We start from the raw sequence: 72,089 nt of genomic DNA, 5'->3' as shown, positions 1-72,089 counted from the left end.
TATTTGTTCTGTCCAAGAGTTTTTTAGTATTAGTATTTTACTTTGAATCCTAAAGCTTTTGAACCAAAGAGGCTGATAGGACTACTGGGAAAGCACCTATGCAAATGAAATCAAGTATGGGATGGCTATACCTTGGCAAGGCAATGTCTATTTGAATTTAAATGCCTTAAAAGAAAACAAAAGTGGAACTTGAGTTTCCTAATGAATTGAGTCAATTTGGTGGGATGATATTGCGGCCTGTGGCTCCAAGTGCAGACTAAGTCCAAGATCATTAACAATTCTAAGGAACAAGATAGGAGGTTCAAATAAAGGTTCTTATGGCCAGAGGGCCTAGACAAGGTCACTTCTCCCTGATCATAACAGTTGTTTGTTTATACCCAGTTCTATAACAAATCTGAATCCTTGGGAATTATAGGAAGATATTCATGTAATATGCAGATGCCTAAATTCTACCCTGTACTGAACTGTGAAGTGTGGTATTGGAGGAATCATGTTTGGCTAAATAGCCTGCCAGGTTCCTTATGTTTCAATTTGGTTTGTTATCTGTCCAAAATGTGGAGTGCCTCTGACTATGTCAATCTGGCCCCTTGAAGGGATCAGTGGGGTTGGCCTTAGCACTTCACACATCCTGCTTATAACTCAGGGAAGGCAGAATGTGTCATAACATTAGCACTACGTTAGTAGCAGAAGACATTACCCAGGAGTTGAGATAGTATGCCCACTTTCATTTGCTCTCAGTATGGAACTAAGAAAAATAAGAGCAAAGTTCTTAAAATATAAAGATTACTCACACTTCTCCATTTTGCATATATTAAAGAACAGAAGGGAGGATGATAAGTTCCTTTCAAAAGCAAGGATTGGTAGATGTGGCAATGGAGCTGGGAGGTGTTCCATTCTAGTTTTTAAGATGGTCTCATAAATTAAAAGTTGTTCTCAATCTGGCCTTGCAGAGTAACCTTGAATTTAGGTCATCCTGATATCACTTTCTATGAGCTAGGATTTTAAGTGGTACCATAAAGATCAGTGATAACAGAACTACTCACTAAGCCCTGGGCTTCCTAAATGCTAGGCAATCACTTTGTTAACTGAGGTATGTCTGCATCTATTGGACTAAAGCTCTCATCCTCTATATTTTTTTCTTCAGATGACATTCTATTGTATAACTCACGAAAGCCTGTAACCAATCCTGCTCTGGTATATTTGTTGCAGAGGGGAAAGCACCACTATCAACTTCATGTCTTTTTCCAGTGTAAGATCACTGTAGGGAGACCCTCCCTCAAGTAACTGAGAAGTCTCGGACCCCAGACACAAAAGAGACCGATCTTGAATGTAATATGCAAAAGGTGAGGTTTATTATGGAGATCTCCGAATCAAGACATGTCTCATGCAGGAAACAGAGGTATTGACCCCTAGTGGCTGGGAGAGGGGCTTTTTAAAGGGAGAGGCTGTGAGCCCCAGGGGATGAAGGGATGTCAAAGGGGAATGCCAAAGATACCACAAGTTACAGGATTGTCCGATAGTTTTATGGCTCCAGGAGATAAGAGGATGCCAAAAGCTTTTATGATCCCCTGGTTCCTGGAACATAGCTACTAAACCAGGAGAAGGGTCACGTCCTCAGGTCCTCATTATTCTGAGAGCAAATCTTATCTCTTGTCTTGTCAGAGTAAATGTTTGCCAGAGTTGATGAAGCATCTATATCTGAAACACATCTGGTTAGGCAGTTCCCTGGAATGCTCTCTGCAAGGCACAATGGGTGCTTGAACAAACATCACAGGGGCAGAACAGCTACCAGTGGTGATAAGTGAAGTGTCAGTGTATCAGTATCAGTTCTTCTGCAATTTTAACCATCTGTCTTCCTGAGTCAGATCTTGTTGCTGTGTTTTGAGCTAATTTAAAATTCTAAATCTCACCATCGGTGGCTATATTTTTTTGTTTCCTCTGAGAAAAGTTCATCACAGTGCAGCCACTACCCTGATGGATGTTCTCCATATGCTAAGGAATGTTGAGGCAACTTTTAAAGGAAAGTACATGGCTTCTTTGACTATATCTGCTATACCATATTCCACATTGTAACTGGCCTTTATTCTTTTCCTGCATGTGCTTTTCAGCACATGTATGTATGTATGCAGGTAATTTTCCCCCTCCACATTCATCAGGGTATTGTTTTACAGGAGTTTTACACGTTCATTTTGATTAAGCAGGGTATTTTGAAGAAGGAATGAGGCATACCTTGGCAGTGTTTGGAGAGAAAAGACTTAGTTTATCATGTTGGAAAAATTATGGTATTTATCAAGACTAGAACTGTAACCAGCTTTGGAAGGGAGATGGGTTCAACAGCTATGATTCAGGAGAGTCTCCTGGAAATGGCAATTCATCTTCTCGTCAATACTAAGAGACAATTAACAGGAAAGCAAAGGCTGTTCACCATGATATCTTTGGTCTTTTCTTTGGATATTTTGTTTTAATTTGGAGAGGCTTATGCACCCTCTATTATATAACTAGTGTTGAGGAAATACCAACTCCTCATACGGCATTCCATCTGTTCCTATAGACATTTTTCTTAGAGTAAATTTTCTACTGTGGAAAGAGAATGGGGAACATAGAGAGGCAGAAGGAACCTGGACTTCTGTCTCAAAAAAGAAAAAAATGGTCCTGGGAAAAAAGTGCACTGAGTCCTAGGAAGAGGGGATTTATCTTCCTAAAATTGAGTTCACCACATTGTCATCTTGAAGGCACACTGGAATCCCTTAGTCATTTATAATGCTCTCCAGTTAGGTCTGTTCCCTAAAATTATTCTCAATGTCTGACTCTTTAGTAATATTTATGCAGCATCTAGAATTCCTGGTAAGAAAACTAGAAAAATGAAATCACAGGTTTTTGGTGTCTCAAGGCCAATGACATAAGGCTCCTAATATGTTAATTGGCAAGAGGAACACTCAAGGTTTACTGAGTGAGATCATGCAGCTCAAGAAACCTCCTTCTAAGCAACAAGCCTCTGCTGATCATGGGTCAGGGTATCACGTCTCATAATCACCATAATAATCCAGATCCAAATTATGGCATCTATTTGGGCTAGAGTAATTGAGGACAGAGCCTGAGAACATTTGAATCCTCACGTCTGTTTTTGTGAAGTTCTATTCTCCTGGGGCCAGGTCCTAACACTGGTAAAATATTATCAGTGAGAAGCAGAAACCAGAGTCAAAGCCAAACATGTGAGTGATGCATGCAGAGCTTCTAGCATGAGAACAATGAAGTTGCAGAGAACCTCATAGAGCTCAAGAACAAGACTGACTTCTACCAGTCTTTACCTGTCAGAGAGCCCATCAGTTGGGGAATGGCCATTATTGCCTTTCATTGTTTCTAGACTGGGCACAATGAAGCTCTGTGTCTATACCTTCTCTCTGGTAGCCATCAGCTTGCCTTGAGTCTCTTAGATGCAGTTTTGTTGAGTGTTAAAGAGATTGTGCCCACTCCCAGCATTGTTCTGACAATCTCAGGGTTGAAAAGTGATTCACACTGTGAGAGGCATATCAGGATGTTGATTGTTAGGGAACTGATAGTTAGCTTGTCCTTTCTTTAGGTATCCTGTCCTACCTTGAGTTTATTTACCCTATAATTTTTGATGTTTCCCAAATATCTTGGACAGTCAAGGGAAGGTTGAGATTTGTCTTTCCCTAATTTCTTTCTCAGCTTGTTTCTCTTTTGTGTAGCAGACGGATACTGTTTTATGTGAGTTAATTTTATACCCTGCCACTTTGCTGAAAGTGTTTATCAGGTTTAGTAGTTCTCTGATGCAACTTTTGGGATCACTTAATAATACTATCATATCATCTGCAAATAGTGATATTTTGACTTCGTCTTTTCCAATCTGTATCCCCTCGATCTCCTTTTGCTGTCTGATTGCTCTGGCTAGAACTTCAAGAACTATATTGAATAAGTAGGGAGAGAGTGGGGAGCCTTGCCTAGTCCCTGATTTTAGTGGGATTGTTTCAGGTTTCTCACCATTTAGTTTAATGTTAGCTACTGGTTTGTTGTATATGACTTTTACTAGGTTTAGGTATGGGCCTTGAATTCCTATTCTTTCCAGGACTTTTATCATGAAGGGGTGTTGAATTTTGTCAAATGCTTTCTCAGCATCTAATGAAATGATCATGTGGTTTTGTTCGTTCAGTTTTTTTAAATAATGGATCACATTGATGGTTTTCCATATATTGAACCATCCCTGCATGCCTGGGATGAAGCCTACTTGATCATGGTGGATGATTGTTTTGATGTGCTCTTGGATTCGGTGTGCCAGAATTTTATTGAGTATTTTTGCGTCGATATTCATAAGGGAAATTGGTCTGAAGTTCTCTTTCTTTGTTGGGTCTTTGTGTGGTTTAGTTTTAAGAGTAATTGTGGTTTCATAGAAGAAATTTGATAGTGCTCCATCTGTTTCAATTTTGTGGAATAGTTTGGATAGTATTGGTTTGAGGTCTTCTATGGAGGTCTGATGGAATTCTACACTAAACTCATCTGGACCTGGGCTCTTTTTGGTTGGGAGAACATTAATAACTGCTTATATTTCGTTAGGAGTTATGGGGTTGTTTAAATGGTTTATCTCTTCCTGATTTAGCTTCAGTACCTGGTATAAGTCTAGGAAATTGTCCATTTCCTGCAGATTTTCAAGTTTTGTTGAATATAGGTTTTTATAGTAGGATCTGATGATTTCTTACTTTTCCTCTGATTCTGTAGTTATGCCTCCCATTTCATTTCTGATTTTGTTAATTTGTACATACTCTCTGTGTCCTCTTGTTAGTCTGGCTAAGGGTTTATCTATCTTGTTGATTTTCTCAAAGAACCAACCTTTGGTTCTGTTGATTCTTTCTATGGTCCATTTTGTTACTACTTGGTTGATTTCAGCTCTGAGTTTGATTATTTCCTGCCTTCTACTCCTTTAGGGTGTATTTGTTTCTTTTTGTTCTACAGCTTTTAGGTATGCTGTCAAGCTGCTGACATATGCTCTCTCCTGTTTTTTTCTGCAGGCACTCAGAGCTATGAGTTTTCCTCTTAGCACAGCTTTCATTGTGTCCCATAAGTTTGGGTATGTTGTACCTTCATTTTCATTAAATTCTAAGAAGTCTTTAATTTCTTTCTTTATTTCTTCCTTGACTAGGTTATCATTGAGTAAACCATTGTTCAACTTCTATGTATATGTGGCATTCTTCCCTTATTGTTATTGAAGATCAGCTTAGCCTTTGGTGGTTTGATGGACACATGGGATTATTTCTATCTTTCTGTATCTGTTGAGGCCTGTTTTATGTCAAATTATATCATCAATGTTGGAGAAAGTACCATGAGGTGGTGAGAAAAATGCATATCCTTTTGATTTAGGATAGAATGTTCTATAAATATCTGTTAAGTCCATTTGGTTCATGACTTCTCTTATTCTGTCTATATCTCTGTTTAATTTCTGTTTCCATGAGCTGTCCATTGATGAGAGTGGGGTGTTGGGATCTTCTACTATTATTGTGTGTGCTGCAATGTGTGTTTTGAGCTTTAGTAAGGTTTCTTTTATGTATGTAGGTGCCCTTGTATTTGGAGCATAGATATTTAGGATTGAGAATTCATCTTGGTGGATTTTTCCTTTGATGAATATGAAGTGTCCTTCCTTATCTTTTTTGATGACTTTTAGTTGAAAATTGATTCTATTCGATATTAGAATGGCTACTCTACCTTGCTTCTTCTGACCATTTGCTTGGAAACTTGTTTTCCAGCCTTTCACTCTGAGGTATTGTCTGTGTTTGTCTCTGAGGTGTGTTTCTTGTAGGCAGCAGAATGCAGGGTCTTCATTGAATATCCAGTTTGTAAATCTATGTCTTTTTATTTGGGAGTTGAGAGATATTAAGGAATACTGATTATTGATTCCTATTATATTCATATTTGGTTGTGAGGTTATGTTTGTGTGCTGTTCTTCTCTTTGTTTTGTTGCCAAGATGATTAGTTTCTTGATTTTTCTAGGGTATAGCTTGCCTCCTTATGTTGGCCTTTACCATTTATTATCCTTTGTAGCGCAGGATTTGTAGAAAGATATTGTGTAAATTTAGCTTTGTCATCGAATATCTTGGTTTCTCCATCTATTTTAATTGAGAGTTTTGCAGGGTACAGTATCCTTGGCTGGCATTTGTGTTCTTTTAGGGTCTGTATAACATCTGTCCAGGGTGGTCTGGCTTTCATAGTCTCTGGTGAGAAGTCTGGTATGATTCTGATAGGTCTGCCTTTATATATTACTTGACCTTTTTCCCTTACTGCTTTTAATATTCTTTCTTTATTTTGTGCATTTGGTGTTTTGACTATTATGTGACAGGAGGAATTTCTTTTCTGGTCCAATCTATTTGGAGTTCTGTAGGCTTCTTGTATGTTTATGGGCATCTCTTTCTTTAGGTTAGGGAAGTTTTCTTCTATGATTTTGTTGAAGATATTTACTGGATTTTTTGAGCTGGGAGTCCTCACTCTCTTCTATACCTATTATCCTTAGGTGTGATCTTCTCATTGAGTCCTGGATTTCCTGTATGTTTTGGACCAGTAGCTTTTTCCGTTTTACATTATCTTTGACAGTTGTGTCGATGATTTCTATGGAATCTTCTGTTCCTGTGATTCTCTTTTCTATCTCTTGTATTCTCTTGGTGATGCTTGTATCTACAGCTCCTTGTCTCTTCCTTTGGTTTTCTATATCCAGGGTTGTTTCTCTCTGTTCTTTCTTCATTGCTTCTATTTCCATTTTTAATTCTTTCAACTGTGTGATTGTGTTTTCCTGGAATTCTTTCAGGAATTTTTTGTGATTCCTCTCTGTAGGCTTCTACTTGCTTATTTATGTTTTCCTGCATTTCTTTAAGGGAGTTCTTTATGTCTTTCTTGAAGTCCTCCAGCATCATGATCAAATATGATTTGTAATCTAGATCTTACTTTTCTGGTGTTTTGGGATATTCAGTGTTTGCTTTGTTGGGAGAATTGTGCTTCAATGATGCCATGTATTCTTGGTTTCTGTTGCTTCGGTTCCTGTGCTTTCCTCTTGCCGTCAGATTTTCTCTGGTGTTACTTTGTTCTGCTGTTTCTGACAGTGGCTAGATTGTCCTATAGGCCTGTGTGTCAGGAGTGCTGAAGACCTGTTTTCCTGTTTTCTTTCAGCCAGTTATGGGAACAGAGTGTTATGCTTTCGGGTGTGTAGTCTTTCATGTCTACTGGTCTTCAGTTGTTACTGTGGGCCTGTGTCCTGAGTCGACCAGGCAGGTCTCTTGGAGCAGAAAAGTTGGTCTTACCTGTGGTCCTGAGGCTCAAGTTGCTCATGGGGGACTGCTTTTGAGCTCTCTGTGAGGGCGGCAACCAGGAGGGCCTGAGCCGCCTTTTCTGGGAGCCCCAGTGCATCGGGGTCCCAGATGGCATTAGGTGTTTTCCTCTGGAGTCAGAAATGTGGGCAGAGTGTAGTCTCTACTGGCTTCTCAGGCGTGACTCCCACTCTGAAGGTTTAGCTCTCCCTCCCACGGGATTTGGGTACTGAGAACTGTTGATCCAGTCCCTTCAGGTCTGGGCGGTGTCTGGAGTGCAGGGGACCTGCACTACCAGTTCCTCTATACTTCGGTTTCCAGAAGCCGTATACAGTTTCCTCTTGGGCCAGAGATATGGGCAGGGGTGGGCAGTATTGGTGGTCTCTGCGACTCTGCAGTCTCAGGAGTGCCCACCTGTCTGGGTGATGAGCTCTCTCTCCCAAGGGTTTTGGGCGCAGTGAGCTGCGGGCTGGGATCAGTGAAGTTGGGACTTCGGCTAAAAACTGCCTTATTGTCTCTTTTATCCCCAGAATACAGCCCCAATACTTTAGATTTATCTTCTCCTGACTTTGGGAATGGGCTAAGTAGTATTCTGGAATCATTTACTTTTAGGTTATATGATAAGCAAGGAAGGCAATTTTTCCCCATTGGTTACAATTCTTGTGCCTCATTATTGGAAAGCACAGCACAAAGCCCCCTCCTTCAGGAAGCTCCGTATTCCTTTCTCAGGCATCACTCAGCATTCCCCAGAACCACTTCTTTCTTGTGGTGTGACAATGAGACTGAATGCAAGCTTCTTTCAGCATCACTCCCATCTCTCTACACTCCAAATTCTTTCTTCTAAGTAGACTCAACAGGTTTTCAAACATGTGTATGTAAAACTCAGATAGGCACTGTTATAAACACCTAAGAGTTACAGTTGTAGGTATAACACTGTGATATCCTATTGGATGCCAATGTCTCTCCAGGATATAATAGAATGTTCACAGATGATACATTTGATGTCATGTGGAATGGCCTCTGACTCTCTTTTATTGTTATTACTGTATTAATCAAAATAGGAGGTGTCCTTTCCAAGAAACTCTCCAGGGACATAGCCATTGAGAACCTAGTCAGGAGTGGAAACTCTTAGCTCTTACAACATAGGCAACGGAGTCTTTAGTTTCCAAAGTCTGCCCAGAAATATCTCATCCCTTCTCAAAAGGCTTCTATTCATTAACACAATCAATTACCTATTTCAGAGAATCCACACCAGGATGAATGATGAAGAGGAAAGATGATCTGCTTCATAACGTACTGGTACCTGAAAATACATCCATTAACAGCATGCAGGGATCTTTGCAATGTGGGATGTGGGTTAGTGGATACAGTCATAGAAGCCACATATTTAGCCTGTGAAAGTTATCCCAATATGCCTAAGAATATAGATAATATAGCCACAATGGTGCTGTCAACAATGTGATGAACTGTTTTCCAAAAACTGATGTGGAGGCACCAAAAGATAAATCCCTCACTCTGCTCTAAATCATATTTATCAAAGCATGATTGATATAGGCCTCTGTGAATTACACAATGAGATTCAGTCTGAAGAAAGAAAATACCATATTGTGGCAGAGAAAAGTATAGGACAATAAAGATGACATAGGTCAGTTGACAGAGTGAGTTCATAGCAGGTAGGAATCCCAGAGCTCAGACTGCATTGGCCACTATTTCTCCTAGAACTTGAGACGTTGAAGCTGGATATGTGCCTTTAAAGAGGTAGTCAATATGAAGAGTGAATAGCCTTAGTAATTTGAAAAAAATGGCATGGAGGTATAACATCTCAATATAAAATATATGAAAAGCAAAAATCCAAACAGAAAATATTTTTATGCAACATGTTCACACTGCAGAATCATCAGCACTGACCTGAAGCCTATGCCTGGTCTTGGACATTAATTAATAGCAAGATAGTCACCTCAATTCTCTCAAGGAGAATTGTTAGAGACTGAAAGAAATACACACCCAGAAGCAGGCTGGCTGCCTCACTGACTATATAAAATTAGGGCCTATTTACACTAAAGAAACAGGTTATGAGCATGAAAACCCATCCAAAGAATTCTGTGATTTCTCAGGCTTGGCCTACACAAGTAGCTATTAATGCAGTAGCTCCTTTTGCAGAGGCTCACTCCTTGGGCTCTGTTCAATTCCTGATCAGGCTACAATTTCTCAGAGCTGGGAGAGGAAAACTGTTAAGAAATAGGCTTGGTGGGCCCCTCGCATGCCAGCTGTTAGGTGGCTATCTCCCACTATTTCAACTATACTGGTATGTCAACATTGACCATTTAAATAAAATCAATTGTCATGGAGATGAACATAGGAATTTACTGTGCTCTCAAAGCTCATCAGAATTTGATTTAGGTTCTTTATGTTCTCCATTGTACTAGGAAGACTGGGATATTCTCCTAAAATTTCTGGGCATTATTTTGTAAAAGTAATCTACCATAGTCAACAGCATATGAGCAACATACTACATATTCATGATGAGATACTGATGGACCACATAATTTTTATAGATAGACATAATATAGCCTTGCATTCTTTGAACCTAGACAAGGTCATGATGCTAGGTCAGTCACTATGCTTAAGAGGTTCCTTGCACCCAAACAACTTGTATGATAGAGTTTCTCTTGCTGAAGAATCATTTCTACAGTAGTTTTCCTGAGAATAATTTCCTGTACAGGTGCTGGCCCAATGAGAATCCTGAAGTTCCTTAGGACTAGACCTGGGAAACTACATCTTGGCACTCTATGAGAGTCTTTTATAGAACATTCCAGTAAAGGTTATAATTGTACTTAAATCAGAGGCATCTACTTGGCATCCTCCTGAACCTCCATAGCTTATTCTATCTAGGAAACACTTTTCCCTGAAATAAGCAAACACAGCAGAGAACACTGTTTTTTGTTTGTTTGGTTGGTTGGTTGGTTTTTTTTAGTATTTATTTATTTATGTATTTATTTATTCTCATCTTTATTAAATTTGGTATTTCTTATTTACATTTCAAATGTTATTCCCTTTCCTGGTTTCCAGGCCAACATCCCCCTAACTTCTACTCCTCCCCTTCTACATGAGTGCTCCCCTCCCTATCCTCCCCCAATTACCACCCTCTCCAGAACAATCCCACTTACTGGGGGTTCAGCCTTTGCAGGACCAAGTGCTTTCCCTTCCACTGGTGCCCCTACTAGGCTATTCATTGCTACCTATGAATTTGGAGCCCAGGGTCAGCCCATGTATAATCTCTGGGTAGTGGCTTAGTCCCTGGAAGCTCTGGTTGCTTGGCATTGTTGTTCATGAACACTGTTAAAAGTATAGAATCTTATTTTCATAGGCAATGTTCCTAAATAAAAATATAATTTCAGGCTGGCATGGTATTGTACACTTTGATATCCCAGCACTTGTGAGGCAGTAGCTGGCAGTTCTCTGTGAGTTCAATGACATCTTCTTTAGAACATCGTATGCATGTTCTCATCGTATGCACAATGTCTCAAACAGAGTATCAAACATATGGTTTCCTGAACAGAAGTTCTCCTTAATTAGATCAAAACAATACTTTGACAAGTTATTTTCCTGGCAGGGGCTCTTAGCCTTGCTTTTGAGCAAGATCCTCTAATAGACATAGATCCCAGGTCTAGGTGACCCAAGTAGTTCTGTCCATTTTTCCCAGCTGGATCCAAATGTGATGCTGTACCTTTACTAATAATCCCTTTTCCTGGACAACCAGTTACTTCAACTTCATCTTCACCACATACTGAAGTATTTGCTCCAATCTCCTGAGTTCCTACTCATCAAAGATGGTATATATAATGCAGGGTTCTGCACAGGAATGAATAGGCTTTTATACCAGCGAAGCACAGAGGGTTCTAAAGTTTTGCTGGTCAGACAACCCACAAGTTTTCCAGCAAGCTTCTTGAGAAATTTAAATTCATTTTAAGTTGGAGAATAAAAAGAAGATGGACTGATCACCCTGATTTCTTCACAAAAAGAGTATGCCTAAAATCCATTGAAACATTAAAATTTACTCCATACCTTGAGATGCCAAAATCTGTGGAACTAAGCTTTCCCATCACTCAATAGAGGCTTTATTTCTAGGTTTCTATCATTCTGTGGATCAAACTGTAAATAAAAGCCTCAAGTTGCTCAAATGGAGCAGATATATTTGCATTAGAGCATCAGGAAGAAAGGTATGGAAATGCCTAGTAGTTCATACACAAATGAAGTAAGGACATGGAACTGGGTCTGCCACAGTCTACATCTCATGTTACTAATAGATAGTTGACAAGCATTAATCAAATCCTCCACACTCCAAGAATGGGAAAGGCTTGTAGAGTTTAGAGCTGCTGCCCATCTGAGGAGCAGTGCCTAGAGAAGCCAGGCGCATTGGCATGACTATTAAATCTTCTGTCAGGGGCACAAAGCACTTTTATTGAGCTTCAGAAAAAACAACAGCCAATGTAAGGAATGCTACACTGAAGAGTTTTACAAAAAGAAATATCAAGAGGTCCCTGTGTTGGTGTCAGTGTATGTACACTATGGAGATACATTGCTCCTGATTTATGACTAGCACAGAGCATCAAGCATACACTTAACATTAGAGTACTGTCTATGTTTTGAAGAAAACCAAGTCACAGAAGTGTGACCATTCTTAATTGTTCATAATCTTATGAAATAGAAAGAAACCCCATGAGCTGAACAGGGCAATGAGAGTGGAAGCAAATCCCTGGTCAGTACTTAGTAGCAGTATGGTCATGAAGGAGGGAAAACCTTGCTCTCAATAGTGACCCATTTCTAGACCACCTCTTGCCTGCCTCTTCATGAAAAGAGGCCTTGCCTCACTTTGTAGACTGTAGCATGAAATATATGAAGCTCTCAATGTTTTCATAAAGTTGTTATACACTACAGCCTCTCTGAGAGCATTCACATTGCCTTCTTTCAGGGGGTAAATGAAGCAGCTAACAATTTTGTTGTTACCAGAAAGGGGTCATGAGACACTACAAAAAGGAAGTCTGCAGTATTCCTCAGCAAATGTTTTCACCATGGTCTTCTGGGTCATTTTTACTAAATTTATGGTAAGTTCATGAATACACACACACACACACACACACACACACACACACACACACACACACACACACACATGAAGAATAGGGAACATTTATGGGAAATTTGTTCTTTTTAACATGTGTGTCCGAAAGAAGTAACTCAGGTTTCTAGAATTGTTCACAAGTATTATTACGAGCCGAAACATCCTGTTATCTAATCCATCAACCAGGGAATTTCATAAATTCTTTATCTGTATTTATGACCTTTCAAAAATATCTATATCTACATTTATGCTCTCTCTCTCATATATATATGAGAGAGAGAGAGAGAGAGAGAGAGAGAGATTCTAGATATACATGTATAGAAAATAGAAATAGACTATATGTATAGATAGATATGTATGGTATGTATGTGTTTTACAGATTCTTTGCATCCAAGAATGAAGATTGGTCTTAATAAAAATACACATGCTTAAATGGAATCCAAGGAGGGAGTGCTATGGAGGCTGGAGATCAGAGTGATATAAATATCTTTAGACACTTCTTTTGTTGTAGTCTACAACTCAGATGTAGTTGACTTCAATTTTCTTTTCTGAAAGCTACTAGGGCTCAGATTGTTTCTAGGGCATTGTGCGTACTAGAAAAACACTCAACCACTGAGTTGTATTTCATGCCATAACCACATTCATCTTCTATAATAATTACAAGGCAGGATATATGAAGACACTTAGCTGTTGATTTGGCCATCCCAAAACTGGTCCGTGAGAATGCCTGATAGAATATTTTCCAGACTGGGATTGTTTTGCTGTCTGATAGAGAATAGAAATGCAACAGACCATACTGTTCACTAAGAACAGTTTATTATGGGAAATACTGATATAAAACTATTGTCTACAAGATGTGCTAGTGGAGGGAGCTATGTTAATCTATCCATTCGTTATTATTTCCAAAGCAACTATTTGGAGGACCCAGCAAGTGAGTAAGACAGAGCCAGGATAAGGCTATTATAGGTACTAAGATGGACAGCAAAACTCACTCAGTATAGGAGGTACTTATGCATTAGGGTCACTTCATAAAGACTAGGTGACCCATGTCAGAAAGTAACCAAAGATTCTACCATATTTTTCTAGATGCTGAAATTTTAAAAGTCCTGGTTTGTCAGCATAAAGGCCATCTTCAACTGTCCCTCATATGTTCCAAACTTGTACAGGTGTGTAGTTCTCCACAATTATTTTGCTTTTGTTTTTCTCCTTACACTGGGGTTACTCTGGACATTCATTTCAAGACACATGTCATTATTCTGGATACTATGTACTAGGAAATTATGGTGATGATAAAATTTCTTATCCTAACAGATGGGCACCAAAGGGTATGTGGTTATTTGGAAGATGCCTTGCTTGCATGAGCTCACTCAGTAGGACTTGTGGTAGAGTCTATTCTGTTATGTTCTCAAGGTCCTATGCTACAGGTTCTGACCCAACCAAAACTTGATTTCATTTATCCAGTTTTCACAACAGTCATTCTAGAATCACAGGTAACTATTACTGCAGCACTAGATATTGCACATTTTCTGGGGATGAGACTCAAGAACAACGTTAAATACTACCAAGTAATTGCAAAGTGCCTCCAAGGTGACCACACAGGCCAGGAGTAATCTTGTTTAAACTGGGGCTCTGATATGTAGGCACTGGAAGTACCTTGAAATTATAAAACAGAAAAAAAATGTTAAGAGAAAATGCAGACTCCTGGCTTTCAGATTCTGGTAGGATACACAGATATGCAAATATGTATGCAAAAACCAAAGGGAGAGAATGTGACAATAAGAGAGAGAAAGGATGGGCACACATAGAGACAATGAGATCTTAATGGGATTCAGGACAAATGCATGGAGAAATATTGTCACAGAATATAAAGAACAAGGTATAAGAAGAAAAGTAAAGACCAAAGCCTTTCAATCTAGCACTGATTTTTAAAAAAATGTGGGTTTCAGGACCCTCAAGCTTATACTAGGTGCATTTAGAACTCACTTATGTGCCTTGCCAGAGCATTAAAAAGCCTCACCACAAACTCATAGCAGCTAGAAAATTCACAAAGTCACAGTTGTCAAGCCCTTTATAAATGCACATTGAGAACTCATTCTCTACTGCCTAACCCCTAAATTCAGTCACTCAGAACACAAGGTCAGGTTTCATTTGAATGAAGTAGAAGAGTCTTTTTCCCATCCTACTCCTACCAAAGTTTCTGGTTTTGCATCTCCTCAGAATATCATTTGTGGACATGATGTTCTTAGGAACATGCTGGAGGTACAGACTACTCTGACCAAATACCTTAAAATTACAAGATGAGGAGGACATTGCAGTCACAAGACTGACACAATAGGATTGAAACAATGAGTAACTATAGTCCAAGGCATCCTGTTTACCTGCCTGTTTCTTGGTGAGGACAGTAGAGGGTGGGATTTGTGGCTTTCTGCCAGCCTTTTAAAGTCAAAGAACACAAGTGAAGTTGCATAGTGAGATGGAATAGAGAATGAGCAGACCATGCTGAGGCCCAAACAGAAATAGAGCTTGCCTGGAAATCAGTGACATGCCAAACATTCGGCACCTTTTCTGTGGATCTCAGCTCTCCTATCATTTAATAAAATTTTAGATATCTAAGCAACAAGGCATTTCAGAATTTCCTCTGCTTCCTCCAATGTCTATGATGAACATAGACATAATTCCTCTAGGCTTATTAACAGTGGTATAGGGTACAACTGGGCTTCACGGAATGTTTTGAATTAGGACCTTTTAATAGTTGTGTCAATGTTGTTTATGGTATCTTCTATGCCTGAGATTCTTTCTTCTATCTCTTTTATTCTGTTGGTGATTCCTTCATCTGTAACTCCTGCTCTCTTTCCACCTCCATACTTGTCTTGCTTTGTCTTTTCTTTAATGCTTCCAATTTTGTTTTTAGATCCTGGTTGTTCAATTCCTTAACCAGTTCTATTGTGTTTTTCTATATTTCTTTAAGAGATTTATGTGTTTACTTTTGAGGGATTCTCCTTGTTTACCTGTGTTCTCCAGTGTTTCTTAAAGAGAGTTATTTCTGTCCTTTTTAAAGTCATGTATCATCTTCATGAGATGGAGTTTTATATCTGAGTCTTGTTTTTCAGGTGTGTTTGGGCATGCTGTTGTAGAAGAACTGGGTTTTAAAGTTGCCAAGTAGTGTTTGTTTTTGATGCTTCTAATTTGTGCTTGCTTCTAGCCATCTAGTTATCTCTAGTGCTAACTGGTCTTGCTGACTCAGAGCAACAATACCAGCTCAATGGACCACCTGGAGCTCCTAGGGACTAAACTACCAACTTTCAGAATATTGGAGCCTGTATCTCAAGGTGATGCAAGTGCTGATGTTGGGGGCTCTCACTTTAAATGGCACTGCACTTGATCTATGATGTCATGTCGGTAGCATATTGGCATTATTTCAGCAGATTATAAAGCTGCCCTAATGTTTGAACTCATCCCCAGAATTAGGTATACTGTCCATTGATGCAGTAATTGTTACTCAACATCTACCATCTCTGTTGTAAAAACAGGAGAAATTAAATCACAGAATTCTAGTAGGGAATGTCTTAAATTATAGGTTCCTGAAAACATGTTGCCCTCCCAAGTGCCAAAAGAGGAATTCAGCTCTTCTGTTATAGATGATTGTTAGACACTTTATAGGTCCTCTGAAAGCAAAACAAATGCTCCTTTTTATTTTCTTTCTTTTTATAGGATATTTTATATATTTACATTTCAAATGGCATCCCCTTTCCCAGTTACCCCTCTCCCCTTACCCCTCTCGCTGCTTCTATAAGGGTACTCCTCCCACCTAATGAAAGACCCCCAGAGTGGGGAGACCCTCACTCAAGTCTCGGGATGACGCGACCCCCCCCCCAAGAACTCACTTGAGACCGTCCTTGCTGTAATAACACAAGGTTTATTGATAGGAACCAGTGCACTGGGGTCGAGATTGGTATCCCACACAGAGGTAGAGGAGTTCGTTGACAAGTAGCTGGGAAAAGAGGTATTTAAAGGAAGAAACCACAACCCAAGGGGGTAGGGATGGCATCACTGGAAAATGTCGAGAATACCAGTGAAAAAAATCACAAGAAGTTTCCTGTTTCTCAAGATTGTTCTTTAAGATTTAATCTAACTTTATGGTCAGCTAGTTTCTGGGAGAGTTGCCATATCGGCTGGTGTAATCATCAGTTCTATGGTCAGTCAAGTTCTTGGAACAGAGTCACTGAAATGGCTAACCTATATTTTTTGCTGTGCTCTATTTGCTAGGGAGTCTGGATTTTTCCTGGTCCTTCACTATCCACTCCCACTTCACCACCCTGGCATTCTCCTACACTGGGGAAAAGAAGCTTAACAGGACCAAGGACTTCTCTTCCTATTGGTGGCAGACAAAGCCATCCTCTGCTAAATATGTGGCTGGAGGCATGGGTCCTTCTATTTGGTGGTTTAGTCCCTGGGAGCTTTGGGGTGGGGGAAGTCAGGTTAATAGATATTGTTGTTCTTCCTATGGGGTTACAAACCACTTCAGCTTCTTCAGTCCTTCCTCTAACTCCTCCATTGGGGTTGCCAAGTCCAATGGTTAGCTGCAACCATCCTCATATGTATCCGTAAGGCTCTGGCAAAGCCTCACAAGAGACATAAATATCAGGCTCCTGTCAGAAAGCACTTCTTGGCATCAGCAATAGTGAGTGGGTTTGGTGGCTGCATATGGGATGTATCACCAAGTGGGGCAGTCTCTGTATGGGACTTTCCTTCAGTCTCGGTTATGATTTTTGTCCCTATATTTCCTATGTTCTCCTGTATTTCTTTAACAGAGTTATTTATGTGCATTTTAAAGCTCTTAACCTAAGAGCCATTAATCCAGATTCTGCACTTGGCTTTTGTCTTCCAGCACACGTGCTGTGTTAGTTGGACTGGATCATCCCCAATGAAATGGAGAAATCTCTACAGATGTGAAGGTACAGGTACGTGAGGTAAAAATGCTTATTGTCTTAGAATGCCTGGAATTTATGCAGGACTCTAGTGTCCCCACTGATCTCTGTGGGTTCAGAATCACGACACAGCATCACTTATTTTCAGTTCAATGTTGGAGGAGATTGCTCATCCCTGGTTTAGGATAACAATTTATATTAAGCACATCTATAAAGTATATAAACGATATTATTCTCTTTGGGTTGGAGTAGGATATTGAATCCTTCCTGGAAACAAGAAATGTATCTAAAGAATGGTGGGAGGACACTCCAGAGTTGCCACAGTGTATGGAACCACAACCCAGTCCACAGATTTATTGATGAGAGTGTATCTATTCAAGCCTGGGAAATTGGAGAGACAGTTAAAATTGCCCTTTTTTATTTTTTTTTATTAACTTGAGTATTTCTTATATACATTTCGAGTGTTATTCCCTTTCCCGGTATCCGGGCAAACATCCCCCTCCCCCCTCCCCTTCCTTATGGGTGTTCCCCTCCCAACCCTCCCCCCATTGCCGCCCTCCCCCCAACAGTCTAGTTCACTGGGGGTTCAGTCTTAGCAGGAGCCATGGCTTCCCCTTCCACTGGTGCTCATACTAGGATATTCATTGCTACCTATGAGGTCAGAGTCCAGGGTCAGTCCATGTATAGTCTTTAGGAAGTGGCTTAGTCCCTGGAAGCTCTGGTTGCTTGGCATTGTTGTACATATGGGGTCTCGAGCCCCTTCAAGCTCTTCCAGTTCTTTCTCTGATTCCTTCAACGGGGGTCCTATTCTCAGTTCAGTGGTTTGCTGCTGGCATTCGCCTCTGTATTTGCTGTATTCTCGCTGTGTCTCTCAGGAGCGATCTACATCCGGCTCCTGTCTGTCTGCACTTCTTTGCTTCATCCATCTTCTCTAACTGGGTGGCTGTATATGTATGGGCCACATGTGGGGCAGGCTCTGAATGGGTGTTCCTTCAGTCTCTGTTTTAATCTTTGCCTCTCTATTCCCTGCCAAGTGTATTCTTGTTCCCCTTTTAAAGAAGGAGTGAAGCATTCACACTTTGATCATCCGTCTTGAGTTTCATTTGTTCTAGGCATCTAGGGTAATTCAAGCATTTGGGCTAATAGCCACTTATCAATGAGTGCATACCATGTATGTCTTTCTGTGGTTGGGTTACCTCACTCAGGATGATATTTTCCAGTTCCAACCATTTGCCTACGAATTTCATAAAGTAATAGCTGAGTAATATTCCATTGTGTAGATGTACCACATTTTCTGTATCCATTCCTCTGTTGAAGGGCATCTGGGTTCTTTCCAGCTTCTGGCTATTATAAATAAGGCTGTGATGAACATAGTTCAGCACATGTCTTATTTATATGTTGGGGCATCTTTTGGGTATATGCCCAAGAGAGGTATAGCTGGATCCTCAGGCAGTTCAATGTCCAATTTTCTGAGGAACCTCCAGACTGATTTCCAGAATGGTTGTACCAGTCTGCAATCCCACCAACAATGGAGGAGTGTTCCTCTTTCTCCACATCCTTGCCAGCATCTGCTGTCACCTGAGTTTTTGATCTTAGCCATTGTCACTGGCGTAAGGTGAAATCTCAGGGTTGTTTTGATTTGCATTTCCCTTATGACTAAAGATGTTGAACATTTCTTTAGGTGTTTCTCAGCCATTCGGCATTCCTCAACTGTGAATTCTTTGTTTAGCTCTGAACCCCATTTTTTAATAGGGTTATTTGTCTCCCTGCGGTCTAATTTCTTGAATTCTTTGTATATTTTGGATATAAGGCCTCTATCTGTTGTAGGATTGGTAAAGATCTTTTCCCAATCTGTTGGTTGCCGTTTTTTCCTAACCACAGTGTCCTTTGCCTTACAGAAGCTTTGCAGTTTTATGAGATCCCATTTGTCGATTCATGATCTTAGAGCATAAGCCATTGGTGTTTTGTTCAGGAAAATTTTTCCAGTGCCCATGTGTTCCAGATGCTTCCCTAGTTTTTCTTCTATTAGTTTGAGTTTGTCTGGTTTGATGTGGAGGTCCTCGATCCACTTGGACTTAAGCTTTGTACAGGGTGATAAGCATGGGTCAATCTGCATTCTTCTACATGTTGACCTCCAGTTGAACCAGCACCATTTGCTGAAAATGCTATATTTTTTCCATTTGATGGTTTTGGCTCCTTTGTCAAAAATCAAGTGACCATAGGTGTGTGGGTTCATATCTGGGTCTTCAATTCTATTCCATTGGTCTATCTGTCTGTCTCTGTACCAATACCATGCAGTTTTTATCACTATTGCTCTGTAATACTGCTTGAGTTCAGGGATAGTGATTCCCCCTGAAGTCCTTTTATTGTTGAGGATAGCTTTAGCTATCCTGGGTTTTTTGTTATTCCAGATGAATTTGCAAATTGTTCTGTCTAACTCTTTGAAGAATTGGATTGGTATTTTGATGGGGATTGCATTGAATCTGTAGATCGCTTTTGGTAAAATGGCCATTTTTACTATATTAATCCTGCCAATCCATGAGCATGGGAGATCTTTCCATCTTCTGAGGTCTTCTTCAATTTCTTTCCTCAGTGTCTTGAAGTTCTTATTGTACAGATCTTTTACTTGCTTGGTTAAAGTCACACCGAGGTACTTTATATTATTTGGGTCTATAATGAAGGGTGTCGTTTCCCTAATTTCTTTCTCGGCTTGTTTCTCTTTTGTATAGAGGAAGGCAACTGATTTATTTGAGTTAATTTTATACCCAGCCACTTTGCTGAAGTTATTTATCAGTTTTAGTATTTCTCTGGTGGAACTTTTGGGATCACTTAAATATACTATAATATCATCTGCAAGTAGTGATATTTTGACTTCTTCTTTCCCGATCTGTATCCCCTTGACCTCCTTTTGTTGTCTGATTGCTCTGGCTAGAACTTCAAGAACTATATTGAATAAGTAGGGAGAGAGTGGGCAGCCTTGTCTAGTCCCTGATTTTAGTGGGATTGCTTCAAGTTTCTCTCCATTTAGTTTAATGTTAGCAACTGGTTTGCTGTATATGGCTTTTACTATGTTTAGGTATGGGCCTTGAATTCCTATTCTTTCCAGGACTTTTATAATGAAGGGGTGTTGAATTTTGTCAAATGCTTTCTCAGCATCTAATGAAATGATCATGTGGTTTTGTTCTTTCAGTTAGTTTATATAATGGATCACGTTGATGGTTTTCCGTATATTAAACCATCCCTGCATGCCTGGGATGAAGCCTACTTGATCATGGTGGATGATTGTTTTGATGTGTTCTTGGATTCGCTTTGCCAGAATTTTATTGAGTATATTTGCGTCGATATTCATAAGGGAAATTGGTCTGAAGTTCTCTTTCTTTGTTGGGTCTTTGTGTGGTTTAGGTATAAGAGTAATTGTGGCTTCATAGAAGGAATTCGGTAGTGATCCATCTGTTTCAATTTTGTGGAATAGTTTGGATAATATTGGTATGAGGTCTTCCATGAAGAGTTGATAGAATTCTGCACTAAACTCGTCTGGACCTGGGCTCTTTTTGGTTGGGAGACCTTTAATGACTGCTTCTATTTCCTTAGGAATTATGGGGTTGTTTAACTGGTTTATCTGTTCCTGATTTAACTTCGGTACCTGGTATCTGTCTAGGAAATTGTCCATTTCCTGTAGATTTTCAAGTTTTGTTGAATATAGGCTTTTATAGTAAGATCTGATGATTTTTTGAATTTCCTCTGAATCTGTAGTTGTGTCTCCCTTTTCATTTCTGATTTTGTTAATTTGGACACACTCTCTGTGTCCTCTCGTTAGTCTGGCTAAGGGTTTATCTATCTTGTTGATTTTCTCCAAGAACCAACTTTTGGTTCTGTTGATTCTTTCTATGGTCCTTTTTGTTTCTACTTGGTTAATTTCAGCTCTGAGTTTGATTATTTCCTGCCTTCTACTCCTCCTGGGTGTGTTTGCTTCATTTTGTTCTAGAGCTTTTAGGTGTGCTATCAAGCTGCTGACATATGCTCTTTCCTGTTTCTTTCTGCAGGCACTCAGCGCTATGAGTTTTCCTCTTAGCACAGCTTTCATTGTGTCCCATAAGTTTGGGTGTGTTGTACCTTCATTTTCATTAACTTCTAAAAAGTTTTTAATTTCTTTCTTTATTTCTTCCTTGACCAGGTTATCATTGAGTAGAGCATTGTTCAATTTCCACGTGTATGTGGGCATTCTTCTCTTATTGTTATTGAAGACCAGTTTTAGGCCGTTGTGGTCTGATAGCATGCATGGGATTATTTCTATCTTTCTGTACCTGTTGAGGCCCGATTTTTGACCAATTATATGGTCAATTTTGGAGAAAGTACCATGAGGAGCTGAGAAGAAGGTATATCCTTTTCTTTAGGATAGAATGTTCTATAAATATCCGTTAAGTCCATTTGGCTCATGACTTCTCTTAGTCTGTCTACGTCTCTGTTTAATTTCTGTTTCCATGATCTGTCCATTGATGAGAGTGGGGTGTTGGAATATCCTACTATTATTGTGTGAGGTGCAATGTGTGTTTTGAGCTTTAGTAAGGTTTCTTTTACATATGTAGGTGCCCTTGTATTTGGGGCATAGATATTTAGGATTGAGAGTTCATCTTGGTGGATTTTTCCTTTGATGAATATGAAGTGTCCTTCCTTATCTTTTTTGATGACTTTTAGTTGAAAATTGATTTTATTTGATATTAGACTGGCTACTCCAGCTTGCTTCTTCCGACCATTTGCTTGGAAAGTTGTTTTCCAGCCTTTCACTCTGAGGTAGAGTCTGTCTTTGTCTCTGAGGTGTGTTTCCTGTAGGCAGCAGAATTCAGGGTCCTCGTTGCGTATCCAGTTTGTTAATCTATGTCTTTTTATTGGGGAGTTGAGGCCATTGATGTTGAGAGATATTAAGGAATAGTGATTATTGCTTACTTCTATATTCATATTTGGATGTGAGGTTATGTTTGTGTGCTTTTCTTCTCTTTTTTTTGTTGCCAAGACGCTTAGTTTCTTGCTTCTTCTAGGGTATAGCTTGCCTCATTATGTTGGGCTTTACCATTTATTATCCTTTGCAGTGCTGGATTTGTAGAAAGATATTGTGTAAATTTGGTTTTGTCATGGAATATCTTGGTTTCTCCATATATGTTAATTGAGAGTTTTGCAGGATACAGTAACCGGGGCTGGCATTTGTGTTCGCTTAGGGTCTGTATGACATCAGTCCAGGATCTTCTGGGCTTCATATTTTCTGGTGAAAAAATCTAGTGTGATTCTGATAGGTCTGCCTTTATATGTTACTTGACCTTTTTCCCTTACTGCTTTTAATATTCTTTCTTTATTTTGTGCATTTGGTGTTTTGACTATTATGTGACGGGAGGTGTTTCTTTTCTGGTCCAATCTATTTGGAGTTCTGTAGGCTTCTTGTATGCCTATGGGTATCTCTTTTTTTAGGTTAGGGAAGTTTTCTTCTATGATTTTGTTGAAGATATTTACTGGTACTTTGAGCTGGGAGTCTTCACTTTCTTCTATACCTATTATCCTTAGGTTTGATCTTCTCATTGAGTCCTGGATTTCCTGTACGTTTTGGACCAGTAGCTTTTTATGCTTTACATTATCTTTGACAGTTGAGTCAATGATTCCTATGGAATCTTCTGCTCCTGAGATTCTCACTTCCATCTCTTGTATTCTGTTGGTGAAGCTTGTATCTACAGCTCCTTGTCTCTTCTTTTGGTTTTCTATATCCAGGGTTGTTTCCATGTGTTCTTTCTTGATTGCTTCTATTTCCATTTTTAATTCCTTCAACTGTTTGATTGTGTTTTCCTGGAATTCTTTCAGGGAGTTTTGTGACTCCTCTCTATGGGCTTCTACTTGTTTATTTATATTTTCCTGGAATTCTTTCAGGCATGTTTGCGATTCCTCTCTGTAGGCTTCTACTTGTTCTCTAAGGGAGTTCTTCACGTCTTTCTTGAAGTCCTCCAGCATCATGATCAAATATGATTTTGAAACTAGATCTTGCTTTTCTGGTGTGTTTGGATATTCCATGTTTATTTTGGTGGGAGAATTGGGCTCTGATGGTGCCATGTAGTCTTGGTTTCTGTTGCTTGGGTTCCTGTGCTTGCCTCTCGCCATCAGATTATCTCTAGTGTTACTTTGTTCTGCTATTTCTGACAGTGGCTAGACTGCCCTATAAGCCTGTGTGTCAGGAGTGCTGTGTAACTGTTTTCCTGTTTTCTTTCAGCCTGTTATGGGGACAGAGTGTTCTGCTTTCAGACGTGTAGTTTTTCCTCTCTACAGGTCTTCAGCTGTTCCTGTGGGACTGTGTCTTGAGTCGCCAGGCAGGTCACCTGTGGTCCCAAGGCTCAAGTTCGCTTGCGGGGTGCTGCCCACGAGCTCTCTGCGGCGGCAGCAACCAGGAAGATCTGGGCCACCATTTCTGGGAGCTTCAGTGCACCAGTGTTCCAGATGGCATTTGGTGTTTTCCTCTGGCGTCCGAGCTGGGTGTGCAGAGTGCAGTCTCTTCTGGTTTCCCAGGCGTGTCTGCCTCTCTGAAGGTTTAGCTCTCCCTCCCACGGGATTTGGGTGCAGAGAACTGTTTATGCGGTCTGTTTCCTTCAGGTTCTGGCGGTGTCTCAGGCGCAGGGGTCCTGCCGCTCCTGGGCCCTCCCCCACGGAAACCCAGAGGCCTTATACAGTTTCCTCTTGGGCCAGGGATGTGGGCAGGGGTGTTGGTGGTCTCTTCCTCTCTGCAGCCTCAGGAGAGCCCACCTGACCAGGCGGTGGGGTCTCTCTCCCATGGGGTCCGGGAGCAAAGAGCTGCTGTGGGCTGGGATCCGCGGATGTGGGACTCCTGGTAAACACAGGACGTGCCTGGTCCTAGAGGAATTCTGCCTCTGTGTGTCCCAAGTTCATCAGGCAGGTCTCTTGCAGTAGAAAAGTTGGTCTTACCTGTGGTCCCGAGGCTCAAGTTTGCTCGCGGGTGCTGTCCACGCGCTCTCTGTGGTGGCAGCAACCAGGAAGATCTGCGCTGCCGTTTCCGGGAGCTTCAGTGCACCAGGGTTCCAGATGGCATTTGGTGTTTTCCTCTGGCGTCCGAGATGTGTCTGCAGAGTGCAGTCTCTTCTGGTTTCCCAGGCGTGTCTCAAAATTGCCCTTTTTACAAGGAAGATTTCAGAGTACAATAGGAAACTTTTTCTTCTAAGTGACTGAGGGGAGGGGCACAGGGGTTTGACTGGCATGGCCTTGATAGGAACAGAATGGGATTGGACCAGAAGGCATGGGTCTCCGGGAGGGAGTGTTGATGGTTGATGTGGCTACTTTGTATAATGTTGTACATATTTTACATTCCTCCATTGAGTAATGTTCTCTCTGTTAATATTAATGACTTAATGGAGATCAGAACTATAAAAAGTCCAGGGGCAAGGTGTGACTAATTTCTCAGTGAAATGGTAAATGCTGGAACATTCAAGACACTTAGGTTGCGGAACAATACTCAAAAAATATTACTTAGGAAATATATTATTTCTCAATTTTGTGAAAATATAAGAGTGCAATATGGATTGTGTAAGGGTTTTCATTACATGAAAGTAGCAAAAGCACCTGAACTGTATGGAATTTTTCTGATTCACAGTAAGGAAAGAGAGAAAGTGATTTAGGAATTGGTAATTGCACCCAGGTAAGAGTTTTTTGATTTTTTTTTTTTTATGCTTAAAAAGGCAGATAGAATACTGAGTTCAGAATCAGTCTGGGACAAAGGAAGGTTTGTAATTTAATTTCATGAAAGAGTGCCACCAAGCTGGCTTGTAATTTGTGCTTAACAGAGGCAAACATATCTCTAACTTATTTTGGAAAGTTAAAGGGAAATATGTGATTGTTCCTCTCCAATCTCTCTAAGCCTCAGACTAAAATGAAGGCAAAAAACTGCTGGCAAGGATTTGCTTCAGGCCCTTATCAAAGGCCTCTGGCTGCCTCATAGGGTTTGGACTCAGAGATGCTGGAAAACCCTTGTGGGCAAACAGACAGGGTGCTTGGAAGGCAGACGGAGGCCGACAAAACAAGCTTCTTGACTCTATCAAGCAGATAATCAAAGGATAGAGAAGAAAGAAATTTGATTCACTAGTTTTTAAAGTTAGCAGGGAGTATAATGTAATTGTTTAAGTATTTTTAAGTATTATAAGAGACATTAATTGAAGTTCACACAAATGAAAGAATCATAATTCAAGTTATATAAAGAGTAAGTTATATATAACAGTAATTCAACTTACACAAAGAGTGTATATATATATATATATATATATATATAGAGAGAGAGAGAGACATAGATATACATATAGATAGGTAGCTAGATAGTATAGTTATAGGTATAGATATCAATCTCAGTAGAATAGAATAAATGACAAAAATGCACTGAAATTTTGAAAAATTCTGTGACAGAGCAGCATGAGAGATTTTTCAAATTTGGTCTACACAGGATTTCTAGGATTGTTAAGGTTACTATGGCACATTTAGAGCTTGTAGATAGGCTTATACAGTAAGTTGAAAGTTAGGAAGTTAAATAGGAAAGGGTACTAATCTCCAGAGCAGTAAGAATTTAAGTATACATAGATGAAAAAATACTTTGAGATTTTGATCTTAAATTATAGGTCAAGAGCAGGAGATAGGGAGAATAACCTTATGTCAGACAGATAGTAGAAATTTGTTCTGGCTGTGTTCTCATGTACATGTGGGTCTCAACAACAATCATGTGGACAATGAGAATGTTGTGGGTTCTACTTGAGTTCTGTCTGCACTGAGGAGTCACATGGGATGGGGTACATGTGTTTGAAAGGCTCTGCTCAGTGCAGGATGCTGATGATTTATCTGAACATTTCTAGTTGCTGGGGAGGCACACATTTTTCTCCTGAGTGTCCATTAGCCATTTAGATGTTTGGATTCATGTGGTTTTCTCCTGGTGTCAAGATGGAGATGTCATTAACTAACAAGGAGATCACCCACTGGCATATAAATGTCCAGACATAAGATTGCAGCCAGTACTTTGGTGGCACTGTGGTTATTGGAGCTCCTTCCCTGGCCATAACATGTAAAGATTGTTCTCCAGCATCTCTGATTGGTTTACAGAGAGCTGATCATTCAATTGCTGGTCAAGATGATGGGGTGAGGGGAGGGTGGGGCTCCTGATTCCAATCATGATGTCACAAAGAGAAGAGAACAGATAGATGAATGGTCTTGAGGAATAGAGAGGAGGGAGGGAAAGAGGGAGGGAGAGAAGGAGGGAGAGAGGGAGACAGGGAAAGAGGGAGAGAGATAGGGAGAGAGGAAGACAAGAAGGGAGTTAGGGAAAGAGCTAGGGAAAGAGGGAGTGGTAAAGATAGACAAAGAGAGGAACAAAGACAGGAACAGACTGGGTGTGGAGGGAGAGAGAGAGAGAGAGAGAGAGAGAGAGAGAGAGAGAGAGAGAGAGAGAGAAAGGATGATATCACTGTATTAGGACAGAGAAGGGACTAGGATCCTCAGAAGGGCCTTTAATCATGTGGAGAGGTCACAAAATGACCTTGGATCAACTGTAGAAGACAGAAAACTGCTGCAGAGAACCACTCATATCCACAGCATGTCTGCATCTCTGTCTTCTTTCTATTGATGCTCTGTTATTTAATAAACTTTGATAAATGATCTATGTGGAGATGCTCATCTGAAATCTTGTGTTTTTCTCTGAAATTTTATTGACTGTGAGAGAAGCAGGAGTACAATAGAAAGGCAGTTTTCATGAGAAGTTGATAAAATACCTTCATAATAGACCAAGAATAAGAGAGAGTGATAGAGGAGAAGTGATTCGAAGTCAGCATTCCCATTTCGGCCTGGAAGTAAAATTAAATATAAATAAAAAATAAAAATAAAATATATATCCACAAATAAATACAAAAAATAAAATAAGTAAAAATTAATAAGTATATATATATGTACAAATAACAATGAAGATCAATCAACAAAAATATAATTGAATGAATAAAAATAAAAAATAAAATAAATTAAAATGAATGAATAACTAACTAACTAAATAAATAAATGAATAAAGGGTGGATGGATGGATGGATAGATATTTGCAATTTAGAGCCACAATGTTGCTGGTGTTGAAATGTTAAATTTTCCCTTTCCTGCCTGGCTTAATGGAAAAATAACTATACATTCTTGGATTATGTTAGAACACAGTGCGGTTCAATCTTATTGGCAATCACTGCTCAGTACAATGGTTTCTTTGTCAATTACAATGATAGCTGGTTTCTGTACAGATGGTCAAAGGTAATTGCTTATAGCCCATGGTTTTTGAAACAAACTCCTGAACCAATTCTAGGGAGCATGTGATCAATCACACACACACACACACACACACACACACACACACACATATATATATATATATATGTATCAGATATATATCTCACATATATATTTATTTATTTACATATATACATATATATGTATATATATATATCTTATGCAAAAAGTTGACATTAGGAAGATTTTGAAGGATGACCCATTTTTTTCTCTCTTTTTAAAAATGAACTACTGATTACTTTTTGAATTTTCAAGTTAAAGTCACTTTGTGTAACCCTGGCTGTCCTAAAACTTGCTCTTTAAATTTGGCTGGCCTCAAACTACTTTGTGAATCCAGGGGGATTCCTTATAACTTTGCCAACAAAGCTATGTGCCCAGATTGTTTTTCCTTTTCTTTTACTTCATTTTATTTTTGGTCCTAGCTTTTGTTCCCTCTCAGTATCCCTGTGAAACTCACAATGACCCATTCTCTATTTCAACTTGGTCTAGAGGCCACACTCAGCTTAAAGAATTTTTATTTTGGTGACTTTTCTATTCCACTCACCTCTGCCAGTAGCTCCTCACAATTTTCGAGGACAGTAGCAGCTGTATTTTCCATCAGCTGACACATCCTTTGGGCAGTTTTCAATACAATGGGCTTCTCTGAATGCAGCCCAAACTCTAATCTCACATTGTAATGAACCATGCAGGCAAATCTTGTGTGTGATTCCAAGCACCTGTACTTGAGGCACATGTTCTTACTGCATCAGCACTCATTCTGACTTGATTTCTTAGTAGTATTTAATTTCTAATGTTGATAAATAAGGGTAGAATGAGAAAGGAAGGTAAATTAGCTGGGAAGTGTCTGGAGAGTACCCAAAAGATGGCCCAACATATAACAGACAAATGATTCACTGAGATCACAGCAGCCTTACTTATAATACCCAGAAATGAAAACAACCCAGATGTCCCTCAACAGAAGAATGGATACAGAAAATGTGTACTATACTACTATTAAAATCAACAGCTTTGTAAAATTTAGAGGCATATGAATGGAACTAGAAAATATTATACTAATTGAGGTAACCCAGTCACAAAAGAACATGCATGGTTTGTACTCACTAATAAAGTGATATTAGGCAAATACCTTAGAATACCCAGGATACAACTCACAGGCTATATGAAGTTCAAAAAGAAGGAAGACCTAAGTGAGGATGCTTTAGTTTCACATAGAAAACGAAACAAGAGCTGGAGAAATGGCTCAGTGGTTAAGAGTACCAAATACTCTTGCAGAGGTCCTGAGTGTAATTCCCAGAAACCACTTGGTGGCTCACAGCCATCTGTAATAGGATCTGATGCTCTCTTCTGGTATGTCTGAAGATGCTGAAATATGAATAAAATAAATCTTTAAAACAAAAGAGAGGGGAACAAAATCCATATGGGAGGTAGAGGAGAGTTATGGGAGGAAGAGAAGAGGGGGAGGGGAAAAGTGGGCAGTATCAGGTCTAAAAGGAGACAGAGGAGATGTATAGATAGTTAGGAAATTGAACAGAGGTGTGTAGCAATGGGAAATGGAAACTGGAGGTACCCAACAGAATGTTCCAGATGCCAGGAAAGCAACGGTTTCCCAGGACCTAACAGGGATGGCATTAGCTGAAATTCCCAACAATGGGGACAGAGAACATGTAGAGGCCATATTCAGAGGTAAGGCATGGCCTCCAGTTGAGGGATAGGGCCATCCACAAATCTCCATAGTTTTGACCCAAAATTGTTTCCATTTGAAGAAATACAGGGAAAAAAAGTGGAGCAGCAACTGAAGGAAAAAAAAAAAACATGCAGAGACAGTCCCACCTGGTGATCTATCTCATATGCAGACAGCAAACCCAGACACTATTGCTGATGCTAAGAAATACTTGCTGACAGGAGCCTGATATGGATAATTCCTGAGAGGCTCTGCCAGTGCCCAACCAATACAGATGGGGATGCTTACAGCCAATCATCACAATGAGCATGGGGACCTGAATGGAGGAGGTAGTGGAAAATGGAGGAGGTGCAGGGGTTTGCAACCCCATAGGATAAACAACAGTACCAAACAACTAGACATCCCAGAGATTCCAGGAGTACACTACCAACCAACGAGTACCAATAGAGAGATCCATGGTTCCAACTATATATAGGAGAGGATGGCTTTATCAGGCATCAATGGGAAAGGAAGCCCTAAATACTGTGAAGGCTCTATGCCCTAATTTTGGAGAACACTAGGGTCAGGAGGCAGGAGTGTGTGGGTGGGTGAGGAAGCACCCTCATAGAAGCAGGGGGAGGAGGGATGGGATAGGGGGTTTGTGAAGGTGAAACCAGGAAAGGGGATGACATTTGAAATGCAAATAAATGAATAAAAAACAATAAAAAACAAACAAATAGGGCCACAAAGGCCAGTAAAAACAGCACTAGTTACTGAGGCCTGAACTTCAAATTGCTAGGCAGTGGCTCTGTTAACAGAGCTATGTGTACATCTATTGCCCTGAAGGTCTCAAACTCCTGACTTTTTTTCTTCAGATGGAATCTTAGTATGTAACTCACAAAGGTCTATTGCCAATTCTGCTCTGGTATATTTGGTGCAGAAAGGAAAACAAACATTCAGACCCATGCTTTTTCTATTGGTGGCTCCAGTATTTGCTTTCCTCTGGAAAAAGTACATCACAATGATGCCAGAAACATGATGGATGTTCACTACATGCTAAGGAATGTTGGGACAATATTCAAAGGTAAGCACATGTCTTCTGTGACTATACCTGCTATATCAAATCCCACATTGTAACCGGACCTGTAGGATGTTCTTTGAAGCACAAGTATATAATGAGGCAGGTGACCTTTCCCTCTGCACATTTATCCTGATAATGTTTTTCCAGAACAGTTTTCTGTTGTTTTTATTGTTATTGAAGACCAGTCTTAATCTATGGTGATCTGATAGGATGCATGGGATTATTTCAATCTTCTTGTATTGATTGAGGCCTGTTTTGTGACCAATTATATGGTCAATTTTGGAGAAGGTACCATGTGGTGCTGAAAAGAAGGTATATTTTTGTTTTAGGATGAAATGTTCTATATTTATTAAATCCATTTGATTTATAACTTCTGTTAATTTCTCTCTGTCTCTGTTCAGTTTCTGTTTCCATCATCTGTCCAGTGATGATAGTGGAGTATTAATGTCTCCCACTATTATTGTGTGAGGATCAATATGTGCTTTGATGTTGAGTAAGGTTTCTTTTTTTAGCTTGTTAGAGTTAATTATTTTACGGCTACTTTTGAAAGTCAAATACAAAATAGAATTGTCAAATAGAGTAAGGTTTCTTTTATGAACGTAGGTGCCCTTGCATTTGGATCACAGTTATTCAGAATTGAGAGTTCATCTTTGTTCATTTTTTTCCTTTGATGAACATCAAGTGTTCTTCCTTATCTTTTTTGATAACTTTTGGTTGAATGTTGATTTTATTTGATAGTAGAATGACTACTCCAGCACGTTTCTGGGGAACATTTGCTTAGAAAAAATTTCCTAGCCATTTATTCTGAGGTAGTGTATGTCTTTGTCAGTGAGGTATATTTAATGTATGCAGCAAAATGCTGGGTTCTTTTTATATGTCCAGCCCATTATTCTACATGTTTTTATTGGGGAAATGAGTCCATTGATGTTGAGAGGTATTAGGGAGCAATGATTGTTTTTTATTGTTATTTTTAGAGGTGGAATTATGGTTGTGTGGCTCTCCTCTTTTGGGTTAGTTGAAAGAAGATTACTTTCTTACTTTTTCTTGAGTGTAGATTCCCTCCTTGAGTTGGAGTTTTCCATCTATTATCCATTGTACTGCTGATTTTATGGAAAGATATTCTGTAAATTTGGTTTTGTTATATAATGTCTTGGTTTTTCCATCTATGCTAATTGAGAGTTTTGCTGGATATAGTAGCCTGGGCTGGAATTTGTGTTCTCTTAGGGTCTGTATAACATCTGCCCAAGATCTTCTGGCTGTTATAGTCTCTGTTTAGGTTAGTGTATTTCTGATAGGTCTGCTTTTCTATGTTACTTGACTTTTTCCCTTACTGCTTTTAATATTCTTTTTTTGTTTTGCACATTTGATGTTTTGACTATTATGTGATGGGGGAAATATCTTTTTATGGCCCAATCCTGATATTTGGGATTGCAATGATGAATCATCAAGTCTGGTACTACTAGCTTTCATTATTTATTTAATTATTCCTAAACACTTACGGTAAGAGTATATGAGAGCCAAGAAGATATAAGAGGTAAATACCCTAACACAGATCCCAGAAAGCAACTAACACTGCTGCTGTATTAGTTACAGTTTCTCTTGCTATCATAAAACACTATGACTGAAAGAAACTTGGGGAGAAAAGGGTTTGTTTCATCCTACAGCTCCTCACTACAGTTCATCATGAAGGGAAGTTGGGACAGGATACTCAGGCAGGAGACTCACAGCAAGAATGAAGCAGAGACAATACATGGCATCATCGGAGCCCAATTTTCTCATCAAAGCAAGTACTGGAAAATGGAACACGCTGGAAAAGCAAGATTTGGATTAAAATCACATCTCATGATGATAATACAGGGCTTTAAGAAAGACATAAATAACTACCTTAAAGAAATACAAGACAACACAGATAAAGTAGTAGAAAACCTTAAAGAGGAAATACAAAAACCCTTAAAGAATTATGGAAAAACATAACCAAACAGGTGCAGGAATTGAACAAAACCATCCAGGATTTAAAACTGAAAATAGAACCAATAAAGAAATCACAAAGGGAGAAAACCCTGGAGATAGAAAACCTAGAAAAGAGATCAGGAGTCATAGATCCAATCATAACCAAGAGAATACAAGAGATAGAAGAGAGAATCTCAGGGGCAGAAGATACCATAGAAAACATTGACATAACCATCAAAGAAAATATAATACATGAAATGCTCCTTGCTCAAAACATCCAGGAATCCAGGACAGAAAGAACAGTTCAGACATAAGGATAATAGGTATAGAAGAAAACGAGAATTTCCAACTTAAAGGCCAGTAAATATCTTTAACCAAATTATAGAAGAAAACTTCTGCAACCTAAAGAAAGAGATGCCCATAATCATACAAGAAGCCTACAGAACTCCAAATAGATAGGACCAGAAAAGAAATCCCTCCTGTCACACAATATTCAAAACATCAAAAGCACAAAACAAAGAAAGAGTATTAAAAGTAGTAAAGTAAAAAGTTCAAGTAACGTAGAAAGAGAGACCTATCGAAATAACACCAGATTTCTCACCAGAGACTATGAAAGTCAGACAATCATAGACAGATGTCATACAGACTCTAATACAACGCAAGTGCCAGCCCAGGTTTCTATATCCAGCAAAATTCTCAATTAACGTAGATGGAGAAACCAAGATAGTCTGTGGCAAAACCAAATATACACAACATCTTTCCACAAATCCAGTCTACAAAAGATAATAGATGTAAAACTCCAACACGAGGGAGGGTAACTACACCTAGAGAAAAGCAAGAAAGCAATCTTCTTCCAAAAAACCCAAAAGAAGAGAGCCACACAAACATAATTCCATATCTAACAACAAAATAACAGGAAACAACAATTACTATTCCTTAATTTCTCTTAATATCAAAGGACTTAATTCTCCAATAAAAAAGACATAGACTAACAGACTGGATATGGTGAGAGGACCCAACATTTTGCTGCATACAAGAAACACACCTCAGTGACAGAGGCAGACACTACATCAGAGTAAAAGGCAGGAAAACAAATTTCAAAGCAACTGTTCTAAAAAACAACCTGTAGTAGCCATTCTAATATTGAACAAAATAGATTTTCAATCAAAAGTTATCAAAAAAGATAATGAAGGATACTTCATACGCATCAAAGAAAAAATCCAAGATGAATTTTCAATCCTGAATATGTATGCTCCAAATGCAAGCAGACCTACATTAATAAAAGAAACCCTACTAAAGCTCAAAGCACACATAGTACCTCAGACAATAATGGTGGGAAACTTCAATACCTGACTCTCATCAAAGGACAGACTATGGAAACATAAACTAAACAGAGACATAGAGAAACTAACAGAAGTTATGAACCAAATGGTTTTAATAGATATCCATAGAACATTTCATTCTAAAACAAAAGAATGTACCTTCTTTTCAGTACCTCATGGTATCTTCTCAAAAAATTGACCATATAATTGTTCACAAAATAATCCTCAACAAACACAAGATGATTGTTATAGTCCAATACATCCTATCAGATCACTACAACTAAGGCTGGTCTTCAATAACTACAAAAAAACAAAAACAAAAACAAAAACAAAACAAAACAAAACAAAAACAAAAACAAACAAACAAACAAAAAAACAGAATGCCCACATACACATGGAAGTTGAACGATGCTCTACTCAATGATAACTTGGTCAAGGAAGGAATAAAGAAATAAAATAAAGACGTTTTAGAATTTAATAAAAATGAAGGCAAAACATCCCCAAACTTATAAGACATAATAAAAGTAGCGCTAAGAGGAAAACACATAGCTCTGACTGCCTACATAAAGAAACTGGAGAGAGCAAACATTAGCAGGTTGACAGCATACCTAAAATCTCTAAAAAAAAAAAAAAAAAAAAAAAAAAAAAAAAAAAAAAAAGAAGCAAATGCACCCAATAAGAATAGACAGTGGGAAATAATCATACTCAAGGAAGAAATCAACAAAGTAAAAACAAAAAGAACTATACAAAGAGTCACAATAAAAAAAATAAAAACAGACAAACAAACAAAAACAACAAAACCAAAACCAGGAGCTAGTTCTTTGAGAAAATCAGCAAGATAGATAAACCCTTAGTCATACTAACCAGCGGGTACAGAAAGAGTATCCACATTAAAAAAATTAGAAATGAAAAGAGAGACTTAAGCCCAGAATCTGAGGAAATGGACACTTTTCTAGACAAATACCAGATACAAAGATTAAATTAGGATCAGATAAATCATCTTAAATGTCCCATAACTCCTAAAGAAATAGAAGTAGTTATTAAAAGTCTCCCAACCAAAAAAAAAAAAAAAAAAAACACTCTATCAGATCTTCAGAGAAGACCCAATACTAGTAAGCTCCAAACTATTCCACAAAAGAGAAATAGAATGAACACTTCCCAAATCCTTCTAGGAAGCCACAATAATGCTCATACCTAAACCACACAAATACGCAACAAAGAAAGAATACTTCAGACCAATTTATCTTATGAATATTAATGCAAAAATACTAAATAAAATTCTCACAAACTGAATCCAAGAACTCATCAAAATGGTCATCATCATGATAAAGTAGGGTTCACCAAAGGGATGCAGGGATGGCTTAATATACAGAAAGTCATCAACGTACTCCATCATGTAAACAAACTCACAGGGAAAAAGCATGGTAAATTTATTAGATGCTGAGAAAGCATTTGACAAAATTCAGCCCCCATTCATGGTAACAGTCTGGGAATAATCAGGAATTCAAGGCCCATACCTAAACATAGTAAAAGCAAATACATATAGCAAACCAGTAGTCAGCATCAAAATAAATGGAGAGAAACAAGAAGCAATCCCACTAAAATTAGGGATAAGGCTGTCATTCTCTCTCTCCTTAACCATTATAGAACATGAAATCCTAGCCAGAGCAATCAGACAACAAAAGGAGGTCAAAGGTACAGAAATAGAAAAGGGAGAACTCAAAATATCACTATTAGCAGATGATATGATAGAATGTGTAAGTGACCCCAAAAGTTCTACAAGAGAATTACTAGGACTGATAAACAACTTGAGCAAAGTGACTGAATGTAAAATTAACTCAAACAAATCAGCAGCCTTCCTCTACTCAAAAGATAAACAGGTTGAAAAGATATTAGGGGAACGACACTGTTCACAATACTCACAAATACTATATAATACCTTGGAATGACTCTAACCAAGCAAGTGAAAAATCTGACAAGAACTTCAAGACTCTGAAGAAAGCAAATATCTCAGAAGATGGAAAGATCTCCCATATTCGTGGATTGGCAGGATTATTATAGTAAATAATGGCCATTTTGCCAAAAGCTATCTACATATTCATTGCAATCACCATCAAAATTCCAATTCAATTCTTCATAGTGTTATTAAGAGCAATTTGCATATTCATCTGGAATAACAAAAAAACTAGGATAGAGAAAACTGTCCTCAACAACAAAAGAAATTATGGAGGGAATCAAAATCCCTGACCTCAAACTCTATTACAGAGCAATAGTGAAAAAAAAACTGTATGGTATATTTATAGAGACAGGCAGGTAAATGAGTGGAATAGAATTGAAGACTGAGAAATGAACCCACACACCTATGATCATGTGATCTTTGACAAAGAAACTAAAACCATCCAGTGGAAAAAATACAGCAGTTTCAACAAATGGTGGTGGTTCAACTAGAGGTCAGCATGTAGAGGAATGCAAGTAGATTTATTTTTATTGCCCTGTACAAAGTTCAAATCCAATTGGGTCACGAACCTCCACATGAATGTAGATACACTCAAATTAATAAAAGAAAAATGTGAGGAAGAGACTCAAACCCATGGGCACTGGGGAATTTTTTCTGAATATAACAGCAATGGCTTATGCTCTAAGATCAAGAATTGATAAATGAGACCTCATAAAATTACAAAGCTTTGTAAGGCAATAGAAACTGTCATTAGGACAAAATGGCAACCAAAAGATTTGGAAAAGTTCTTTACCAATTCTACAAACCATAGAGGGTTAATATCCAGTATATGAAATTAACTCAAGAATTTAGACTCCAGAGAACAAATAACCCTTAAAAAATGGGGTATGGAGCTAATCACAGAATCCTCAGCTAAGAAGCACCTAAAGAAATGTTCAACATTCTTAATTATCTGGGAAATGCAAATCAAAACAACCCTGAGATTCCACCTCACACCAGTCAGAATGTCTAATATCAGAAACTCAGGTAACAGCAGACGCTGGAGAGGATGTGGAGAAAGAGGAAAACTCCTCTATTTGGTGGGATTGCAAGCTGATACCACCACTCTGAAATTCAGTCTGGAGGTTCCTCAGGAAACTAGACATAGTTTACCTGAGGACCCAGCTTTACCACTCCTGGGCATATACCCAAATGATGCTCCAACATATAACAAGTACACATGCTCAACTATATTCATAACAGCCTTATTTATAATAGCCAGAAACTGGAAAGAACCCAGAAGAATGGATTCAGAAAATGTGGCATTTCTATACATGGGAGAAGTATTCAGCTATTAAAATTAATTAATGACTTTGTGAAATTCATAAACAAATGGATGGAGCTAGAAAATATAATCCTGAGTATGGTAATCCAATCACTCACACACACGCGCACACACACACACACACACACACACACACACACACACACACACAAACCACTCGTGGTATGCACTCACTGATAAGTGGATATTAGCCCTAAAGCTAGAATTACCAGGAATACAATCCACAGACCACATGAAGCTCAAGAAGAAGTCCTTCTTAAAATGAGGAACACAGATATCCATAGGAGGAAATATCGAGAAAGAGTTTGGAGCAGAGCCTGAAGGAATGGCAATGCAGAGCCTTCCCCACCTGGGGATCCAGTCCAAATACATACAGTCTCCAAACCCAGATAATATTGCTGATAACAAGAAGTGTATGCTGACTCGAGCCTGATATAGCTATCTCCTGAGAGTCTCGGCCAGAGCATGAGAAATACAAAGGTGAATGCTAGCAGTAAACCATTGAACTGAGAATGGGGTCCCCCATTAGGGTAGTTAGAGAAAGGATTGAAGGAGTTCAAGGAGTTTGCAACCCCATAAGAACAACAATATCAACCAATCAGAGCTCCTAGAGACTAAACCACTGTCCAAAAAGTACACTTGGACAGACTCGTGGCTAAAGCTTCATATGTCACAGAGGATGGACTTGTTGGGCACCAATGGGAGGAAAAGCCCTTTGTCCTACAAATATTGGACTTCCCAGAGTAGGAGAATGTCAGGTCAGGGAGGCAGGAAGGGATGGGTGGTTGAGGAGGAATATCCATGCAGAAGAAGGGGGAGGGGCATGGGATAGAATGTTTATGGATGGGAGACTGGGAAAGGGGATAACATTTGAAATGTAAATATAAACATTAAAAAACTGGACTTTTAAATATGGAATGGCTTCACCGGATTACAATCATAGCCATATATGGGGTTAATACAGGAAACTATCAAGTCTAATTCCTTAACTTAAATGTGTCTGGGGTTGTGATCTATTAAAGTAAATATTTCTTTAAAAAATTCCAATGTAAAAAAAGAATTGCAAAAAAATTGGCATTCTGGGAGGTAATGTGTGCATCAGTGACAGTTTTGTAGGATAATAACATAGTCTTACTAGTGATATGGCCTCAGAATTTTCTTACTGTGTACATTATTTACATGACAATTATATCAAAACTCATTTCCCCATATCCTCTCCAAAGGGGAAACTCAAATTGCTGAGAAATAGTTAAAGAATACAGCAAATACATAGGCAAATGCCAGCAGGAAACCACTGAACTGAAACGGGACCCCTGTTGAAGGAATCTTAGAAAGGACTGAAAGAGCTTGAAGGGGCTTGAGACCCCATATGAACAACAATGCCAACCAACCAGAGCTTCCAGGACTAAGACACTACCCAAAGACTATACATGGACTGACCCTGAGCTCCAACCTCATAGGTAGCAATGAATAACCTAGTAAGAGCACCAGTGGAAGGAGAAGCCCTTGGTCCTGCCAAGACTGAACCCCCAGTGAACGTGATTGTTGGGGGGGAGGGTGGTAATCGGGGGAAGAATGGGGAGGGCAACACCCATATAGAAGGGGAGGGAGAGGGATTAGGGGGATGTTGGCCTGGAAACCGGGAAGGGGAATAACAATCGAAATGTAAATAAGAAATACTCAAGTTAATAAAGATGGGGAAAAAAAAAAGAAATTTTCAACATCCTTTGCCAACAAGGAAATGCAAATCAAAACTACTTTGAGATTCCATCTTATACAAGTCAGAATGGCTGAGATAGGAAACAAAGTTATATCTCAGATTTAAAAGGACATAACTTCTAGCTTCAGTAGAAAAATGGGTCATCATATGGAGGGATAGGGTTGCCATCACACAGTTAAAACCTTTGAACCAGAATTGTTCCTGTCTAAAAGGACTGCAGGGACAAAATTGGAGAAGATACTGAGGGAAAGGAGGCGCAGTAAAAGGCCAAAATTTGGATCCATCTCAAGAGGAGGATCCATGGCCTGATAGTATTACTGATGCTATGGTGTGATTACAGATATCAGCTTAGTATGGTTGCCCTCAATGAGGCCCAACAAGCAGATGAATGAGATAGAGGCAGATACTTACACCCTACCAATAGAATTATGTTTGGGACCCCTGTAATTGAATTAGAGAAAGGCTGGAAGAAGTTGAGGAGGTGGGCAAGCTCTTAGGAAGACCAGCAGTTTCAAATAACTTGGACCCCTGAGTTCTTTCAGACACTGAGCCACCAACCAGGCAGCATATACTAGCTGGTAAAAGATCCCTAACACATATATAGCAGAGGACTGCCTGGGTTGGCCTCAGTCAGAAAAGGTGCACATAAACCTGGAGAGAGTTGAGGCCCCACAGACTTGGGAGACCTGGCAGGATGGGGGTGGGGTCGCATGGGGTCCGGGTGAAGTATGGTGGTGTGGTGTGGGGACATCTTCTTGGAGACAGGGGAGGAAGAATGGGATGAGGAATGTTCAGCGGGAAGACCAAAAAAGGGATTAAAAACTGGACTGTAAAAAGAAATTCAAGATAATTTAAAAAAATAAAATACAATCTATTTAGAAACTTCATGTAGAAAAAGTAATTCTAAGAATCATAATATATACCTCAAGTTATAGAATGGCTTCACAGTGACAAAGGCTATATGACAATAACAGACATACAGTGCAATGAGACTAATAGAGATGCTATGAAATATAGCCAAACAGGTAAAATCTTTTAAACTTTGACAAAGGTGTCTTAATACATTAGAAAATGAGAGGTTTTCAACAAATAATGCAGGGAGACTATATTCACATGTAGAGGATTAAATTAAATTCACATATCACTAGCTAGAGAAAATGCATAAGATTTGAAACTGTTAGAAGCTGTGCTTATTTTCAAATATTTGGTTCTCAGTATTGAACATGGAGTAAGCAAGGCAACCAGTGAGTAATAAAGGTATCATGGAGAGTGGTTTGAAAGTCGAATAATAAGATACAGCTGGTAAAATGTAAAATACATGTTTGTTCTGCCCTACAATCACTTGGGAATGGAACTCAGCTGACTAATGAACAACTGTGGATATTAACCCCCAAGGGCCATGGAGGTTACATGTAGTCTAATGGTGACCATCTACTTATTAGCCTTGGACCGGTAGTATATAGCTTTCCTGACCTGTCCCTAGGAATCACCATTTCCTCACAATATTGCTGTGCCTCCCCACTTTTCTGTTTTCCTCAGAATATTTTCATATTTTTCTTAAAATCCAAAGAAGAACTGAATGTCATTCTTTAATCTTGAATTCCAGGTAACCTGAAATCTTCTTTAGTTATCTTAAGTACTTCTGACAGGAGATAATATATAAGTCCATTCAAGAATGTGTGGGATAAGCAAATACCAGATATCTATAGAATTTTCAGTAATTTTTCATGTTTACCTCTATTCATATACCAACATTTGAGCAGCTTCCATTCTGGTAATTTCTTAAACTAATTCTAATTTCCAATGACAATCTACTCTTCCTATTTTGTGAAGGTTCTTCCAGGACTAACTGACTTTTAAATTATTTGATCATTGGAAAAGTTATACAGACAGTGGAAGCTAATATTTTATTTACTGACTCAGGAAAAAATTACACCAAATCTTGGCTGGCATTATTCTTTTATGCAATAAATTAAACATTGTTCCAAGATTATACATTATTATGACATTTTCTTTTAATTTTTACTGGTTACTTTATTTATTTGCATTTCAATGTTCTCTCCCTTCCTAGTCTCCCCTCTGCAAACCCACAATCCCTTCCCTCCTCTTCTTTGCATCTGTGAGTGTGTTTCTTCAAGCACTTATTCACTCCTGCCTCACTTCTCTAGCATTCCCCTACTTTGGAGCATCAAGCTACCTTCCAATTGATGCCAGATAGGACAATTCTGTGATACATACATAGCTGGAGACATGGATTCCTCTTAATATAGACTTTGGTTGGTGGTTTAATTTTTGGGAGCTCTGTGGTCTTTTTGACATTGTTGTTCTTCCTATGGAGTTAAAATTCCTTTCATCTCCTTCAATCCTTTCTCTAACAGTACCTGGTCTCAGTCTGATGGTTGGCTGTGACTAACTGCATCTCTATTAGTCAGATGTTGGCTGAGCCTCACAGCATACAGTCATAGATGCCAGTGAAGTGAGAGGCTCCCATGACCCAACAGGCTTAACATTAGGTGAAATGACCATCAAAGGAGAGATACGACCTACAGATATGACCTCCATTAGATAGACATGATACCCAGTTGTGGGAAGGGGCCACCCACCATTCTCAAAAAATTTAACCCAGAATAGTTCACGTCTAAAGGAAATCCAGGGACAAAAACTGAAGCAGACACCAAAGGAAAAGCCATCGGGACACCACACATTGAAGGAAAGGCCATCCAGTGGCCCTTCTGCTGACACCAAACCAAGGCACTTTTGCTGAAGCTAAGGAGCACTTACTGACAGGAGTCTGGTATGGTGCTCATGAGAGGCTGTGCCAGCACCTGATTACAACTGTTTTGATAAATAAAATTTAGAAGTAAGAAGAATTCTGAATAGACACAATGCAATAACATCTCCAAATGTAAGCCAATAATCTTATTGCCACCAAATCTGATTTTTCTATAAAAAAGCAACCAACCAGTAGTTTAATTGATACTTTTGCTTCACTTCACTTTTTTACAGAGAAAATACATAGGATACATTAATTATTCTTAATATAGTATTCTGAAGTATTCTACAGACTTCACATTTATTCGAGTATATACATTTAATAACATCATATATATATATATCCAATTGTAAAAAATTACGAATTGTTTATTTTCATAAAGCACTGAAATAAATCAAGTTAATATTAATGATGTAAATAAGACTATATTATTAAAATACATGAGAAGTGTCATTGAATGTAAAAAAATTAAAACAAAAATAAAGATATTGCAGACAGATTTAACAATTAAGTGCACTAAAAATCTTAATAAATAATGAATATCAGCTTTTGCATTACACTGAGGAAATAAAAATGCATAATTCACACGTATACTAGAGAAGAAAATGAGCATCATTTTCCTTCAGGTAATATTTAGTGATAATATTCAACATACTTAATTTAATGCTTAATGTTGACAATTTTTATCATTATTTTTAAATAATATAGCTATTTTATTAGATAGAATTTTATTATTTAAGAATGTAAAGTTTATTATGTTAAACTTTTCTACTAGAAAACTAAGTATATTTTAGAACTATTATTAATGTTGACATGTCAGCTATAGTTTTCTTAATAAATACACATTACTATATATACATGAGGGAAGAGTAATATCAGTGTTCTTTATTGAATTGTGTGTTTTTCAAGCTTTTCCATTTGCAATATTCTCAAAAACAATTTTAATATATTCTTCACTGAAATCTCAAATTATTATTAAAAGATTATATTTCATTGATTTTAATTTTTATTTTTAAGATTGTAATATACATACAATATTTTTCCTTCACCATTCTCCTTTTCATATATTGTTTCTGTCTGTTCTCCTTCCAATTAATGATCTCATGTCTTACTAATTGTTTTTCTATACGTATATATTCATATGTATATATTCTTAATTATAACCCACCCAGCCTATATAATATTACTTGTAAGTACTTTTTCAGAAATTACATTTTGGCACTGGACAATCAATTTGGTGTGCTCTTACAGGATAAAACTATCTCTATTACTCCAAACTTTCCTAAGTTACCAAAAGTTCTTTGTGTGAGATTTCTTTCATGTTTTCAAAAATCCATCACTATACTTTTGTACTGAATTTTAAAATGTGGTCTGATTACGTTTATGCATGAATAATTCACAATCAGGAAGCTAAATGCCCATCACATCCCAAAAACTACTGCTGAAAATTTTGATTTTGTTTTTACATTCTCTTCCTCTCAACATTAAATATTATTTTATAATAGCTTTCTGTTATACAATTTAAAGAAGGACACATAGGACACAGTTGAAAACTATTTGCTTGTTTACAAGCTGAACATTGAAGCCAGATTTAGATGTATGTCACATAAAATACCAACTAAGGTTTTTTTTTTCCTTAGATGCAATATGATTTGTATATTCCTAGAGCTTTGCAGAATTTTTAGCTTTAAAATTATGTGTAATTTTCTTTTATTCCTTTTTGTTCTATAATATAAGTAAAGGCATCTATCACATAAAATAATAAAGCACAGAGGAGAGTACAAAGAGCAGATGTAGAAGGCAAAGGTTGGAGATGGGAAAATGGGAGCAGGGTCTAAGTGACCTTGTATAATTCCTTTTGTGACCAATCACTTGTATTTCCCCATTCAGACTCTAACAACTTATGGAATTAGAAAACCAGACAAGAGTGATAGAATTCTTTCTCTTGGGATTCTCAGAGGATCCAGAACTTCAGCCCATTCTCTTTGGACTCTTCCTGCTTATATACCTAGTGACAATTTGTGGGAACCTGCTCATCATCCTGGCCATTGTCTCAGACTCTCACCTCCACATTCCAATGTACTTCTTCCTCTCAAACCTGTCCTTCACTGATATCTGCTTCAGCACCACCACTGTTCCAAAGATGCTGATAAACCTTCAGAAACAGAGCAAAGCCATCAGTTACACAGGTTGTATTACCCAGCTCAGCTGTGTCTTACTTTTTGCTGGAATGGAAAACTTTCTTCTTGCAGCAATGGCTTATGACCGTTATGTGGCCATATGCAAGCCCCTTCACTACACAGCCATCATGAAAGCCCACTTGTGTCTTGTGATGATTTTATTGTCTTTGTACATTAGCATTGTGGATGCCCTTCTACATGGTTTAATGATTTTGCGGCTATCTTTCTGCACATTTCTTGAAATTCCCCACTATTTCTGTGAACTTTATCAGGTTATCAAGCTTTCATGTTCTGACACTCTCATCAATAACATTCTGGTTTATACAATGACTAGTACATTAGGTGGTGTGCCTCTAGGAGGGATTATTTTCTCTTACTTTAAAATTATTTCTTCCATCCTTAGAATGCCATCATCAGGCAGTAGGCATAGAGCTTTCTCAACCTGTGGGTCTCACCTGTCAGTTGTTTCATTGTTCTATGGGACAGCTTTTGGGGTATACATTAGTTCTGCATTTACAGAATCATACAGGAAGACTTCTGCAGCATCATTGATGTACACTGTTCTTCCTCCAATGCTGAACCCATTTATATATAGTCTTAGGAACAAAGATATGAAGAACGCTTTGAAGAAAATCATCTAAATAACTATTTTCTTCATATTACATTGTTATTTTCAATGTAACCTTCTGAACTGTCTCATGGATTACTGGTTGAGTCAAATGGCAGCCATTCAACCATTTGCTTCTTTTAGAACAGAGAGTAGATACCATAAAACTAAAGGTTATTATTCTTCTCTATGAAAATACTTGCTGGTTTTCTTTGGTTTGTGGGGATTTTGATTTTCTATGTAAACATTTTGAGATTAATTTCCTGAACAATGTACATAAACATAGACTCTGAACAAAGGATTACCAATAGTTTTCTGAAGCTGTTAATGCATATTATTTACAGTATTATATCAAAAAGATAAAATATGTTAAGTGAATATTTCATAAGGCAGAGTCTAACACCTACTCATGGATAATGCAATGAGTATGGCCATATTCCTGACATTTATGGCATTATCCTGAATGCAGTCTTAAGGTGTTATTCTGAAAATTATGGTAATAGGCTTCATGGAACTATGGCATTTTTTTTTTAGATTTTATTTTTCCTTGGATGTTTTATATGTTTACATTTCAAATTTAATCCCCTTTTCTACCTTTCCCATAACCCCTCCTGCTTCAGTGAGGATCCTCCCACTCATACCTACCCACTCCAACCTCAATATTCTGGCATTACCCTGCATTGGAGAAACAAGCCTTCACAGGACAAAGGGCTTTTCCTTGAGTCATGGGTGCCACCATGTATACTCATTTGTTGTTGGTTTAATCCTTGAGAGCTCTGGTGGGTTCTGATGGGTTGGTATTGCTGTTCCTTCTATAATGTTGCATTGGTAAATAAACAGGCAAGTAGAACAATGGAATAGATTGAAGACTCAGAAGTGAAACTAGATACTTATGGTCACTTGATCTTTGACAAAGGAGATAAACTATCCAATGGAATAAAAACAACATTTTCAACAAATTGTGCTGATTCAATTGGAGGTCAGCATGTAGAAGAATGCAAATTAACCTATTATCTCATTGTATAAAGCCCAAGTCTAAGTGGATCAAAGGCCTCCACACAAAACCAGATACACTGAGACTAATAGAAGAGAAAGTAGGAAAGAACCTTGAACACAGAGGCACATGGAAAATTTTCCTCAAGAGAACAACAAAGGCTTATGCTCTAAGATTGGAAATTTAAAAATGGGACCTCATAAAATTGCAAAGCTTCTGCAAGGCAAAGGATACTGTCAATAGGACAAAACTATCAACAGATTGGGAAAAGATATACCAATCCTACATCTGATAGAGAGCTAATACCTAATATATACAAAGAACTCAAGAAGTTAGACTCAAGAGAATCAGATAATCATATTAAAAATGGGGTACAGAGCTAAACAAAGAATTCTAAACTGAGGAATATTGAATGGCTGGAAGCACCTAAAGAAATGTTCAACATCTTTAGTTTTCAGGGAAATGAAAATCAAAACAACCCAGAGATTCTACCTCACAACAGTCAGAATGGCTAAGGACATAAATTCAGGTCACAGTAGATGCAGGCAAGGATGTGGAGAAATGGGAACACTCCTCCATTGTTGGTGGGAATGCAAGCTGGTAAAACCACTTAGTCTAGCAGATCCTCGGAAAATTGGACAAAGTACCTGAGGACACAGCTATACCACTCCTGGGCACACACTCAAATGATGCTCCAACATATTACAAGGACACATGCTCCACTCTGTTCATAGTAGCCTGATTTATCATAGCCAGAAGCTGAAAGAAACCAAATGTCCTTCAACAGAGGAATGGAAACCAAAAATGTGGTACATTTAAACAATTGAGTACTACTCAGCTATTAAAAACAATGACTTCATGAAACTCATAGTCAAATGGATGGAACTAGAAAGTATCATCCTGAATGAGGTAACCTAGTCACAAAAGAATAACATATGTTCTTAAGACAAGGTTTTTATTTTTTTAACACGTGCATCAATGTGATTCCCCACCCCCCAGAGTTAAAATTCTGAATTATTTGTAGACGCTTCTGTTGAACTCAAAAAAAGAATGGAAGAGTTATGAATTTTGCAAGTCCATGATGAAATTAGAAGACTTTTTTAATGGCTGTTTCCTCTTCTCCAATAATACTCCCTGACCTTGTATTCCCCCTCCATGAAAAAAACTCTATATTATGAATTCCATTTACTAATAGTATAATAAGTTCTTAGTTCCTCCAAAAAGACAGCAGTAATGTACAGTTCTAGGAAAGCACTAATAGGACAATGAAGAACAAGAGAACTTATCTGAGCACCCTGGAAAACAACCTTCTATTTCACCTTATCTAAATGAGTATAATTACTAAGCACATTCTATTTATTATTCTGTGGAGATATATATATATATATATATATATATATATATATATATATATATATATATATATATCTTATACCTATTATCCAAGAAGCATCTTTTTTTGTGTAGCAGATTGGATAATTAGACAGACACAACTACTCAAAATGAATGAAGCACTGGCTATGTATACAGTATTTCAAATGATACATAAAGAGCACACCCCTAACATAAAGGGCTCAGGAACCCTCAAAAGGAAAGGAGTGCAATTTGGAAGAGGGAGATTAAACAGGCATCTGCTGCATGTTTGTTTCTCCTGTATCTGACAGGGGATCTTCTCCCCTGGAGTATCATTGGTATCTTCTCCTAAATAAAATTTGAAAAATAATAATACTAATTAATATTCAAGTATGTGTTTGCCTCTTTTAAGGCTCAATTTCTAGATGCAGAGCTATAGGAAATTAATCTCAGAGAACATCATTATCTCCTAATAATGAACATTTTCATAGGTGATCAAAGCATCAGCCCTAATGTATGTACCTGTGAAAAACAAGCAACAAATGCACACACACACACACACACACACACACACACACACACACACACACACACTGCCCATAGCCTTGAAGGTCTCCAAACCCCTCAAGAGCTGAAGGGATTCCAAACCACCCAACACCTGGTGCTCCAACCTCACTTTTGACCTGTACCAGCTGGTGGCAGGACTTATTCATGGGATATCCCATGACACAGTGCTGATGGAAGTAAACTTCCCATATGGGAGAAAGAGAGCTCTGGACTGAGGCAAGGGAAGATAGGATATACATTCCCTTCATGGAGGTGTCACCTGCGGGAAACCCCCATTTATATTTTGACCTTGAGATGGAAGAAGCCTGGTAGAAGTTCAATAATGCGGAGTTCCAGACCAGTTTTATTGAGCTGCCTGGGGATGTGAAATTACAGGAGACTACAGGAGATACCTACTGAATCCCTCTTTCTCCTGGGACTTGATCATGGTAAAAATAAATTATACAACTGGAGGGCCCACCATGGGGACTGATGGTATTGGGACACGCCATACACAATACCACCTGTAACACAAAAATAATCAGATTCACTCAGAAAGGCAAAGAAGTGACAGGATGGCCAATGGAAAAAACTTGGGGACTTGCGATGTACAAATTGGGGTATGATGACAACCAAGGTGAACTCCTCCTATTGGCTAACAAACCTCATATTCACCTTGTTTAGATCCCTGATTGTTTTACTGCTATTTTTGACTTTTGGACCTTGCATATTGAACAGGATTATAACCTTCATAAAAGAGAGAATAGATGCAATACAGCTGATGGTCCTACAACACCAGTATGCGACCCTGAGTACAGGATCTGATGAATATGAGTGAGTCACCATAGATCCCTGAGCATAGGTCCAAGATTGGAGCTTGTAAAAGAAAAAGTGGGGAATGAAGGACCCTAGGGACTTTTGCCAGCCTTATATCCCCTTGCCTCAGGGCAAGGCTTGGCCAGGTTCCATTCTCCACCCACAGGAACATTCTTGAGCAGAAAATTCTCAGTATGTATTGACTGAGGCTTGCTAGCCAATAGATTTAAAGGTCAACATGCTTAGTCAATAAGCTTAAGCTGTAACCTTGCTTATGTAAATGGTACCCATAAAAAGTGTAGAAGCTGCTTATCATAGCCATTTGGGGTCACCTTCTAGTCACTTGCCATAAGGAGCTGATGGAGGGTTGACCCTGATGTGATGGAAAATAAACCTCTTGCATTTGGATTGAGAAAAATAAAAGAATATATAGTATCTGTTATACCAGCAAGAGACCAATGTTGAGAAAGCTTTATACCTACTCCCTGAGGCTGGTATTCTAAGAATGGAAGAGAAACAACCTGTAATATGTATACACAAACTAAAGCAATTGTTATTCAGGAGAGTGAGAACATTCAACATTTATAACCTGACCAAATTCACAGAAGTAACAGGAAATTTCAAGAAGTGTGTGTGTGTGTGTCTGTGTGTGTGAGTGGTGTGTGTGTGTGTGTGTGTGTGTGTGTGTGTGTGTGTGTGTGTGTGATGAGTGGGGATATCCCATGAGTTAAGTCCTGCCAGCAGCTGGTATAGGTCAAAAGTGAGGTTGGAGCACTAGGTGTTGGGTGGTTTGGAGGCCTTCAGCTCTTGAGGGGTTTGGAGATCTTCAGGGAGGTGACCTCATCTCCAGTTCCAGTGGAAACCACAGTCCAGGTTGACTGACAGGCACATTGGGTTAGGGGTGGAGTAGCCATGGAGAAGGGTGTCTGCAGGTTTCACGTGGGGTGTATACACACAGGTTGAAATATCATCTACCTAAGGACTATTTGAATGGTTAATAGCACCATGAAGAATTCCTTCCACCAGTCTTCCAGCAACTGTGCCCAATGCCCCCAGACATATACCCAGTCACCAGTCCATAATGGCCTCTGGCATTCCTGGAGCATAAGGCAGACAGCTTAAACCAAATCTTTTGTATTGACTGAAGGAATTGGAGCCTCAAGTAGAGGTTCCTATCAGTGAGATGGGATACCTCCAGGGACGGCCCCGTATACCCCAAGGGAGTTGGGGTACCAAAAAATATCTTAAGATGGGACAGGTTAAAATGGTACTGGGTGTTCCAGGCTCAGAACAGGGTCAGGAGAAAGAGCACCACCCATTCAGCATCAGTCTCCAGGGTCAATTTAGTTAATGTCTATTTTAGGGTTCTGTTCATTCTTTCTACCTGCCCTGAAGTCTGGGGACAATACACACAATGGAGCTTCCAAATAGTCCCCAATATCTTTACCAATCCCAAACTTTCCTTAGAAACAAAAGCAAGACCATTGTCTGATCCAATTACCTTGGGCACTCCAAACCTGGGAAAATTTAGTCTAGTATCTTGGCTACCAGAGTAGCTGTTTCTTACTTGGTGGAGAAAGCCTTAACCTATCTAGACAAGGTTTCTACAAACACTATGAGATTTTTTTTTCTCCATCTTTATTAAATTGGGTATTTCTTTTTTTTTCTTTCTTTTTTTTATTTTAATTAACTTGAGTATTTCTTATATACATTTCAAGTGTTATTCCCTTTCCCCATTTCCGGGCAAACATCCCCCTCCCCCCTCCCCTTCCTTATGGGTGTTCCCCTCCCAACCCTCCCCCCATTGCCGCACTCCCCCCATAGTCTAGTTCACTGGGGGTTCAGTCTTAGCAGGACCCAGGGCTTCCCCTTCCACTGGTGCTCTTACTAGGATATTCATTGCTACCTATGGGGTCAGAGTCCAGGGTCAGTCCATGTATAGTCTTGAGGTAGTGGCTTAGTCCCTGGAAGCTCTGGTTGCTTGACATTTTTGTACTTTTGGGGTCTCGAGCCCCTTCAAGCTCTTCCAGTTCTTTCTCTGATTCCTTCAACGGGGGACCTATTCTCAGTTCAGTGGTTTGCTGCTGGCTTTCGCCTCTGTATTTGCTGTATTCTGGCTGTGTCTCTCAGGAACGATCTACATCCGGCTCCTGTTGGTCTGCACTTCTTTGCTTCATCCATCTTGTCTAATTGGGTGGCTGTATATGTATGGGCCACATGTGGGGCAGGCTCTGAATGGGTGTTCCTTCAGTCTCTGTTTTAATCTTTGCCTCTCCTTTCCCTGCCAAGGGTATTCTTTTTCCTCATTTAAAGAAGGAGTGAAGCATTCACATTTTGATCATCCGTCTTGAGTTTCCTTTGTTCTAGGGATCTAGGGTAATTCAAGCATTTGGGCTAATAGCCACTTATCAATGAGTGCATACCATGTATGTCTTTCTGTGAGTGGGTTAGCTCACTCAGGATGATATTTTCCAGTTCCAACCATTTGCCTACGAATTTCATAAACTCGTTGTTTTTGATAGCTGAGTAATATTCCATTGTGTAGATGTACCACATTTTCTGTATCCATTCCTCTGTTGAAGGGCATCTGGGTTCTTTCCATTTTCTGGCTATTATAAATAAGGCTGCGATGAACATAGTGGAGCACGTGTCTCTTTTATATGTTGAGGCATCTTTTGGGTATATGCCCAAGAGAGGTATAGCTGGATCCTCAGGCAGTTCAATGTCCAATTTTCTGAGGAACCTCCAGACTGATTTCCAGAATGGTTTTACCAGTCTGCAATCCCACCAACAATGGAGGAGTGTTCCTCTTTCTCCACATCCTCTCCAGCATCTGCTGTCACCTGAGTTTTTGATCTTAGCCATTCTCACTGGTGTGAGGTGAAATCTCAGGGTTGTTTTGATTTGCATTTCCCTTATGACTAAAGATGTTGAACATTTATTTAGGTTTTTCTCAGCCATTCGGCATTCCTCAGCTGTGAATTCTTTGTTTAGCTCTGAACCCCATTTTTTAATAGGGTTATTTGTCTTCCTGCGGTCTAACTTCTTGAGTTCTTTGTATATTTTGGATATAAGGGCTCTATCTGTTGTAGGATTGGTAAAGATCTTTTCCCAATCTGTTGGTTGCCGTTTTGTCCTAACCACCGTGTCCTTTGCCTTACAGAAGCTTTGCAGTTTTATGAGATCCCATTTGTCGATTCTTGATCTTAGAGCATAAGCCATTGGTGTTTTGTTCAGGAAATTTTTTCCAGTGCCCATGTGTTCCAGATGCTTCCCTAGTTTTTCTTCTATTAGTTTGAGTGTGTCTGGTTTGATGTGGAGGTCCTTGATCCACTTGGACTTAAGCTTTGTACAGGGTGATAAGGATGGATCGATCTGCATTCTTCTACATGTTGCCCTCCAGTTGAACCAGCACCATTTGCTGAAAATGCTATCTTTTTTCCATTGGATGGTTTTGGCTCCTTTGTCAAAAATCAAGTGACCATAGGTGTGTGGGTTCATTTCTGGGTCTTCAATTCTATTCCATTGGTCTATCTGTCTGTCTCTGTACCAATACCATGCAGTTTTTATCACTATTGCTCTGTAATACTGCTTGAGTTCAGGGATAGTGATTCCCCCTGAAGTCCTTTTATTGTTGAGGATAGCTTTAGCTATCCTGGGTTTTTTGTTATTCCAGATGAATTTGCAAATTGTTCTGTCTAACTCTTTGAAGAATTGGATTGGTATTTTGATGGGGATTGCATTGAATCTGTAGATTGCTTTTGGTAAAATGGCCATTTTTACTATATTAATCCTGCCAATCCATGAGCATGGGAGATATTTCCATCTTCTGAGGACTTCTTCAATTTCTTTCCACAGTGTCTTGAAGTTCTTATTGTACAGATCTTTTACTTGCTTGGTTAAAGTCACACCGAGGTACTTTATATTATTTGGGTCTACTATGAAGGGTGCTGTTTCCCTAATTTCTTTCTCGTCCTGTTTCTCTTTTGTATAGAGGAAGGCAACTGATTTATTTGAGTTAATTTTATACCCAGCCACTTTGCTGAAGTTGTTTATCAGCTTTAGTAGTTCTCTGGTGGAACTTTTGGGATCACTTAAATATACTATCATGTCATCTGTAAATAGTGATATTTTGACTTCTTCTTTTCCGATCTGTATCCCCTTGATCTCCTTTTGTTGTCTGATTGCTCTGGCTAGAACTACAAGAACTATATTGAATAAGTAGGGAGAGAGTGGGCAGCCTTGTCTAGTCCCTGATTTTAGTGGGATTGCTTCAAGTTTCTCTCCATTTAGTTTAATGTTAGCAACTGGTTTGCTGTATATGGCTTTTACTATGTTTAGGTATGGGCCTTGAATTCCTATTCTTTCCAGGACTTTTATCATGAAGGGGTGTTGAATTTTGTCAAATGCTTTCTCAGCATCTAATGAAATGATCATGTGGTTCTGTTCTTTCAGTTTGTTTATATGATGGATCACGTTGATGGTTTTCCGTATATTAAATCATCCCTGCATGCCTGGGATGAAGCCTACTTGATCATGGTGGATGATTGTTTTGATGTGCTCTTGAATTCGGATTGCCAGAATTTTATTGAGTATTTTTGCGTCGATATTCATAAGGGAAATTGGTCTGAAGTTCTCTTTCTTTGTTGTGTCTTTGTGTGGTTTAGGTATAAGAGTAATTGTGGCTTCGTAGAAGGAATTCGGTAGTGCTCCATCTGTTTCAATTTTGTGGAATAGTTTGGATAATATTGGTATGAGGTCTTCTATGAAGGTTTGATAGAATTCTGCACTAAACCCGTCTGGACCTGGGCTCTTTTTGGTTGGGAGACCTTTAATGACTGCTTCTATTTCCTTAGGAGTTATGGGGTTGTTTAACTGGTTTATCTGTTCCTGATTTAACTTTGGTACCTGGTATCTGACTAGGAAATTGTCCATTTCCTGAAGATTTTCAAGTTTTGTTGAATATAGGTTTTTATAGTAAGATCTGATGATTTTTTGAATTTCCTCTGAATCTGTAGTTATGTCTCCCTTTTCATTTCTGATTTTGTTAATTTGGACGCACTCTCTGTGTCCTCTCGTTAGTCTGGCTAAGGGTTTATGTTGATTTTCTCAAAGAACCAACTTTTGGTTCTGTTGATTCTTTCTATGGTCCTTTTTGTTTCTACTTGGTTGATTTCAGCTCTGAGTTTGATTATTTCCTGCCTTCTACTCCTCCTGGGTGTATTTGCTTCTTTTTGTTCTAGAGCTTTTAGGTGTGCTGTCAAGCTGCTGACATATGCTCTTTCCTGTTTCTTTCTGCAGGCACTCAGCGCTATGAGTTTTCCTCTTAGCACAGCTTTCATTGTGTCCCATAAGTTTGGGTATGTTGTATCTTCATTTTCATTAAATTCTAAAAAGTTTTTAATTTCTTTCTTTATTTCTTCCTTGACCAGGTTATCATTGAGTAGAGCATTGTTCAATTTCCACGTATATGTGGGCATTCTTCCCTTATTGTTATTGAAGACCGCCCGTGGTGGTCCGATAGCACGCATGGGATTATTTCTATCTTTCTGTACCTGTTGAGGCCCGTTTTTTGACCAATTATATGGTGAATTTTGGAGAAAGTACCATGAGGAGCTGAGAAGAAGGTATATCCTTTTGCTTTAGGATAGAATGTTCTATAAATATCCGTTAAGTCCATTTGGCTCATGACTTCTCTTAGTCTGTCGACATCACTGTTTAATTTCTGTTTCCATGATCTGTCCATTGATGAGAGTGGGGTGTTGAAATCTCCCACTATTATTGTGTGAGGTGCAATGTGTGTTTTGAGCTTTAGTAAGGTTTCTTTTACGTATGTAGGTGCCCTTGTATTTGGGGCATAGATATTTAGGATTGAGAGTTCATCTTGGTGGATTTTTCCTTTGATGAATATGAACTGTCCTTCCTTATCTTTTTTGATGACTTTTAGTTGAAAATTGATTTTATTTGATATTAGAATGGCTACTCCAGCTTGCTTCTTCTGACCATTTGCTTGGAAAGTTGTTTTCCAGGCTTTCACTCTGAGGTAGTGTCTGTCTTTGTCTCTGAGGTGTGTTTCCTGTAGGCAGCAGAATGCAGGGTCCTCGTTGCGTATCCAGTTTGTTAATCTATGTCTTTTGATTGGGGAGTTGAGGCCATTGATATTGAGAGATATTAAGGAATAGTGATTATTGCTTCCCGTTATATTCATATTTGGAAGTGAGGTTATGTTTGTGTGCTTTCATTCTCTTTGTTTTGTTGCCAAGACGATTAGTTTCTTGCTTCTTCTAGGGTATAGCTTGCCTCCTTATGTTGGGCTTTACCACTTATTATCCTTTGTAGTGCTGGATTTGTAGAAAGATATTGTGTAAATTTGGTTTTGTCATGGAATATCTTGGTTTCTCCATCAATGTTAATTGAGAGTTTTGCTGGATACAGTAACCTGGGCTGGCATTTGTGTTCTCTTAGGGTCTGTATGACATCAGTCCAGGATCTTCTGGCCTTCATAGTTTCTGGCGAGAAGTCTGGTGTGATTCTGATAGGTCTGCCTTTATATGTTACTTGACCTTTTTCCCTTACTGCTTTTAATATTCTTTCTTTATTTTGTGCGTTTGGTGTTTTGACAATTATGTGACTGGAGGTGTTTCTTTTCTGGTCCAATCTATTTGGAGTTCTGTAGGCTTCTTGTATGTCTATGGGTATCTCTTTTTTTAGGTTAGGGAAGTTTTCTTCTATGATTTTGTTGAAGATATTTACTGGTACTTTGAGCTGGGAGTCTTCACTCTCTTCTATACCTATTATCCTTAGGTTTGATCTTCTCATTGAGTCCTGGATTTCCTGTATGTTTTGGACCAGTAGCTTTTTCCGCTTTACATTATCTTTGACAGTTGAATCAATGATTTCTATGGAATCTTCTGCTCCTGAGATTCTCTCTTCCATCTCTTGTATTCTGTTGGTGAAGCTTGTATCTACAGCTCCTTGTCTCTTCTTTTGGTTTTCTATATCCAGGGTTGTTTCCATGTGTTTTTTCTTGATTGCTTCTATTTCCATTTTTAATTCCTTCAACTGTTTGATTGTGTTTTCCTGGAATTCTTTCAGGGATTTTTGTGTCTCCTCTCTATGGGCTTCTACTTTTTTATTTATGTTTTCCTGGAATTCTTTCAGGGATTTTTGTGCCTCCTCTCTATGGGCTTCTACTTGTTTATTTATGTTTTCCTGGAATTCTTTCAGGGATTTTTGCGATTCTTTCAGTCATTTTTGAGATTCCTCTCTGTAGGCTTCTACTTGTTCTCTAAGGGAGTTCTTCACGTCTTTCTTGAAGTCCTCCAGCATCATGATCATATATGGTTTTGAAACTAGATCTTGCTTTTCTGGTGTGTTTGGATATTCCATGTTTGTTTTGATGGGAGAATTGGGCTCCGATGGTGCCATGTAGTCTTGGTTTCTGTTGCTTGGGTTCCTGCGCTTGCCTCTCGCCATCAGATTATCTCTAGTGGTACTTTGTTCTGCTATGTCTGACAGTGGCTAGACTGTCCTATAAGCCTGTGTGTCAGGAGTGCTGTAGACCTATTTTCCTCTCTTTCAGTCAGTTATGGGGACAGAGTGTTCTGCTTTCCGGCGTGTAGTTTTTCCTCTCTACAGGTCTTCAGCTGTTCCTGTGGGCCTGTGTCTTGAGTTCACCAGGCAGCTTTCTTGCAGCAGAAAAGTTGGTCTTACCTGTGGTCCCGGGGCTCAAGCTCGCTCATGGGGTGCTGCCCACGGGCTCTCTACAGCGGCAGCAACCAGGAAGACCTGTGCCGCCCCTTCCGGGAGCTTCAGTGCACCAGGGTTCCAGATGGTCTTTGGCTTTTTCCTCTGGCGTCTGAGATGTGTGTGCAGAGATCAGTCTCTTCTGGTTTCCCAGGCTTGTCTGCCTCTCTGAAGGTTCAGCTCTCCCTCCCACGGGATTTGGGTGCAGAGAACTGTTTATCCGGTCTGTTTCCTTCAGATTCTGGTGGTGTCTCAGGCAGGGGTCCTGCCGCTCCTGGGCCCTCCCCCACGGGACGGGTATTTCTTATTTACATTTCAACTGTTATTACCTTTCCAGGTTTCTGGGCCAACATCCCGTCCCATTCTATATGGGTGTTCCCCTCCCCATCTTCCCCCCATTACTGCCCTCCTCCAACAATCTCATTCACTGGGGGTTCAGTCTTGGCAGGACCATGGGCTTCCCCTTCCATTCTTGCCCGTACTAAACTATTCATTGCTACCTATGCAGTTGGAGGACAGGGTCAGTCCATGTATAGGCTTTGGGTAGTGTCTTAATCCCTGGAAGCTCTGGTTGGTTGGCATTGTTGTTCATTTTGGGTCTCAAGTTCCTTGCAGCTCTTTCAGTCCTTTCTCTGATTTCTTCAACAGGGGTCCCATTCTCAGTTCAGTGGTTTGCTGCTGGCATTTGCCCATGTATTTGTCATATTCTGGCTGTGTCCCTCAGAAGAGATCTACATCCAGGTCCTGTCACCCTGCACTTCTTTCCTTCATCCATCTTATCTAGTTTGGTGGCTGTATATGTATGGGCCACATGTGGGGCAGTCTCTGAATGGATGTTTTTAACCATATTTTCTTGACTTAACCTCTGTGAAATTGACATCCCAATATACCCCAGGGCGTTCTCCCCGAAGTCTCTTGCCCCGTTTGTTCTTGGCAGCATAAGAATTTACTTGATGACATACCTTACACTGTTCTAGTGTCTCTTTGGCTAAAAACCTAAAGTCCATTACATTTAACTTGATGGCCTGGATGAGCATCTTATTTCCCAAATATGTCCTTTTTTTTTCTTCAAATTTTTTATTCATTTTTACAATCCAGATTTATTCCCCTTCCTGTCTACCCTTTTACTGTTCCATATACCATACCTCCTCCCTGCCACACCTTCAACCCCATCCTCATCTCCAAGAGGATGTCTTCACCCATCCACCACACCAGACCTTTAAACTTTCTGGGGCCTCCAGTCTTCTGATGGTTAGGTGCATCTTCTCTGTCTGAACCCAGATTCCAGAATCCTCTGCTCTGCATGTGTTGGGGGCCTCATCTCAGTTAGTGTATGCTGCCTGGTTGGTGATCCAGTGTGTGAGAGATCTCAGGGATCCAGGTTAACTGAGACAGCTGGTCCTCCTTCAGGGTTGCCCTACTCCTCAGTGTCCAGCAGCTTTTCCCTAATTCAACCACAGGGGTCAGCAGCTTCTGTTCATAGGTTGGGTGCACATATCTGCATCTGACTCTTTCAGCTGCTTGTTAAGTCTTTTGGAGGGCAGTCATGATATGTCTGTTTTTCTGAGCACACCATATCCTCAATAATGGTGTCAGGTCTTGGAGACTCCCCTTAAGCCAACTCTAGGCCTCTTGAAAGAGCGTACCCCAAAACGGGGAGCCGCGTCTCTCGCTCCGATCGCAGGGTGGGGTGCCCCCAAGAATCACGAGGAGCCATTCTTGATGTAACAGCAAGAGGTAGCTTTATTAACGAGATCCCAGGTCTTAGCGGGATCCCGGGTCGACACGTATCTCACACAGGAGACAGAGGAATCGACCCCGAGCCTCCAGACTCGGGGGTTTATATAGGGGAGGTAAGGGGCATTCACGCGGTTGCACATGATTGGTCAATTCAAATGGTGCACAGTTACTTTCGGCGCGAAATTACATCAGCAAGGAGTACGTGCTCTCCAACAGCTCGGCAGGCAGGTAGGGTGACTCATCTCACTCAGGGGGGTGAAGGAAGGGGAGGAGGTAGCTACGGATGGTCAGTGTCCTTGGGGCTGATAGCTGGTTTGGCAAGTCCTATCTCTGGCTCTCCCTCAGGCACGTCCCGCCCTGCACATCTGGACTCTGACAATGAGCAACCTTTATGAAACTCTAGTTCTGCACATTCGGGCTCTGACAATGAGTAACCTTTATGAAACTCTAGTTCTACACTCTCATTGGACCTTCTTTTCCTTACGCTCTTCTCCATTTCCATCCTTACATTTCTTCTAGACAGGAAGAATTATGGGTCAGAGTTTTGACCATGGGATAGCAATCCCATCCTTCACTTAATGCCCCGTCTTCCTACTGGAGGTGGACTTAACAAGTTCCCTCTCCCCACTGTAGGACATTTAATCTAGGAAACCCCCTTTGACCGTCGCTCACTTCCTAGGTCTCTGGTATATTCTGGAGGGTCCTTCCAACCTACTTCTTCCTGAGGTTGCCTGTTTCAATTCTTTTTGCTGGCCCTCAGTGCTTCAGTCCTTCTCTACCACCCAATACCAGATCATGTTCCCTTCTCTTCCCACCCCCATCATCTTTCCCTTCGAGGTCCTTCCCTCCCCTTTTATGCATTTGGTCATGTGAGTCTTTTGTTTGTTCTCTAGAGAGTATAGCGTAATAACAAAGAACTCAAGAAGTTACAATGCAGGGAGACAAATAACCTTTTGATCTCCTTTTGTTGTCTGATTGCTCTGGCTAGAACTTCAAGAGTTATACTGAATAAATAGGGAAAGAATGGGCAGCCTTGTCTAGTCCCTGACTTTAGTGGGATGGCTTCAAGTTTATCTCCATTTAGTTTAATGTTAGCTACTGGTTTGCTGTATATGGCATTGATATTCACAAGGGAAATTGGTCTGAATTTCTCTTTCTTTGTTGGGTCTTGTGTGGTTTATGTATACGAGTAATTATGGCTTCATAGAAGGATTTCGGTAGCGCTTCATCTGTTTCAATTTGTGGAATAGTTTGGATGGCATTGATATGAGGTCTTCTATGAAGGTTTGATAGAATTATTCACTGAACCCATCTGGACCTGGGCTCTTTTTGGTTGGGAGACCTTTAATGACCGCTTCTATTTCTTTAGGAGTTATGGGGTTGTTTAAATGGTTTACCTGTTCCTGATTTAACTTCAGTACCTGGTATCTATCTAGGAAATTATCCATTTCCTGCAGATTGTCAAGTTTTGTTGGAATAGACTTTTGTAGTAGGATCTGATGATTTTTTGAATTTCCTCTGATTCTGTACTTATGTCTCCCTTTTCATTTCTGATTTTGTTAATTTGGACACACTCGCTGTGTCCTCTAATTTGTCTGGCTAAGGGTTTATCTATCTTGTTGATTTTATCAAAGAACCAACCTTTTGTTCTGTTGATTTTTTTTTGTAACTTGAGTATTTCTTATTTACATTTCTAGTGTTTCGGGGCAAACAACCCCCTAATCCCTCCCCCTCCACTCCTTTATGGGTGTTCCCCTCCCCATCCTCCCCCCATTGCCGCCCTCCCCCAACAATCTATTTCACTGGGGGTTCAGTCTTAGCAGGACCCAGGGCTTCCCCTTCCACTGGTGCTCTTACTAGGATATTCATTGCTACCTATGAGGTCAGAGTCCAGGGTCAGTCCATGTATAGTCTTTAGGTAGTGGCTTAGTCCCTGGAAGCTCTGGTTGCTTGGCATTGTTGTACATATGGGGTCTTGAGCCCCTTCAAGCTCTTCCAGTTCTTTCTCTGATTCCTATTCTCAGTTCAGTGGTTTGCTGCTGGCATTTGTTCTGTGGATTCTTTGTGTAGTCCTTTTGCTTCTACTTGGTTGATTTCAGCTCTAAGTTTGATTATTTCCTGCATTCTATTCCTCCTGGGTGTATTTGCTTCTTTTTGTTCTAGTGCTTTTACGTGTGCTGTCAAGCTGCTGATATATGCTCTTTTCTGTTTCTTTCTTCAGGCACTCAGAACTATGAGTTTTCTTCTTAGCACAGCTTTCATTGTGTCCCATGAGTTTGGGTATGTTGTTCCTTCATTTTCATTAAATTCCAAGAAGTCTTTAATTTCTTTCTTCCTTGACCAGGTTATCATTCAGTAGAGCATTGGTCAACTTCCATGTATATGTGGGTTGGTCCCTTATTGTTGTTGAACACCAGCTTTAGCCCGTGGTGGTTTGATAGGACGCATGAGATTATTTCTATCTTTCTGTATCTATTGAGGCCAGTTTTATGACCTATTATATGATCAATTTTGGAGAAAGTACCATGAGGTGGGGAGAAGAAGGTATATCCTTTTTTTTTAGCATAGAATGTTCTATTAATATCTGTTAAGTCCATTTGTTCCATGACTTCTCTTAGTATGTCTATGTCTGTCTAATTTCTGTTTCCATGATCTGTCCATTGATGAGAGTGTGGTGTTGAAATCTCCTACTATTATTGTGTGAGTTGCAATGTGTGCTTTGAGCTTTAGTGAGGTTTCTTTTATGTATGTTGGTGCCCTTGTATTTGGAGCATATATATTTAGGAATGAGGGTTCATCTTGGTGGATTTTTCCTTTGATGAATATGAAGTGTCCTTCCTTATCTTTTTTGATGACGTTTAGTTGAAAATCAATTTTATTCATTAGAACGGCTACTCCACCTTGCTTCTTTGGACCATTTGCTAGGAAAGTTGTTTTCCAGCCTCTTACTCTGAGATACTGTCTGTTTTTGTCTCTGAGGTGTGTTTCCTGTAGGCAGCAGAATGAGGGGTCCTCATTGCATATCCAGTTTGTTAATCTATGTCTTTTTATTGAGGAGTAGAGTCCATTGATGTTGAGAGATATTATGGAGTAGTGATTGTTGCTTTCTGTTATATTCGTATTTGAATGTGAGATTATGTTTTTGTGTGTTTCTTCTCTTTGTTTTGTTGCCAAGATGATTAGTTTCTTGCTTTTTCTAGGGTGTAGCTTGCCTCCTTATGTTTGGCTTTACCATTTATTATCCTTTGTAGGGCTGGTTTTACAGAAAGATATTGTGCAAATTTGGTTTTGTCATGGAATATCTTGGTTTCTCCATCTATGTTAATTGAGAGTTTTCCTGGATACAGTAACCTGGGCTGACATTTGTGTTCCCTTAGGGTCTGTATGACATCTGTCCAGGATCTTCTGGCTTTCATAGTCTCTGGTGAGAAGTCTGGTGTGATTCTGATAGGTCTGCCTTTATTTGTTACTTGACCTTTTTCCCTTACTGCTTTTAATATTCTTTCTTTGTTTTGTGCATTTTGTGTTTTGACTATTATGTGAAGGGAGGAGTTTCTTTTCTGGACAAATCTTTTTGGAGTTCTGTAGGCTTCTTGTATGTTTATGGGCATCTCTTTCTTTAGGTTAGGGAAGTTTTCTTCTATGATTTTGTTGAAGATATTTACTTGTCCGTTGACCTGGCAGTCTTAACTCTCTTTCATACCTATTATCCTTAGGTTTGATTTTCTCACTGAGTTCTGGATTTCCTGTATGTTTTGGAACAGTAGCTTTTTCTGTTTTACATTATCTTTGACAGTTGTGTCAATGATATCTATGGAATCTTCTGCTCCTGAGATTCTCTCTTCTACCTCTTATATTCTGTTGGTGATGCTTGTATCTATGGCTCCTTGTCTCTTCCTTTGGTTTTCTATATCCAGGGTTGTCTCCCTTTGTGCTTTCTTTATTGCTTCTATTTCCATTTTCAATTCCTTCGCATGTTTGATTGTGTTTTCCTGGAATTCTTTCAGGGATTTTTGTGATTCCTCCCTATAGGCTTCTACTTGTTTATTAATGTTTTCCTGTGTTTCCCTAAGTGAGTTCATGTCTTTCTTGAAGTCCTCCATCATCATGATCAAATGTGATTTAAAATCAAGATCTTGCTTTTCTGTTGTGTTTGGATATTCAGTGTTTGCTTTGATTGGTGAATTGGGTTCCAATGATACCATGTAGTCTTGGTTTTGTTGCTTGGGTTCCTGCACTTGCCTCTTGCCATCATGTTGTCTCTGGTGTTACCTTGTTCTGCTATTTCTTACAGTGGCTAGACCACACTATAGGCCTGTGTTTCAAGAGTGCTGTAGACATGTGTTCCTGTTTTCTTTCAACCAATTTTGGGAACAGAGTGTTCTTCTTTCACGCATGTAGTCTTTCATGTAGTCTTTCCTGTATACTGGTCTTCAGCTGTTTCTGTGGCCCTGTGTTCTGAGTCCACCAGGCAGGTCACTTGGAGCGGAAAAGTTGGTCTTACCTCTGGTCCCGCAGCTGAAGTTGCTCCTGGGGGGGGCTGATTTTTAGGTCCCCATGAGGGTGGCAAACAGGACAGCGTGTGCTGCCTTTTCCCGGGGCCCCCATGCACCAGGTCCCAGATGGTGTTAGGTATTTTCTTCTGGAGTCACAAATGTGGGCACAGTGTAGTCTCTTCTGGCTTCCCAGGCGTGTGTGACCCTCTGAAGGTTTAGCATTCACTTCCACAGGATTTTAGTGCAGGGAGCTGTTGACTGGGTCCCTTCAGGTCCAGACGGTGTCTGGACTGCAGGGGAACTGATGCTTGAGTGCCCTCAGTTATAGGTTTTTATTGAATATTTTATTTATATTTTTAATGTTATCCCCTTTCCAGGTTTCTCTTCTGCACATACCCTATCCCATCCCTCTCCCATTGCTTCTCTCAGGGCTTTCCTTCGCCAACTTGTTCTCACCTCATCACCCTGGCATTCCCCTACACTGAACTCTTGAGCCTTTTCAGGACCAAGGGTCTCCCCTCCCACTGATGACAGATGAAGCCATCCTCTGTTACATATGCAACTGATACTATGATTCCTTCCATTTGTATCCTTTGGTTGGTTTTTTAGTTCCTTGAGCCCTGGGAGGTCGGATCGCTTGATATTTTTTTTTCTACCTATTGAGTTGCAAACCCCTTCAGATCCTTCAGTTCTTTCAATAACTCCTCCAGGGCCAGGTGATTTGAGAATGCTTGTCTTCTCATGGAGCCTCTCTTCATCCTCAGCTTCTTTCAGTTTTCCCCCAATTCAGCAACTGTGGTCCCTGTTGCTAGTATCTGCATCTGATTCTTTCAGCTGCTTCTTGGGCCTCTTATAGGACAGCCATGTTAGGCTCCGGCCTGCACACACACCACAGCATCAATAACAGTATCAGACCCTAGGGGCTTCTCTTGAGCTGGATCCCAATTTGAGCCTCCTACATGGCCTGCTTTCTCTCAAGCTCTTCTCCATTGTGTTTCTGAAGTTCTTTTAGACAGGACCAATTCTGGGTCAAAGCTTTTGATTGTAGGATGGCAATCCCATGCCTTCACTTGATGCACTATCCTTCCACTTAAGGTAGACTTTACAAGTTTCCTCTCCCCACTGTAGAATACTTCATGGAATCTCCCTCCTTTTTGTTCTGAGAGTCTCTCACCTCCCAGGTTACTGGTACATTCAAGAGGATTCCCCCACATCTTACTTCCTGAAGTGGCCTGTTTCTCTTTCTTCTGATGGCCCACAGACCTTCAGTAGTGTCTCAGCCACCCAGTACATAATCATATTCACTCCTACTCATCCCTGCTCCTCAGCTATCCAGGTACCAAGCTCCCTCTGCCTACTCTGATCTCTTTCTTCTCCCTGGGATTGAGGCATCCTTACTTGGAACCATTGGCTTGTTAAATGTCATGAGTTCTAAGGATTGTATTCTGGGTATTCTGTATTTTTGGCTAATATTGACTTATTAGTGAGTATACCATGCATTTCCTTTTGAGTTTAAATTATTTCACCCAGGATATTTTCTAGTTCGATCCATTTGCCTGCAAAACTCATGATGTTCTCATTCTTAATTGTTGAATAGTATTCCATTATATAATTGAACCACAGTTTCTGCATCCATTATTCGGCTGTGGGGTATCAGGGTTGTTTCCAGAATCTGATTATCACAAATAAGGCCGCTATGAACATAGTGGAACATGTGCCTATGTGGCATGATGGGGCACCTTCTGGGTATATGCCAAAGAGTGGTATTGCTAGGTCTTCAGGTAATTATATTTCTAGTTTTCTGAGGAACCTCCAGATTGATTTCCAGAGTGGTTGTACCAGTTTGCATTCACATCAACAATGGAGGAGGAGAGTTCCTCTTTCTTCACATCCTCACCAACATTTGTTGTCACCTAATTTTTTGATCTTAGCCATTCTGACTGGTGTAAAGTGGACTCTCAGGTCATTTGGATTTTATTTCTCTGATCATTAATGACATTTAGCATTTCTTTAAATGCTTCTCAGTCATTCATGATTCCTCTGTTGTAAATTCCCTGTTCAGATCTATACCCCATTTTTTTGATTGGGTTGCTTGTTTGTTTGTTTGTTTGTTTTGGAGGTACCTGCTTGAAGCTTTTATACATTTTGGATATTAGCCCTCTGTCAGATGTGGGGATAATGAAGTTTTTATCCAATCTGTAAGTTGCTGACTTTTCCTATTGACTATGCTCTTTTACTTACAGAAGCTTTCCAGGTTCATGTGGTCCCATTAATCAATTCTTGTTCTTAGATCCTGAGCCATGGGAGCTCTGTTCACAAAAGTTCCCCCTGTGCCAATGAGTTTGAGGCTCTTTCCCACTATCTCTTCTATTAGATTTAGTGTATCTTGTTTTATGTTTAGGTACTTCTACTTGAGCTTGGTGCAAGGTGAAAAATACATATCCATTTTCATTTTATTACATACAGACTGCCACTTAGACCAACACTACTTATTGAAGATGCTTTCTTTCACTGTATATTTTTGGCTACTTTGTGCAATATCAAGTGTCCATATATATGTGGTTTTACTTCTAGGTCTTCACTTTTATTCCATTGATCAACCTGTATCTTTACCAATACCATTCATTTTTTATCAATATTGCTTTATACTATAGCTTGAGGTCAGGAATGGAGATTCTCCTGAAAGACCTCCGGAGAGGAACTTTCCCTCAGGAGGAGACCCAAGCACCCAATGACTGAGCCGAGTCCACTCGGATGCAATCAGCAAGAGGGTTTATTGGAAAACACAGGTACCTGCGGGCACACAGTCTCTTCGGAGGACTTGTGCCCCCAGCAGCTCCAGCATGGGGCTTTTATAGGGTTTGGGGAAGCAGAAACGGGAGTACAGAAGCAGATGCATAGTTACGGGGATTGGTGGATGCAAACGAGGCACATAGACATGTTCACATATGATTGGCTATTTCACATGATGAGGTAATAAGGTATAGCTGCACACATTGGCAGGTTGGGGCATCCTGAATGTCGGGGGCTGGGGGCTTATCTCTTCCTGTCAGGTGGCCTGTGAGTCAGATCCGGTACACCTGCTCTGTTCTGCATTCCTTTCCTTTTATGGTCTGTTAGTTCTAGCGGCAGGGCGGGGCTGCCTGGACTTGCTTTTCACAGTGTTTAGTCCTGAGGTTGTGAATTTTGAAACTTACTCTTTTAACTTCATATTTTTAAACCTTAAATCTGTATAATTTTCCTTTCACTCCCAGAAGTTCTTTTGTTGTTAATTGTTTCCAGTATTCTGGGATTTTGTTTTGTCTTGTTTTGTTTTTCCAGATGTATTTCAGAATTGCTTTTCCCATGGCATTGAAAATTTTTTTGGGATTTTGATGGGGATTGTGTTGAAACTATAGATTGCTTTTGATTGACTGGCCATTTTTACTATCTTAATTCTACCAATTCATGAGCATGGGAGGTCTCCATGGGAGGTCTCTCTATTTTCTGAGGTCTTCTTTGATCTCTTTAAGAGAAACTTGAAATGCTTTTCATACAGATTTTTCATGTGTTTGGATGGAGTTACACCAAGATGTTTTATTTTATTTTTAACAATTGTGCTCTTCCTCTAATTTCTTTCTCAGCCAGTTCATCATTTAATAAAGGAAGGCTACTGATTGGAGTTAAATTTATACCCAGCCACTTTGCAGAAGTTATTTATGAGCTGTAGAAGTGCTCTGGTAGAATTTTTGGAGTTGCTTATATGTACGACCATATCTTCTACAAATAAGGATACCTTAAACTCTTCTTTGAAAATGTGTATCCCCTTGGTCTTCTTTGGTTGTCTTATTGCTCTAGGTAGAACTTTAAATATTTTATTCAATAGATATGGTGACAGTGAACATCCTTGTCTTGTCTCTGATTTTATTGAAATTTCTTCTTTTATCTTTTCATTTACTTTGATATTGACTTTTGGTTTGCAGTGAATTGCTTTTATTATGTTTATAGATTTTCATATATTGAAATAAATTTGCATCCCTTGCATGAATCCTACTTGAGAGTGGTGAATGATAGTTTTGATGTGTTCATGAATGTGGTTGGCAAGAATTTTATTGAGCACTCTTGCATCAATAACCATAATTGAATTTGGGTTGAAGTTCTCTTTTTGGGGGGAGGGATCTTTGTGTGGTTTAGGTAAAAGAGTCATTTTGGCTTCATTGAGTAAATTAGCTAATGTTCTGTCTGTTTATATTTTGTTGGATATTTTGAGGACTACTGGTATTAGCTCTGTTTTGAAGGGCTCGTAAATTCTGCCCTAAAGACATCTAGCCCTGGGTTTTGTTTTGTTTTGTTTTGTTTTGTTTTCTTAAGCAGAATTTTTAATGACTTCTATTTCCTTACAGGAAATGGCCCTGTTTTTATAATTTACCTCCTCTTGATTTAACTTTATTATGTGTTACCAGTCTGTAAAATCATCCATTTCATCTAGGTTTTTTTTTTTTTTTTTTAGTTTTTTTGGATGTAGGATTTTTTTTTTTTTAATTTCCATGGGTTCTATTGTTATCTCTACTTTTTTATTTCTGATTTTCTTGATTTTATACTAACTCTGGGCTATTTAGTTAGTTTAGCTAGGCATTTAACTGTCTTTGATTTTCTCAAATAACAACAGCAGCAGCAATAACAACAACAACAACAACAACAACAACCAGCTTTTGGTTTTGGCTACTCTTAAAAGTTTTTTTGTTCTTATTTGATTGATCTCTACCCTGAGTTTGTTTGTTTCCTGCCATCTACTCTTCTAGGATATGTTTGTTTCTTTTATTCTAGAGCTCTCAGGTGTGCTGTTGAATTGCTTGTGTAGGATCTCTACAATTTCTTTAATAGGGTCCTCATTGCTATGAATTTTCCTCATAAGATTGCTTTAAATATGTCATATAATCTTGGGTATAATGTGTCATAATTTTCATTGAATTCCATGGAGTCCTTAATTTCTTTCTTTATTTCTGACCAAGGTATAATTGAGTTGAGAGTTGGTCAGTTTCCATAGGTACGTGCGTTTCTGTTGTTTTTGTTGTTATTGAAGACCTTAGTGCATAGTATACTTATAGGATGCAGAGGATTATTTCAATCTTCTTTAATCAGTTGACCAATCATATCATCAATTTTTGGATAACACACCATGAGGTGATGAGAAAAAGGAATATTCTTTTGTTTTAGGGTCAAATGTATATATATATATATATATATATATATATATATATATATATATATATACATACACACACACACACACACACACACACACACACACACACACACACATACCAAAAAATCAATTTGGTTCACATCCTCTATTAGTTTCATTGTTTCTGTGTTAGTTTCTGTTTTAATGACCTATCAATTAGTAAAACTGGGGTATTAAAGTATCTCACTGTTACTGTGTGGGGTTCAATATGTTTTGACTGCATCGAAGTTTCCTTCATCAATGTTGGTGCCCTTGCATTTGGACAATTGGTGTTCAGATTTGAGACTTTAAATTAGTGGATTCTTCATTTGATGATTTTTGAAGTGTTCTTCCTGATTCAATTTGATAATTTTAGGTTGAAATTTTATTTTAATGGATAATAGGGTGGCAACTCAAGCTTCTTTCTTGGGACCATTTTTTTGGATGAATTTTTGTCAGCCTTTTATTGTGAAGGAGTGTTTTTCTTTGTTGTCGAGGTATGTTTCTTGTATGTAGCACAATGCTGGATACTTTTTGCCTATCCAGTCTGTTAGCTTATATCTTTTTGTAGGGGAATTGAATCTAGTGATATCAAGATATATCAAAGACAGGTGATTGTTTGTTCTTGCTATGTTTGGTGTTGTAGGAGGCATTATGCTCAAGTGATTGTCTCCTTTTGGCTTTTTAGTGAGATGATCAATATCTTGTTTTTTTCTTTGGTGTAGTACCCTCCTTGTGTTAGAGTTTTCCTTCTAGAATTCTCTGTAGGGCAGGTTTGGTAGATAGATATCATTTGAATTTGATTTTGTCCTGGAATATTTTAGTTTCTCTATCTATGTTGATTGAGAGCTTTGCTGGATTCAGCAAATTGGGCTGGTCTTTGTGTTCTCTTTGGGACTGCATGAACTCTGGAAGCATAACAGGGTATCATTGATAGTTATCTGAGATTTGTGGGGTTGAACTTACTTGGGAATTTCATAAATTTAGCCTGACCTGAGTCACATGACATTTCTGGCAAAACTGAAATTATTGCAATGGTTGATGATTGCTTAGGTAATGGTTCCTGAGTTGTCTTACACCTTCCAGATAAGAGGTTTTGGTCTGTAAGAATTGACATTCTAAAAGTCCTTTTGTATAGCAATCAACAAAAGCCCTTCTTCAAGACTGTTTGGAGTTCAGTTTATTTGAGTTGATCTGTTGCTAGAAAGCTGTATTGCATCCTTCAACATCCGTATTTGGTGTGAAAAACTAAGAACAGTGGCAGAAAGTCATGGTTTCCTTTATGGAATTTAAGATTATGGTAATAACTTCCTGATCACAAATGAAACTTGTCCATTTTTATAAGAACTTTTCAGGTTATCTAACTGACCTGGGTTTCTGAAATATATGTGCAAAGTCCTGTGCTAAAAACTTTATGGGAAACAAATAATTGGTGATGTTCCATCCATCAAAAACATAGTTGGAGAGGAAAGATGTATTTTTAAATAATTTCTGACATTTCTAATTATGTGCATGTGTCTATATGTGGGTGTGTATCTGTGAGTACATTGCCTACATAGGCCAGAAAAATGCACTGGTTTGTATAGGCAGGTGTTATGACGTGGTTGGTGGGAGCCAAACTCAAGTACTCTGCAAGAGGGGTATATTATTTTACCTATTTACCCCCTTTTCTACACTCTCTAAGAATATTATCTCTAGAATATATTAGAAATATTATGGCATAAGTTCTATATTTCCTGTACAATTATAAAAATAAAATGCTCACTTTTACCCCACTAAATCCAGTACCACAATGCTTCAAGATATCTGCTAGATATATTTCCAGAAGCACACATCCCAATTCCATGGTGGCCCAGTGTCTCTAGCCGGCACACAGTCTCTCAACGTCAAATCACCATATGCAAGAACACACAACACAATAACCTTTGATCCAATTGATAAGATAAATTGCCCACCTAAACATACAAAGCCCTGTGCACATCCATCCCTTAAGAACATTCATAACAACCTGTAAAGATACAGTGTGGAATCTTAATGTCAGCCTCCATGTTCTCTCTCTGTGGTGGCTTCTCTGCCCCTCCCGCTCTCTCCTCCTCTTTCCTTAAACTTTTTCTGCCACCTATCCTTCCTTCTCATCCAATGACAAGCCTCGCTCTATACTGTACTGGCCCTCACCTGTATTTTACAAATTAAATGGGGAGAAGGTTCTGGGGAAGTCATCTGCATCCTGAATATGTGACTAGGCAGCTGGCTTGAGACAGTGGAATTAGCACCAAAATACAGGTAACTCCAGGGCAAACCACAACATATATTTACTTTTATTTGAGAAGTGTAACATAATTTGTGGAATATGTATACACAAGTCTTATAGACATTATTATTTATTTTATTTGTATATATCTATTCTCTATGATGAAAACTAGTGTATTATAGTAAATTTAACCCCCTCGTAGGCCCTCCATAACTATCTTAGTATCTCAAAAATACCCACTGTACTGAATTAATCAATTAATATTTTTACTATTCCTTATACCAGGTAAGATTCTATAAGGAAGCTAGTACTTACATTTAAATACAATGTGATCAGGAAATTTGTCTGAATTTTTTTTTATAAGATGTTCTAACTTAGTTAAGAAATCCTGTTTCTTAGTTTGTTCAGTATGGGTTATTTTAAAAAATATTATTTCTAAATTTTAAGGTTATTATATAATTGCACCACTTTCCACATCCTTTACTCCCTCCAAATCCTCTCATCCTCTTTTCTTTACTTTAAAATCCATTGATTCCTATGGCAATGGGATATTCTGAGAATATCTCCTGAATCAAAAGAGACTAGAACTTTTGTTGAGTCTCATCCTCAGAGTTAATTATACACATTAGTGTTACTTTAGGCTTAAACCTTCTACTCTACTGTGAACTCATACTGTTTGTTTAAGATATCCATAAAAGAATGATGTAAGGATGAACTTGGTTTGAATTTCCCATGTGGTAAATGCTTACTACAATCTGAAGTCATGTACCCTTCCATGATCCCGACCTAGCATAATGCATGTGTATCATTTCCTGAGAGTAGCAAATACATAAGTTGAAAACAATTTTCTACTCATATGATGCTTTCTATGTTGTTGAATAAATACAGAATAAATTGCTTTGTTAGAAATAAACACCATTTGCCCAGAGACTAACAGAACCCACTCACACAAACAGAAACACAATATACACATAGAGAGAAGACACACAGAGACACAGGGACAAGCACACAAAAATGATAGAATTCAGGTAGGCCAAGATTCTGACTCCTACAACAGAGAGACAGAAGTTCAAACACACAATAAACATGAAGTAGACATTAAAATCTGGAATTATTCTTGATTAAATTAATCCAGGGGAAGAGCATTCATTTGTTCTCTTAATGGGATGCTTATACATTTCTGCTAACTCAGAGTTAATCACTAATGCATTATAATCCATGCAGACTGCTTTTATATAAACTGTTGTTACATTAATATATGTATAAACACAGGTATTTTGAAATAATATGTACACCATGCTGACTCTGTGTAATGTAAATTATACATATATTTCAAGGCTTACCATTTGGTACTGTGGACAGGATTGCATTTTGTTACAGCAATGATCCCTCCAAGAGCCTAACAAACTAAGAGAAATACAAACACAAGACATGAAAAGCCCTCCTTTGAGTTTTATGTCAAGGATACCCAAGAAATTTCCCAAATATATAGACCATTCCTATTGTCCTGAAGGGTTAAAAGTTCGATGGTAGGACATGAAAACACAATGAATTTTTCAAACAGGGCTTAATATCTTTGATCTGCAATTATCCTGAATATTGTTTCTCTAAACACTAGGTTACTTGGCACTGGAGGGTAACAGGGAAACTCACAAAGGAATGAGGCTACTCACAGTATTACTCACACATGATGTCTATGAAAGATAATAATGAGCAGCCTGACATAATAACCCTAAGGGTTCAGTAGTGGCACATATAACTTTGCTATAAACCAACAACTTCCTACTTGGACTGGAGTCTTTATTAAGAAGAGGGGAAATGCCAGTATCTAGTAGCCCAGTACTAGACACTCAATAATCAAGCATATTGAAGGAACACCTATATAACCACTAGTTCACTAAAACAGTATAACACTTAATATAATCGAAATACTTGTATTTATACTCCTAATCAAAGAAGTTTCTTATTACCACAAACAGAAGCAACTATAGAAAAGCAATCAAAATACAGAATTATGATTCTCAGTATACAATGCATGTACCTAAAAATCACCTTCCACACCCAATGCTCACACAATACTAAGATGGGACAGAATTCCTGTAAGAGTCAGAACACCAGAGAATTTGCTTTTAGATAAAGTCTCCTAGTGTTATCTGAAGCTACTCTTGTAAAGACTCAGCAACAAGATGACCATGTGAATGTTGGACAAGGACATTACAAATGGAGAGGCCAAATTGGATGGGAAAAAACAGCAGGCCTTAGTCTTATAAAAAGAACTATACACAACTAAGGAATGCTGAGAGCAGGAGAAATAATCTTACCTAGGGACGAGAACGCCAATTGGTTATTGAGTCTCAAAGAGTGTCACTATCCCTAAATACATGTAATATAATACAGACTGAGTAGGTTATGATTAGAAAAATATTTAAGTATATGTCAATATTCTAATTAGTACAAAATTGGCAATGAATTTGGAAGAGACAAAAAATAGGTACATGGAAGAATTTGAATGGAAGATAGGGAAAAGAGAAGTTCTGTAACTATAAACTCAGAAAAAAATAATCTATGGCTTTCAGGAAGAGTGTTATTTACTTATGCAGAATAGCTCCTCTCAAATTTCTTAGAGTAAGTTTATACATACTTTATAAGAAGGTTTCCCTTCATTTTACACTGAATTG

General features: G+C 39.0%; 1 protein-coding gene across 1 annotated transcript; it reads left to right on the top strand.

Moving 5' to 3' along the window:
• Positions 1 to 43,382: 43,382 nt before the first annotated feature.
• On the top strand, positions 43,383 to 44,300 carry Or7g33c (olfactory receptor family 7 subfamily G member 33C). The gene has a single exon (NM_001000429.1). The coding sequence runs from the start codon at positions 43,383 to 43,385 to the stop codon at positions 44,298 to 44,300; it is 918 nt and encodes a 305-aa protein (NP_001000429.1).
• The last annotated feature ends 27,789 nt before the right edge of the window (positions 44,301 to 72,089 follow it).

Source organism: Rattus norvegicus, chromosome 8, assembly GCF_036323735.1.
Source record: "Rattus norvegicus strain BN/NHsdMcwi chromosome 8, GRCr8, whole genome shotgun sequence".
Classification (NCBI taxonomy): Eukaryota; Metazoa; Chordata; class Mammalia; order Rodentia; family Muridae; genus Rattus; species Rattus norvegicus.
The sequence above is the reverse complement of the archived record's forward strand: the minus strand, read 5'-3'. Positions and strand labels throughout refer to the sequence as shown.

Coding starts and splice junctions, on each gene's coding strand:
- Or7g33c (NM_001000429.1), top strand. CDS start 43,383: ATGGAATTAGAAAACCAGACAAGAGTGATAGAATTCTTTCTCTTGGGA.